A 72,089-nucleotide genomic window follows, 5' to 3' on the forward strand; every position below is an offset into this window, starting at 1 on the left:
GAGGGATGCTTGGCTTTGAGTATTCCATATATACTACTCTGAGAATGTTATTTCAGAGATTTCTCTGGTCGTCGGACGCGTTTAACCTGAGCATCTTCTCTGGTTTCCACATGAGGACTGGAGCTCTGGGCCCGGGATAATGGACTGCTTCCTCTCATTAAAGCTGTTTTGCCTGGCTTGGCCGAGCCTCTTGCTGTACATGAACCAGCAGCAAAGGGGCAGAGCTTCGAAAATACAAAGGCTGTGGGAAGACTGACTTCTGCCCATCATCTGGCTCCTGTTTTCATTGCTCCAATGCGGTGGACCTGGCCGTGGAGGGCAGAGGGCTCCTGCCAGCCCCTCAGAATGAAATGTAAAGGAATAGGTATTTTTAGAAAATCCCTTTTCTGTGGCACACCCAGAGTTCTTTTAGAGACATTTTTGCTCCCAGAACTTCAGAGAGCTGGGATTTGTTTGTGACCCAGGCTAGAGTGACGGGACATTTGGGAAGGAATAACCCTGGGGAGTCAGAGTCACACATATCTCTAACATTGATTTCTTTCTTTTTTTTTTTTTACTAGCGTGTGTGTGTGTGTGTGTGTGTGTGTGTGTGTGTGTGTGTGTGTAGCAATGTGTCCAAGGATAATTTCAGGAAGACAGGTTTGGCAGCCAATGACTCTACCCACCTTGCCTCTGCCCACCTTGAAATCCCACCAGCCCTCACTGCACACATTTTCGTGGTAAAGTCACCAGTGGAGCTTCCCAGCAAATGTGTTGAGTTCTCTCCTTAGAATAGTCCTCTGGTTCTGCCTTCAGTGTCCTTTGAAGGGTCAGAAAAACAAAACAAAACAAAACAAAACAAAACAAAACAAAACACAGTCCCCAGCCCCGAAAAAAAAGAAAAAAAAAAAAAAAAAAAAAAACAGCTCAGTGGCCAGGCATGGTGGCTCATGATTATCAACCAAACCGAACCCAACCAAACCGAACCAAACTGAACCGAACGGAACCGAGCTGAACTGAACCAAGCCAAGCCAAACCTAACCAAACCAACCCCCCACAACAGACAAGCAAAGCAAAGCCAGCATGTGAAGTAGCAAATGAGCTCTCAACGGGAGATATCATGGTTTGACACCCGCAGGCCTCCCCCACACCCATGACCTTCGACCCGCAGTCCACTCACACAACCATGACCTTTGACTCCCCAGCCCTCCCACACACCCATGGCCTTTGACCCCCAGCCCTCCCACACACCCACAAAATTGAGCAAGGAAGTCGTAGGAAGATTGTCAGGAACTGGCCTCAAGATTCTTGAGTTCTGTCTCATTTGCTTCTGAGAGCACAGAGAGAGAGGGAGAGAGAGTATGTTCATGTTTGTGTGTTTAATAGCGTTTTTCTGTTTGAGAGATTGCTGCTTCCATGCCATGGCCTTCTTTCTCTACCTCAGGGGAGGGAGAGGGTAACTGCATTCAATTTATCAAGAGGGTTTGGTGGTTTCCCTGGGACCTCCCAGTCTGATGTGAAACCCACTGCCACTTTGAGGAACGTGGGAGGGGAAACCAGGTCACAAGGTCAAGACTGTGGCACATGTCACAAGGTGGAGGCCTGGTTTGGGTGGAGGTGAGCCCTGCAGAGGAGAGGCCTGTGACAGTGGAACTGAAAGAGCTCAGAGACTTCTCTGGTCATCGGACACGTTTAACCTGAGCATCTTCTCTGGTTTCCTCCCAGAGCTGAGGCAAAAGTTAAACACAGAGAAGAGCTGGCAGGGGCTAGGGAGTCCTGGTGGAGGGCTCACAAAGCATCCTGAGAAGCACAGACAGACACCTGCCGGATCAGGAGGGACAGACGGATGGACGCAATCCTGCTCACAACCGACCTAGCTTTGCCTGGAATTCCTCAGTCCACCACCCAGTAGGCCGGTTGGTGACAATGTGGCTGTGTCTTAGGACAAGAAGACCCCCTTGGCAGGCCACCTCTCATAAGAGGCGAGGGTCCAATGATATCATGGACTTAGCTCTTGGCAGCCGGGCTGATCCTGAGCCCTTAAGAATGTGAGGCTGAGTGGTTTAAATCCTGGCGGGAGTGTCCTAAGAGGGAGCCCCGTCCCTGTGGGCAGCAGATCTTCCTGAGAGACTGAAAAAAAGCAAGAGTTAAAATACAGAACGCTTAGACAAGGAGCAGCCTACACCTTCGAGGGCCCCCACAGAGCCCACTCCCCCATATGCATCCTATACCCTGCACTCTCCCCCTTCCTCTCACTGTCCCCATAGTGGCCCACAGGGGTCCAGATGAGGGAGGGACACCCGTTTCTTGTTTTATCATGTCTGATAAAGTCTTGTGTGTTTTTGATGATCTGATTCTAACATGGCCTTGTGCCCCTACGGTCCCAATTCACTCCTGTTTCCAGAATGAGTCATCTGTCGGTCTGAGATGGCTGTATGTGCAGACGGATAGATGGCGCAGTTTCCTGCTTCACCCAGGGCCTGCAGGCTTCGAGTCAAAAAACTGCTTCTAAAATGGAGTCTCCTGAGGTAAGGCTCAGACTGAAAAGCTTTATATAGTCTGGAGTCATTTAGAGCAGGGCACAGCTTGATCTCAGCTGAGGCTCTCCTCTGCCGCAGCTTAGCCCCAGTGCTACCTGCTGCCCAAGCTGGGGGAGGAGTGTGTGCTCCGCAGGCTGGGGAGGGGCCTGGTGTGATTTCCAGCAGGTGAGCAGAGGGGGTCGGCCGCAGCCTCCATTAGACCACCCACTCTCACCCCCTCCCTCAGCAAGCATGCCTGAGCAAGTGTGCCCCAAGATTTAAATTCTCAAAGAATGAAGAAGCTAGGATTTGGAGGGCTAGCCCAACCCAGCCCTCAGGCCCCAGGCTATGTGGTACTTTCCCAGTGATCGCAGAAGGACTCTTCGTTTTCTTTTTGAACACAGGGGACTCTGTTGAGGACCCTAGACGGAGAACAGGAAACCTTACTCCCACCCCCCCCAACCCCCACCTCGGTTCATTGCCGGGCACTGTGTGGAGGGAGAGAGGACCTTAGAGAGGGACATGCCCTCAGCCAAGGAAGCTAGTGACAGACATCAGCTCCCATAAGCACCATACTGAAAACCTTCCCTTGGGTTGAATGGCACTTGTGTTACTGTGCAGATCCCCTGTGTCTCCTCACTAACCCCCGGCCCCCCGTGTGAGTATCCAGGAAGCATCGGAGAAATTCTTAAGATATCTGTGTCCTTCCTTCCTATTGGCTATCAGACAATTGAGACAAGAAAGTGGAGGTTTTCCCACCAGGAAAAGGCAGAAGCCTGCTTGCAGCCAGAGGAGCACTTGTACCCCAGGAAGATTCCACACAGTGGACAGCAGATGCAGTGTCAGGCCACCTTGCAGGAGAGATCTGAGTCCACACAGTGATCATGGGTCAGACCTGACAGGATTGGCTCACTACCCTGCCTCGTTTGCTCTATGTAACCATAAACCTCAGTTCGAGACCCCACCAATGGGCTTGGAGGGGATCCCTGAACTTCTCTGTTCCTCTCCCCAATGTGGTCGCATTGAACAAATCTTCCTTCCCGCTTTGCACCCCTGGTTTTGGAGATGGTGTAAATTGGCCTGCTGAGGACTGGTAGGTGCTCTGTGGGGGCCGCTGAGTCCCAGGCTCACAGATCCAGGAACACCAGCAGCCTGGAGCTTTTCTCCTCCACAAGCAAGCCTCATTGCTAACACAGAGCCTGCAGTTCTCACCCTCTTCTCAAGGAAGGCAGTGTTGACCCGCTGTCCAAGGAGACCCACAATCCCGTGCTCTCACTACCCAACCGTGCAGCCCGCCCAAGATCTCCTCCTGCTGAGGGCACTCTGCTACAGCCTCTCTGAAACGCAGCTCTCCTGAGAGCACACAGCCCCTGCCACCTTCCTCACAGCTGCCAACTAACAAGCAGAATGGGGATACGACATCAACAGGAGCTATCTGGGAGGGCACGCCGGCACCGAAGCCGGTCACACTGCACATTTGCTGGAAGCTGAGCCTCTGTTCACTGAAACATGAGGCTGAGAATGCCTGAGAGACAGCTGGGATGCCTGACTGGACTCAAGGGAGAATTGGAGCCTGGGATATATATTTCAGAGTCTTTCTCATAGCGCTAAGAACCAAAGCACCAGGCGCGCCCAGGAGGGAGCAAAGTCGGAGCCTCCGGCAACAGCCACACCCACCCCATACCCGCTCCCAGCGGCTTCCAGTGCTTCCTCTTGCCTCAGTGACTGGTCTGCGGAACTGCCACCCAGGGTCCTCCTAGGGCTTCCCGGTCCTCCTGGCAGCTGCTGGCGCGGGAGGCTGGGAGGCTCTCCGCTGCTCTGCATAAGGGAGGGCCATCTGCAGGGCGAGCGCAGAATGTACAACGGGCATGAGTGCACTAGACTGGGGCTTAGATCAAAGAGGGCGCCCGAGTTTGTGAAGTCCTTTCATCTTCCCTGATGAAAGGTGATACGGAAACGTGAAATTAGGATGATTGTTTCACTGGGTTCTAGACAGCGCTGGACCGGAGCTCACCCAGATGGCCATGCTGGATGCCCCATGAGGATGTCTCTGTAACACACAGACAGACCAGTCACACTCCGGTATGTGCTGGTCAGTTACATCGCCTAAGTGACCTTTAGGGTCAAGGAGACCCTACAAAGAATCGTGGAGTTTCAAGAATTCCTATAGAGGTAGCATGAGAATTGTATATATTTTGTTAATAGGTGTAGAAGCCCTATAAGTCGGTAAGTAAGGACTCGTGGGTCTGTCGGCCCCTCTCCAGAGAGAGCCGGGGAGAGATGCCGCCACCCTTGGGAAAAAAGCACTTCCTTCACTTCACAGGGATCAGTAGGAAAATTAACAAGGGCCCCTCGTTCTGTTCCATAATTCATTCTCTTTGTTTTAGACATGGAGCCAGGCTGGTGACTCGGAACCACGAGAAAGCTTTTAAACCCAGGTCTGGGCCTGGTCGTTTTTGCCCTTCCCGGCGACTTCTCTCATCATTAGGGAGATGGACACCACACCAGCCTGTCATTCAAATTCCCTTCCAATTTAACTCCGTGTCCTTCACGGGCGCCCGCTGTTACCTTGCAGGGGATGACGCTGGTTTTCGGGCTCACTGCCCTCTACTCTGGAATTGTACTTGGGGCTGGACTGAGAGGTCCTTGGCTTGGGACTAAGTTAAGATGTGGGAGTCCAATGGGAGACAGAGCTGTCGGTCTCCCCGTGTTTACCTGACCTTGTAAATGGGGACCAGCTGCTGTTTCCTGCTTTCTGCCACTGGGGAAAGTGGAAGGCCACAGGAAGGTGACAGCTGAGGGTCACACCATGGGTCCCCAGGGTGGGTCACTCACCGGGCTGTCAATGCAGCTGTTGCTTGCTTGGGTCAGGGCCCTGTGCTAATTTGGACGCTGGCATCTGGTGACAGCAGCAGCAGAGAGGGCGGGGAGACAAGGAGAGAGGGAACCTTGAATGATAGCTGACTCGCTTGTGACAAGGCATGCCCCCTTCTCCAGCCACAACTCCCCCTACCCTCAGAGGATTGAGACATTGGTAGACAGAGACATTGGCAGGTGACTGCGCTTCCAGTGGGATGAGGCAGCAGGCCCTACGGAGTCACGCTGGGCCCTTCAAGAGCAGAAGGCCTAGCCCATGGCTGCTGTCCATTGCTTGCAGTAGTCTCCTTCTCCCTGCTCCTGTTTTCATTCCAGAAGAGAGAGAAGACTTCTCCTTGCAGCCAGGGAGAAGAAATACAACCAAGAGGTGCCGATTTATAAAGAGAGTATCATGTTTAAGTGGGTCAGAGGCTTGGGCTCCACAGCTTTGCCTTGATACACTACCCCCATAGCTAAAGCGCAAAACCTGGTTACAGCTCCTGGGGTGTCACCACCAGGGTCCCACCCGCACCAGGGAATGGAAGGACAGTTCTGCTTCACCACTTCAAACTCTCCTCAGCTAGGGACACTAAGCACATTTTGTAAGTGTAAGTCATTGTTCAGGAGTCAGTCAGGGTCACACCCTGTGACCCTGAAGCCATGATGCCCGAGACACTGCAAAGTTCCAGGGACCCTAAGAACCCCCATGAAGATGCCCCTCTGAGTCGAACGTTGCTACGGACCTTAGGTGGAAAGTGTGGGGACAGGTCAGCTCCATATCTAGCATCAGTTTAACAGCTAAACATCTTCTTCCCCAAATGCCAGCAGTATCACATCTGCTTCCCCCCCCCCCCCGCCTCTCGCCCCCACTGAGCAGCCCAGGATTGATGTGCAAACCCAGATCTAGTAACCCAGCACCTGGCAGAGCAGGGAGGTCAGGCAAAGAAAGCACTCAGGAGCACTTCTGCAGAGGTCACACTCTCGGAGCGGAGTTTCCAGCAGCTAAGGTCACTTGCTCTGTAAACCGAGAGGACACACTGCTGCAGGTCAGTCAGTCTGCACCAAATGGGGCTCCTTGGAGAAAAGCTGTCTTCAGTCTCTGCTGGAAGTGACGGTGACAGTACAGTCACAGGCCAATCTGTTCTCAAGAGGAGAGAGGGCACTGTCGGAGAGGGGAGGGGTCAAGCATAAGAGAAGTTTCCAGCGGGAAGAACATGGTGCTGACGGTGCTGAGCAAAAGCTTTAGATCTTTGCTCTGGCCCCTTCTCCGGCAACAAACCTTTCAGAGGTTCTAATTTTTAAAATTTAATCTTTTCTTTTGTGTGTGTGTGTGTGTGTGTGTGTGTGTGTGTGTGTGTGTGTGTGTAAATTCAAGAACATGTACACAAGAGCACTCATGCACATTTATGCACATAAGTTTACAGGTGGGTAGAGGCCAGGGAAAACAGATATCTTACTCAATCTTCTTCTCCACCTTTTTTTTTTGGTTCTTTTTTTTCCGGAGCTGGGGACCGAACCCAGAGCCTTGCGCTTCCTAGGCAAGCGCTCTACCACTGAGCTAAATCCCCAACCCCTATCCACCTTATTTTTTGAGACAGTGTCCCTCATTGAAACTTAAACTCTCAATTGGTCACACTGACAGACCAGCAAGCTCCAAGACTCCACTCTGGGGCTGCAGACACAGGCCACATGACCTTGACATAAGTGCTGGGGATTCAGATTCTATTGCTTATGCAATGGGAACCTTACTGATGGAGCCAACTTGTTAGTCCCTAGAATTGCATTTTTTTTTTTTATGTTTCCTTTTCCTGGTGAGAAAGCAGTGCTCACTGATTATGACTAAAATCCACCTCCATCATAAAAAAATTAATGTTTCAATAAAATAAAATACATTTTATAAAGACATAATACCACTTATTTATGTGCATGAACATGTAAGTATACAAGCCTCCACCAAGCAAATACATCTATTTACTAGAGTCTAAATGGGTCAGTGTGACAGCACCAATGAGTTATAAAATATGGGTTAATTTTATGTTGTATGTATCTGTGTGGTTTATGTGCATGTGTATGTGTCTGGGTATGTACACCTATGTGCATGTAGTTTATGTGCATGTGTATGTGTCTGGGTATGTACACCTATGTGCATGTAGTTTATGTGCATGTGTATGTGTCTGGGTATGTACACCTATGTACATGTAGTTTATGTGCATGTGTATGTATCTGGGTATGTACTCCTATGTGCATGCATCCATAGATCAGAAGAGTGTGAGGCTCAAATTCAACCTCTACCTGGACCTTCTGAAATGAGATTTACAGAAGGGATGACCAATGCAAAAGCAAGAGGAATTTAATCATTCCAACATGTTGGAGCCGTCCCACTTCAAGGGGAGACGACCCTGAGCAGACTCTAACAGGGAGTTATTTACCTTGCAAACATTGGGGCAGAGTTTTCCCAATGATAACTACGCAGGGCACTATGATAAGTAGGCAGGACACTATGATAACTAGGCAGGGTACTATGATAAGTAGGCAGGACACTATGATAACTAGGCAGGGTACTATGCATATTTATTTGGTGGAGCAAAACAACGTTCAGATCAACTTAGCATATCATTCAGGATTTTTGGTTGGGACTCAGGTAGCTTTGTGTCTGTTTTGCGCGCGTGCCTTCCTGTGTGTCTGTTCACCATGTTGTGTTGCAGTGAGGGTTCTCAGAGGCCAGAAGAGGGCATCAGACTTCCTAGAACTTGAGAACTTGAGTTACAGGCAGCTGCGAGCTGCCATGTGGGTGCTGGGAATTGAACCCCGGTCCTCTGCAAAATCAGCAGGTTCTCTTAACCACGGAGCCATTTCTGCAGCCCCAGAGTGTCTGATTTTTTTGTAAGAGGACAGAGTGAAGGTTTCTTCGAGCTTTTTAAATTTATCACTGAAGTTTCCATGACACTCCATCTAAGACCCCGTCATTTTATGCAAAGTTCTAGCTCTAGAATGTTCCAGGGGCATTGCTGCTCATTCATTTAAAAAGCAAAAGCAAACAAAATATTCCAAGCAAAAAAAGTTTGGAAAGTGAGCGCATCGGTGGCAGAGCCCTCAGTGTGTCAGAGATGGAGAGGGTTTATGGCCGGGAGAATGGGTTAGTTTTGTCTTGTTTGTGATATGGATAATTTGAAGTAAAACTCAGAACAGTATACCAAGGATAAATTTCATCCTTTATATATTTTTAAAAAATAAACAAAAAAATGTTTCCCAGTAGGATCCAACATTAATGAGGTCAAGCTCTCGACTGAATGAACTTCACTCCTATACCCAGGAAACAAAGGAGAGAGAACAGCATGAGGGTGGCATGTGGGCACACCCATTGTGGAAGTGAAGGTGAGCACACCTGTGGCCTGCACAGTGTGAGGGTGGTGTGTGAGCATACCCATGCCCAAGTGCTCACCCCTTCTTGCTTTCGTGATTGACCTCATGAAAGGTCACGATCTCTTGTGACCTCACTCTCTCTTTGCATCCAGCTGTGGGAGTTGCTGAATCTAATGGGATGCTGGGAGATGTGATATTTCTGCTCCTCTTATCTCTATGAACCTGGCCAGGCTGGCCTGCTGGAGGGTAGGACACTGTACACGGAAACAGAGTTAAGTGAGCTGGATTGATCCAGCCCTAACCAGCCAAGTGTTAGACAATTAGCAGCTGTAGAAATGAGGCCTGAGAGGAAACCGTTACACCACTTAGCCAACACTGCTGAGATTCGGCACACGGCAAGGAGATGCTTCTGTCAAAGCTGTTGTGTTCTGAGGCCATGCATTATGGACATAATCTATACAGAGACAAAGAGAGTTATACATCAAGACTAACGGAAGAAGTCACTTCAAGGTGGTGGGAAACAGTGTGTGTGCTCTGAGTGTGAACTGTCCCCCACGGGCCCTGGTGTTAGTGGTGTTATTTGGAAGGCGGCAGAGTCTTTAGGATGTGGAACCTTGAAGGAGGAAGGGTGTCACTGGGAAGTGAACGTTAAGGGTTCTTAGCCTGGCCTACTTCCTGTTCTGTTTGTGCCTGTTCTGCCTCCTGACAACGTGACCAGCCAGACTCCACACCTGCTGCCGTACCTTGTCCACACAGATGACAAACGGTGGGACAAGGTAAACCCTTCCTGTCTTCTGATGCTTTTCAGGCGTTTGGTCTCAGCCAGGAGAAAAGCGGTTAACGCAGTGTAGCAGCAGGAAAAGGTCTCCCAGGGTAGCCTGGTCTTGTCTTGTTTGTTTTGAAGGGGAAACTATCTGAGAAATACTACATGGGAAGACAAAAGCATCCAGGAAGGAACTGTTTTGTGATTGGTTCAAGAACCTAAGGAGGAGAGTCTTTGAATTTAAATCTGCACATGGATGACCTCAGGTAGCTAAAATAACCGTAATATGAATGGTGTACTGCTGAGCCAGGCTGCGGTGGTGGCAATGGTGGCCCAGGTCTTTAATCCCAGCACTCTGGAGGCAGAAGCAGATCTCTGAGTTCGAAGCCAGGTTGGTCTACAGAGGGAGTTATAGGATAGCCAGTGCTACACAAAGAGACCTTGTCTAGGAAAACAAACAAAACAAAAATGCCTGGGTAGTACTTTTGTGGCTTTTTTTTTTTTTTTGGAGCTTTTGTGGCTTTATGTGGTATTTACACACATGCATGCATATCCACAACTGTATGAGTGTACAAAGTTGTCCTGCACAGGCATGTAGACTCAGGAATATTCCATGTATCCAATCCCCAAAGTTGTGACTTGGATGGGGGTGGCAGGGTGGCAGGCCACAGACCCACTACACAGGAGTTTCGATCTGCCCAGGACCGGACCACATAATCTATTCAGAGAGCGACCTTTCTGCTCGTAGCTCCTATCGTTCACCCGGAGCTGTAAAGGTAAGAGGCAGGAAGATTTCTCAAAGTAGGGAGGAGTTTATAGACAGGAGGCTGATAGATAGTGTTAGCCTGTGGGGAGAGCTGGGAATGATTTCAGAGCCATATGACTGTGGAGAGGAAAGGTTTGTTAGGGACAGCCCAGCTAGGTCAGGCTGCAGATGCTGGGGCAGAGTGGAAGATCTGTCACATCCACAGCGTGTAGCTCTTTTCAAGAAAACCAAGTCCCCTCCTGCCCACAACCTCTGCAGGGCTGGAAACAGGTATTTTGTATGAGGTTTTCAAAGACATTGTTAAAAACAGCAGCAACAACACAAAGCCCAACAATATGGTGGACTGATACTTGATGAGCTGTGAGTTTCCAACATTTCTCACATCTACAAAGTATCATTCGGGTGCTGGGATCCCATAATCAGTAGCTGCTACCATGTCCAGGGGAGAAAGAATCTCCGAACTTTAAATATCAGACACCAATAGCTTTAGTGGTTAGCAACCCTGCTCAGCCATGAGAACACATCAGTGGCTAGGAAAGCCAGGAGCGACCACTACACTAAAGGTCATCACCTTTGCGCTCTGCTGGGATGCTATCCCTCTCTGTTCTTTCATTTGTCTCTGGTCAGGGTCTCGTGTATCCCAGGCTGCCCTTGAGCCTACTAGATAGCCAAGGTAAGCCTAGAATTCCGGATCCTTCTGCTGCTACCTCCCACACTCTAGAACCACAGATGTGAGCCACCACACATAGTTTATGCATTGCTGAGGATCAAACTCGGGGTTTCATGCATGCTAGATTACTTTATATTACAGGTGGACTTGTTTGCTGAAAATGCTCGCCCCATATCTTAGAGAGGGACTGCTATTACAGGGTACGGGCTTGTGTGAGGTTGAAGGTGGTTTCAGCGCCAGCCGTTAGTCAGGCATAAGTCTACAGTCCACAGAGCAGAGTCTGAGCCCTTGCTGGAGAAGGGAACTCCTGGGCCTTGGCCTGAGTTCCTACTTTCCTGTTCAGCTCATGGTCCCTCTCCACATCCCGCAGTCACAAGGCCAGGCTTCTAGAAAAGCCCCCCTCCTCCCTATTTTATCTGGCAGAACACTGGGACAATAACTGGACTGGCTTCAACTGACCAGGAAACCAAAGCCCTACAGAAAGACGCCTCACGAGTCCTGCCAAACTTCATGTTCCCTGCCAGTGCTGGGCTGGCTGGACAAACAGCCCTGCCAACGTCTGCATTTGTGAGGAGGCAGATTTGCTGTGTGGAACCACAGAATGGAAGCTATGTACTTTCAGGGAAACAGTACAAGCAAGCTTGGGCTCCGGTTCCATTGTGTGGCTTGTGAAAGGGCTTCTTCCACTCCTGGGTGGAAGGGAGTGGGTTCTGGGGCAACAGAGGCGCTGCCTCTGCGGCTTTTCTAAAGCAGTATGTGTGTGCTTGTCAAAACATACCTTTCCTGAGAACTTTGAAGACAGGCTCTGTCTGCCTGCCAGAAAGGGGAAGAGAGAAAATTCCACTCTGCAGCCCCTTTGGCCTGTGCACAGGGCAGGATCCTCTCTCACAAAGGCATTCCTGCAAAACCAGCTTCCCCAGAGATTTCCCACCACTGCAGTTTGACTGGGTCTGTAGGTGGAGGGCTGGCACCGGAGGGGGGGGGGGAGTGTTTTCTTCATCATGAAACCAAAAGGTAAATGAAACTTTGCTCTGTGAAGGACCAGTGCCCCCAGGGCTCAGGGAACTGTGAAGAAAGTGTCTGTTAAAACCCTTCCTTTCTGCATCTGCAGCCAGCCCCTTCGCCCGAAGCAGACTCTATGGCCCTCTGATAGGAGCAGGGAAACCCTGCATTGGGAGAAACCCTGAGCCTGTACCTCGGGCAGAGCTTTCAAACCCCACATGGGATCGAAGCAGCAGATTGTGTGTCCATATCTCCCTCTCTTAGAACTTTGGTATGGGTTCAGCCTCTCCCTGAAGTCACTAGAGGACTTCCAATCAAAGCAAAGATAGGGTTCCAGTCAGGTGGGACCCTGTCTACAGTAACAGCACAGACATGCCCTCCCACTACCCAGTGGCCCCATATCCTTGCTCGCTCAAGATTTCTCAGCTCATAATTAGGGCTGTGGGTGAGGGAGACATCAGTCAAGTATTTCCTGTGCAAGCCTGAAGGTCTGAGTTCAACCTCCAAAATCCCGGCATAGAGGTGAACATCTGAAATCCCAGTGCTGGAGGTCAGGGGTGGAGATGAACATCTCTAATCCCAGTGCCTGACAGAGGTCAGGCATGGAGGTAAACATCTGTAATCTCAGTGTTGGAGGTGAGGGGCCGACACAGGAGGATTCCAGAACTCTCCTGGCCGGCCAGTCTTGCTGAAACTGGAGAACTTCCAGTTCAAAGAGAGACCTTTCTCAAAAACTAAAGATGGATGTCAGTTGAGAAGGACATCTGAGGTGCTGACTTCTGGCATTCAAGTATACACATGCTTACAGAAATGCAGTTGAGCACACACAGGTACACACAGAGGAAATAGGAAAAAGAAAAAAACAAACTGCTTTGATTCATGTCTAATTCACTGTACAGTCGCGTGGCCTTCATTAAAGGGCTTGAAAAATGACACCCTGAAATAGCTAAACGTGCCCCTTCTTTTTGTCCAATCTGTTTGTTTAGCACATTTCCCCCATGTAACTATCACGAAGGTGAACTACCTCGGCCCCAGCTGCCTCACACAATTTGTGGTGAATTCAAGGGTGGTCTCTATTTTCTGAGGTCAACTTTATTTTTTTCCCAAGTAGAAGTTACGGGCCACCCGGAATCCAACCTTCCAGTCAGACATCAGTTTGACACACTGTGTCTGCCATATACCAGGTGGACCTCAGGAAGTCACAGAAACAATGTAGCAAGGATAAGGGTGAGACCACTTAGGGAAATAGTATCTGTTCAGAAGCCTGGACTGTTTTCTGCTGGCAGAGGCTGGGCAACATGTAAAATCTGGTTTCCTGTTGCACATGCCTTTTAAAGATGGATTCATTTGTGTGTACACCTGCATGAGATTATCATACCATCTGCATGCGGTGTCCTCAGAGTTAATGATGCTGGGGACCAAACCCAAATCCTCTGGAAGAACTAACTGTAGGTACTCTAACCCTGAGCTATCTCTCCTGCCCGCTACATAGAGTTTACTATTATAAAGTTTATTGAACTGTTTTTCTTCTTCCTTCCTTTCCCTTTCTTCCCCTTCTTTCCTTCTTTTCTTCTCTCTCTCTCTCTCTCTCTCTCTCTCTCTCTCTCTCTCTCTCTCTCTCCCCCACCTCTCTCTTGTTGGTGTTTTGCCTGAATGCATATCTGTGTGCAGGACCCGAATCCAGAAGTTACAGAGTTTCAAGCCACCGTGGATGCTGGGAATTGAACCTGGGCCCTCCCCAGCAACCCTCTATTGAACTGATTGTTAGTGCCCTGTTCTCTTGTTATTCTGGAAAGGTGGCTCAGCAGTTAAGAGCACTGGCTGCTCTTGTGGAAGACTTTGGCCTGGTTTCCAGTGCCCCCATGTGACTCATCATCACCTTTAACTCCAGTTCCTGGGGATCCAATGCCATTTTCTGGTGTCCGCAGGGACATGTGTGATGTCTATACTTGTGCAGGCAGGCAAAACACAACAAAAAAATTAAAAAAACAATTCTTTAAAGGAAAGGGCCAGCTCCCGAGTCCTAAGACATCCAGTGCTTAGTTCAGAGTCTGGGACAAGGAAAAGCACCCAAAGTTATAGAACTGGTGAGCAGTAGTCCTGAGACTCAACTCTGACCTAGAATGGTGGTCTGCTTTCTGTTGCTGTGGTCAAACACTCTGATCAAAAGCAACTTGGGAAGAAGAGGGTTTATTTGGATTACACTTCCAGGTCTCAGACCATTGTTGGAGAGAAGTCAGGGCAGGAACTTGAGGCAGAAACCTTGGAGAGATGCTGCTGGTTGGCTCCTTCTGAAGCCCAGGCTTAGCTCACTTTTGCACAGCCCAGGACCACCTGCCCAGTGCGGCCCATGGTGGGCAGAGCCCTCCATTATCAACACTGTCCCTTACATGCCCAGTGGCCAGTCTCATCGGGAAACCCATCAATGGAGATGCCCCTCTCAGGGGATTCAAGGATACGGTCAGTTGACAGTTAAAGCTACCCAGGGCTTGTAAACTTTAGTGTGCCTGTTTATTACCACGACCTCAGTGAAAGGCAGATTCTGACTCAGGGGTGAGGGCCTCCTTCTTAGCAAGGTCTTTCCCAAGGGGACATCAATACTGTCAGTCAAGGCTCACAGTGAAAAGCAGATGTCCTGCTGATACAAAACAAAATGGTTGCAGGTGTCACAGTGGAGAAAGAAGGCTTCCCTCTGACCCCATGGAGGCTCAGGTCCAAACACAACATGGGAAGGACTGTGCAGAGAGGATTCTTTGATTCTGCTGTTTCAGTTCCTTTGTGTGTGTGTGTGTGTGTGTGTGTGTGTGTGTGTGTGTGTGTTTGCCTGGGTGGGTACATGTACATGTACATGTGCATGTGAGTGTGTGCTTGAATGTTGGGTATGGGTGCATGGGCATGTATGTGTGTGTGTCTCTATGGGTGGGTGCATGTGCATGTATGTGTGTGTGTCTCTATGGGTGGGTGCATGTGCATGTATGTGTGTGTGATGTACATGTGTGTGTGTTTTCGTGGGTGGGTGTGGGTGCATGTGTGTATGTATGGGTAAGTGCATGTGCATGTGTGTGTCTGTATGGGTGAGTGTGGATACAAGTGCATATGTGTGTACTTGCTTGGTTGGGTATGGGTGATGTGTATGTGCGTGTGTGCTTGCTTGGGTGTATATAGGTGTATGCACACATATGTGTGTCTGCATAGGTGAGTGTGGGTGATGTAAGTGTGTGTGCTTGCATGGGTGGGTGTGGGTACATGTGCATGTGTGGGTGCTTGCTTGGGTGTGTGTGGGTATATGCACATGTATGTATGTCTGTATAGGTGGGTGTGGGTGATGTGCATGTGTGTGTGTGCTTGCATGTGGAGGCCAAAGGTCAACCTCAAGGTCATTCCTCAGGCACTCTCCACCTAGTGTTTTGGGACAGGGCATCCCATTTGCCTGGGGCTCACCAAGTAGACTGGGCTGGCCAGCGAGGCCAGGGACCTGCCTCTACTGGGATTATAAGCGCCTGCCACAGCAGCCAGCTTCCCTGTGGGCTCTGAGGACTGGATGGGCTCCACATGCTTGCATGGTGAACACTTCACAGACTGAGCCCCTGTCCCCAGCATCCCCAACCCCCTACCCCTTGCCTCTCTAATTCTGCACCTCTGAGAATCTACTTCTAGAACAGTTTGTACTCTAGTTCATGCCCTAGTTCTTGACTGTTCTCACCCTGTGAAGGATTCCAGTTTGACAGGAGCAGATGAGATAAGCCCTGAGTCTCAAACTGTGTTTACTGGGTCTTTCTAAATAAATTCCCATTATTCAGTCTGCCGAGGAAGTGCTTCTGCTGGCCCCGGGTAATTAATTGCAGTAGGAGCTGATGTCACCCAAAGCCCAGAGATCCCTGGGGGGTGATGTTTCCTGCTTTTGCTGAGGTGCCTCACTCAAGGAACCCAAGCTGTGTAGGTGTTCATGAGGAAGAAGTTCATGAGACAGGGACTATGAGACAAGCAAGCAAAGAGCCACCACCCCATGGTGGGTAAGGAAACCAGAGGGCTGCAATGAGGCATGCATCGAAGCCCCGGATGAACACTCATAGAGAACTGCCCATCTCTTACAAAATCCTACATAACACCATCTTTGATTTACAGCCACCCCCTATCACCTTCCTGTGTGGCATGTCCACTATCTCAGTCTATTTATGTTTCTATAACATAATACCCGAGGGTGGACAATTTATACCATAGTGGAGAAAAGGAACAGGACGCAGCTCATGCAGAAGGAGGCAAATGCTCTAAGGGTGGCTTTGTGATAGAGCAACCCACTCTTGCAGAACTCATTAAGTCTCATGAGAGCCGGACACTCTTTCCTCCCCGAGACAGCATCAATCTAGTCATAAGGACGGTTCTCCTGCGTTCCAATTTCTTTCTCCTACAGTGAAAAGGTCCCTCTTTCTCCATCTTGGGGACCAAGGCTCCAGCAATGAACTCTTGGGGAGCTAACTCTGCCGTTCAACTTTATAGCCACTGCTTTAGGCTGCTCACTACTGAGCAGTTCATAACAAAAGAGAGCCAATGAGCTAACGCTAAGATGACCAAAGCAGACAGATATGGTGACCCCATGCCAGTTCAGCAGAAAGTCAAAGAAATAAAGAAAAACTAAGCCGTTAGTTCCAACCTCTTTCCACGTTCTTTCTGCAAACCGATTTCAAAGACCTGAGAACGGCACAGTCAGAGTTATCCCGGAGAGACTCCCCTTCTCTTTGGGAGAACTGTTACTCTGCCTATCGTGGGAAAACACTCAGACAAAACCAGCCTACCCATCACAATAGCCCAGGCACGGAATCAGCTGGGTGCCCAGCGATGGGTGATGGGCTTTAAAACACAGTGTATCTCCACAGTGGAACTATTATTCAGCCATAAAGAACAACCTGCCACTTGCCGGGAAACGGATGGAACTGTCGATGATGATGCTTGTTGATGAAACAGAGCTGGGCGGTGGTGGCCCACGCCTTTAATCTCTGTGAGTGCCAGGACAGCCTGGTCTACAGAACCATTGCCAGGTGAGTCAGGGCTGTTGTACAGAGAAACCCTGTCTTACAAACAACTCCCCTCAACGCCCACTGAGTACAATAAGTCATTCTCAGAAAAGCATTGAATGGGTGAGAAGACAGGGAGGAGAGACATGGTGAGGCATAAACATCCAACGTTTGCCACAGGCAGGTAATGCAACATGGACTCTGTTGTTTTGCCTAATAAGTATATGCTATTTGTTTTAAAAGAAAGAGTTATGGCCTGATTAGAAGTTATGTGGTGATGCTCTTGGGGAGAGACTTACATGGAGCACATTTGGCTCCTCCTCTTCTTCCTCTTCCTCCTCCTCTCCCCTTCCTCCTCTTTCTCCTCCTCCTCCTTCTCCCCCTCTTCTTCCTCCTCTTCCTCTTTCTCCTTCTCTTCTTCCTCCTCTTCCTCTTCCTCTTTCTCCTCCTCTTCCCCTTCTCCTCCTCCTCCTCCCCCTCCTCCTCCTCTTCCTCCTCTTCTTCTTACTCCTCCTCCTTCACCTACTCCCCCAGCTTTTGTCTTCTCTTCTGATCCCTGTTCCTACCCACGATCCTGCCACAGTGTCATCAGCCAGGAGAACACTAGAGGTGGAACCAGGGGAGCCTTCCCCTACCTGGACTTTCAGCCTCCAGAACTATTAGCTAAATAAACTCTTGTTCTTCAGACATATTGTAACAAGAAAACCAGACAAATACATGCATCTATACCCCTCCCCGGGCAGTCTGCCTATGCCCTTCCCCCAGCCATCTATGATGCCTCCTTGAGCCATCTATGTTTCTCCCCCAGAAGTCTGTGCCCCTCCCCAGGCCATCTCTGCCCCTTCCTGAGCTGTCTATGCCCCTCCCCCAGCCTTACATGCCTTGATCATTCACACTCATGTTTCTGCTGTGTCAACAAGTCTAGAAAAACGCAATTGACACTGAGCCAAAGGATGGGCAGAGTCAGCCCAGTTATCCCAGCAGAGGCCCAGCCAAGATGGGGAAAGCCAACTGCCATCAACCTCCTAGCTGACCACAAGATCGTGAGAGCCAAGACGAGTTGATCCAGGCCAAGACCAAAGAAAGGCCTAATTGAGGCTCCCCAGCATGTTTGGGTAATTCCAGGGTGTACTAGTCTAAAAATAAGCAGCTGTGGAAATGCGCCAACCCAACAGAACTTCCACATTTACACAGAAGACGCCTTATGTTACAAGTTACATGTTAGCCAAGACTAGCATCTTGTGTTACACACATGGGATACGCATACATATGTGCACATTCAATGTACACGTGGCAGATATTCCTTGGTTTTTGATGAGTTAAGTTCTGATAAACTGATTTTAAGTTGTAAAGATCATATGTCAAAATGCACACACACAGACACACACACACAGACACTCATGTACACATATACATGCCTGCACACATACTCACACACAGGTACACACAGACTTATACACTCACACAGAGAGACACACACACACATGCACACACATTTATACACTCAGGCAATGCACACATGCACACATGCTCACACACATATACACATGCACACACACTTATAAACTCAGGCACAAGCACACACATACACACTTATACACTAAGGCACAGGCACACTTGCACACACACACTCACATACACACATACATGCATGCACACACACATTCATACACAGGTACACACAGACTTACACACTCAAACAGACAGGCACATGCACACACACACTTAGGCACATATACATATACATATCACATACACTTATAAACCCAGGCGCACACACATGCACACAGACACTTATACACTCAGGCACATGTGGGCACACTCACTCACACACACACACACCCAGGCACACAGAGCATTTAGTAGCTCCAAAGCATAATGACTTACCAAGACAGAGCACTGTAGACTTCTGGTATCTTTCTCTCATGGTCACATGACTGGTTGGGAGTTGTAGCTCACTGCTGGTCAGTGTGACAGAGAATCACAAGATCACAGGGCTGACTCTGGACACTAAAGTGCATGGCTGCCACTTCATGCCCAAGCTGAGAACTCCTAAGTCGAACCCTTAGAGGCTGTGACCATCTGTAGATCAATCTGGTCATGAATGAGAGGCCAGGGACAGATGGCTCCCTCTCTGCCTCCCACTCGCCATGATTTCTCCTGTGCCCGGCACAGAATCAAGCTTCCCATTGAGGAAGGGTGAATACCTAGGTCTTCCCACCTGTCTGCAGAGAATGGAATGGTCTCAAGCCCCAGACTGAAATCAACTCTAAATAAAATAATTCCTTCCCAGACCTAGGATGGCAAGTGAGGGCCAGAAAGTGCCCAGTTTGCTGCCCAGAAAGCCAGGCCTCTTTGGTCCCTAATCTCTCTCGGGGTGCACACACCCTGCCTTCAGTGATAGCTCACGCAGAGTTGGGCAGGGTCCTGTGAGAATCAACAGTCCTCACTTCAGAATAAGAGCACTAAGGACTTGAGAAGCCGAGTGAGGCCATTTATTTTATGACCTTGAGGAGCTGGTTGCTGGCCCAGAATGACCTCCCCTGATTCCCTCATTAACCCTGCTTCTCGGTGTAGCTTTCCTTCTAGTGTAGATTTTTTTTTCTCCCAAGAAAACCATGCTTGCGTTCATCTGCATTTTGCATTCTATTATTGGGAGCATGACCTTGTGGCAAGGTTGGCTGTTAGCAATTTTCTGCTCTAAGCTTCTAGTCTGGGTTGCGGGATGTGGCTTAGTAAGTCAGCAGTTAGCAGGTCTACAGTTCCTCTTCATCTGTACCTGGACCTACGCTGGCTCAAGACACCTTTGAAAATGAACCATCTGAGGCTGGAGAAACAGCTTGGGGTTAAGGCTGCTCTTCCAGGGGACATGGTTCAATTTCCAGTATCCACGTGGTTGCTCGCAACTGCTTTTAAGTCCAGTTCTAGGGGATCCTATGACTTCTTCTGGCCTTCAGAGGCATCAGGCTTGCATGTGGGATACAGACATACATATAAACTTACGCGCACACACAGGCAAAAGACCCATACATGTAAACAAATTCTCATTAAAAAAAAGAAAAGAAAAACAACTTCCTTCTCTAAGAGTGTGGGGGTCCCCCATTCATAACTCAGCCTCTATACTGTTCCTCTGCAAGGGAAAAGCAATGGCCTTAATATCTATCTGTTTCCAGACCCTCCCCCAGACAGCCAGCTTCTCGGCCCACACTGCCCAATATGGCCTTCTCGCCCAGATAATAGTCATTTAAATGAAAACTAATTATAGTCAAATAACATGAAAAACCCAGACACTGGGGAGCATGCTCTAACTGTTCATCGGGGTCTCCAGAACAGAACAGAGGGTGTCTCCATCTCAGGGAGTTCTGCTGGGCGATGATATGCTAGTCCATCCATAGACCCTTTCCCCGGTCACTTCAGCCCCTCCTATATGAGACTGTCTTGTTTTCTGACCCCCGGTTACTGTTACCCTTTCCTTCCCACTTCCCTTCTCCTCGGTTCTCTTCTCCCTTTCACACAGGCCAGCAGGGCACCTTTTCCTAGGTGTCAGTATTTCTTCCTGCCGAGCATACTCCATGGTGGGGGAAGCAGTTTGGTTGCCAGAGTGCCTGTTGGGCACGTGCGAAGCCCTGCCGCTTCCATTGCTAACTCTGCATAGGCCAGGTGCAGAGTTATGCACGCCCCACACCCAGGAAGTGGAAGCAGGAGGGTCGGAGAGAACTCAGGGCCATTCACAGCTACAGAATGTGTTTGGAGATAGCCTGTGCTACATAAGATCCTGTCTCAAAACAACAAAACTCTACATTTAAATAAAAGCCCCACTTCAACTACGCAGCTGTATGGCTAGACATAATTCCACAGGCTTCATAGGGGGTGGAGAGTGGGGTATCCTTAGTTTTGCAGCGTAACCTATCTGGACTGTTTTGTAAATGGCTGTGAGCCCACAGTTCCTAGCAGCTTCAGGAGCACAGAGAAAGACTCAGCTTGGAACCCAGGTTGTAATAGACCCTCGCTGAGAGCCGGATTCTACTCTGTGCCAAGCTGGGATGCTTTTACAAAAACAGCCTGTGGAAAAGCTGAGCAGCGGGCTTTGCTCCTGTAACTGAACATTACATGAACACCTAGCCCCGGAGTGATCAAGAGAGGCCTACTTGCTGGAGATGGGCCACTGCTGTTTAAGAATCTGTACCATTATTGGCTTCCAAATCTAAGAAAGATCATCTTGGCGTCTCCCTCTGCCTGTTGGAGCCCTCATTCATCTCTGAGCAAATAGCACACATCTGCAGATCCAAAGCAGCTTTAAAATTCTAGGTGCCTGGAGGGGCTGGTGCAGGGGTTCTTGGAATGGAGAGAGGCAACAGTGTCTGTGGGTTCTGTTCTCCAGGTGGAATCAGAAACAAAGATCTCAGGGGGTCATTCAAGGAAATCCCAGTGCAGAAAGAGAAGGGAGGGCATCCAGTAGGCAACATACCAAGGGACAGTTACCAGCCACAGTCACTGTGGCAGGCAGCCGGGAGCCTCTGGAAGACAGCTGTGGGTCGCGAGCTGCTCAAATGGATCTGATGATTTTGCTCCAACTAAAGCTTCTCTTTGGGCAGCCACTAGCTAGCCAGGATGCCCTTATTGGTGGGAGGGAAGGGGAAGAATGTATGGGATAGGATGGGGTGGTGGGGAGGGATGGGGGTGAGATTGCAGGGGTGAGGGAGGATGGAGTTGGATGGGTTGAGGCTAGATTAGATGTGATAAAATGATGTTGAATGGATTGGGATTAAACGGGCTGAGGGTGATGGGGTAGGAAAGGTGGATGGAGGGGATTGGATGGAGCAGGATGGGTTGGGTTGAGGTTAGATAGGGTGGTGGGGTAGGATGGGTTGGGAAAGATGGCCTCCTACCAGCCAAGAGTGGTCTGCTTTTAGCCATTGCAAGGCTCCTCTCCCAGGTTCAGGCAAATGATCCCTGGGAGCTTCAGAGAATTCAGTGAGTATGCTGAGGCCTCCTCACCAAGTGGACCTGCGCAGGGATACTCACCAAATGTTGGCCAACAGGAGTGGGATTGAATAGGACCAAGCCCAGAATGCCAGCCAGGCATGCAGCCAGGACAGTGTTCCACAGGAGTAGAACATGATTAAATACATTGACGGAGTTTGTCTTCAAAGAATCTCTTTACACGTGCGTGCGCACGCACACGCACACACACACACACACACACACACACACACACACACACACACACACACACACAGCTGGAAAAGGAAGACAGATATGAGCAGTAGCTCACCTCCTACAAGGATGCTCTGAGGGAAGGAGAGTCCTGGCCAGCTTGGGGGCCTTGGTGTCTCTATCTGCCATGTGGAAATTCACACAAGTATACCCTGGTCCTGCCCAGAGAGCAGAGCCCAGTTCACATGACCTCTACAATTAGGGATCGGATGTTGAGAATGATAGCCCCACCACACTGTAACTTCTACCCAAATCCAATGGCACTGCTGGGCCTTCTTCCTGAAGCATGGGCTAGGCGGTTGGCCACACTGTTTATAAGCAAAGTTCCCTACTAGTGGCTGTGCTAGAGTCCCAGGCCAGCTCTGCCTGGCTAGCTTGCTTCTGGAGGTTCTTGGTGACCATCTTATTCAACAAGCTCTGGGAAAACCCCGGCCTTGTAGGGCTCTGATGCAAGATTTATAAAGATAAGAGTCGATTTTCTGCAGGGATTACAGACGAGTAGAAACAATCTTCAAGGACCCTTGTGTTCAGTGGCTTACCTGGTGACTCCTTTTCTGGGGATGGAGTGCAGGTGGGAACTGTAGGTTCAGGAGCTGGGAGGCCTGCTTGCTTCCAGGAAGGCTTCCCCCAACCAGCCTTTTAGCACCAGGATAAAGAAGGGGCTGTTTGCTTTTCTTTCTTTTCCTGAGGCTACAATGTAACAATGTGGCAGAAGGTTACTTCCAGAGGAGTTTCTTTTGGTTACTTGGTTACAGATCCGAGTCCCTCATGGTGGGGAATGTGGCAGCAGGAAGCAGGGGGAAGGAACCACCACCTAAATGTTCTATAACCTCTCCAAACGGTCACCAGTTGGGGACTGCGTGTTCAGATGCCTGAGCCTGTGGAGGACCTCTCTCATGAACCCTCCACAGAGGCTGGGGAAGACAGAGACTAGAGGCTGGCTGTGTGACAGGTACCATCGGGATGATTCACTTCAGAATGAGAAAAGGAGAGCAGTAAGTGAATCTGCCCTTTAGGTTGAAGGAGGAGAAACATCCTGATGGGAATACAAAAGGGAAGCCAATGAACTGAGAGCTGCTGTGGAAAGGTGTGTGTGTGGGTAATGGGGGAGAGGGTGAGGGGGGAGGTGAAATGCACATTTGGGAGACTTTTGCAATTAGGGATTAGGGTGAGTTTCCTTGTGGGTGGTTTCTGTGTTTCATTCACTGGGTGTGAAGAAGGAATTCCAGATTGGCCAGGGTACAGTTCTAGGAGGAGAGTGTAAAGTACTGTGCATACAAATAGGAGCCATGCCAACCAGAGACATGCAAATTAGCATCATGCAAATAAGGCTATTCCTGGTCAAAATCTTGTCACAGGGTAGCAGGCTCTGTGGTGTCCCGGTGCTAGCAGTTTGGAATCCTGGGACAAGCTAATGGAGGGCCAGCTCCACTTCCTGGTCTCTCCTTAAAGGCCTTCCCTCTATACACAACACTTTTCCTGGGTGAACACTCCAGGGAGTACTCTGGTACCGAGACAGGAGAATGTTCATGAAGGGCAGGTGTTGGGGAGCGTGTTCTCTCTCTCTCTCTCTCTCTCTCTCTCTCTCTCTCTCTCTCTCTCACACACACACACACACACACACACACACACACACACCACACACCCCTTATAGAGGCTACCTAGCCAGCAGAGGTAACTGCTAACTGCATAGCTCATTCCGGCAGAATCTGGCTGAGGTATCTGGGTGAGGAACTTCTTGTAAGGCTGGGAGATGGCTCGGTCAGCACATTGCTAGCCTTGCAAGCACAAGGTCCCAACTGTGATCCCACAATCCCAGAGTTTTGCAATCTACAAAAGCCAGGCATGGTAGCACACACTTGTGATCTCAGTGCTGGAGAAGCAGAGCTAGATCAGTCCGGGCTCGATAGCCAGCTCAAAGCTGCTGGCAGCTGAGCCTCTTGGTATGTCCCAGGCCAAACTAACAACAACAACAACAACAACAACAACAACGACAACGACAAAATACAGCTGATGCCTGAGGAATGGCACTCAAGAGCAACCTCTGGCACATGCATCTGCTACACACACACACACACACACACATACACATACATACACATACATGCACACACACATACATATACATACATATACATGCATGCATACACATACATGCACATGTACTCACACACATACAAACATATATACGTACATACACATACATGCACACACACACACAGAAAGAAAAGGAAACAGAGACAGATAAAGAGACTGAGACAGAGAGGAAAGGGAGAAGGGAAGAGGGAGAGAGAAGAGAGAAATTTTTCATAAATAATCCCAGCAGGAATGAGGGTCTCGACAACTGACCTACAGATCTACAGATTAAATCACCCTGTCCCTTCCTCCCGCCCAGCATCCGAGCTCCCTACCTGGACTCTGCAGCTTTCTGCCCAACACTTAGACAGCAAAGGGATGGTTTACTCCCCAGGAGGCTGCTGTCTAGTGTGTCTCCCATGTGCCTGCCCCTGTGGAAAACATTAGGGGCCACTACTAGACTGGACTTTCCTGTGTGGGAAGGTGGCTGCAACCCCAAGGAGTTCAGTTGTTTGAGCTTCCTGGGTTGCCGTCCATACACATCATATAGGAGTCCACGCCATTTCCTATTTGAGGCAACAGTCAGCCACAGTCACTCAGAGCTGTCTTGCTTGACTCAGCCCACCCACTTCTATCCATCACTCACCCTTACCCAGTGGAGCAACACCAGGCAGATGAGGGTTGTCATTCTGTCCTGCCTCCCTTTGTTCCCGTGGATACTGCCTAAGCCCAGTCTCATGGCCCCTTGTCAATCTGTGATAGCAGACTACCCCTGGGACAACTTTGCAGACTGGCACTGTAGAACACAGTCTCATTGGCCTTCTCCTCAGGGGCTCTGTTCCCACCCTGTCATCCCAGCAAATTAGACCTGCATGTCCCCTCCCTTGCTACTTACAATATCCTTCTGGCCTTCCCACCCTTTCTGAACCTGCCTGGGGGACTAAGATTCCAGTAATTCAATCCCACAATTCCATGAATTCAAGTCCTCTGTCTTCTTTGGGGCCCTCGATGGTAACCCGTCAACAGGATGAGTCTGACATACTTACCTGTGAAGTTTGTACCTTCGTCACACAGAGCAAGCAAAGCCTACCCAAGTGTGTCATCCCCGCTGACTCTGAGGTTCTTCAAGCTGGAAGCTGTGCTTCAGTTGTCCCCTGCGTCTAGCTCTGAGCAGTGGCCATAGGTAAAGTCTTGGCAATGTATTTGCTGACCAGTGCTACCTAACTTGTCACCCGCAAATCCAGGGCCTGAAACAAGATTTCTTCCTGACCTGGTTAGGATTACCATTGCTGTGGCCAAGCACCATGGCGAAAGCCAGATGGGGAGAAAGGGGGCCAGATTCTAAATTAGTGAAGTTGGGCTGCAAGAGTTTGCTTTTACTTTAAATCCAAGGTCATGTGTTCGTCTCTCTTATTAATAGAAGCAGTCACACTGTGTACACCACAGGTCTACCTAACCAAGATAAATGTTTATCCAGGCTGAAATGGTGAAGGTTCTGGGGACCACACCCCATTGAAGCCCCTGTTCTGATAACTTGGGCGTTTTTTGTTTTTGTTTTTTAAATACAAGTCACTTTCCTAGTCTTCTGTATCAGAAGGACTTAGCCTTAGACACAAACTCCATAGCTGCTGTTTTCAAAACACACTTATGGGTCAGGCACGGTGGCTCAAGCCTTTAATCGCAGCACTTGGGAGTTAGAAGTAGAGACAAGAGGATCTCTGTGAGCTGAGTTAGGAGGCCAACATGGTCTACACAGTGAGTTCCAAAACAGCCATGTTTACATAGGGAAACCCTATCTCAAACAAAAAGAAAGAAAGACAGAAACAGAGAGGGGGGAGAGGGAGGGATGGATGAAGGGAGAGAGGGGGAGGGAGGGAGAGAGGGAGAGAGGGAGATGGGGGAAGGGAGAGATAGACACTGGGGTGGGGGGAAGGGAGGGAGAGAGAGGGGGGAGGAGGCAGGGAGGGAGAGAGAGGGAAAGAGAGACATGGGGTAGGGGGAGAGAGATGTGGTGGGGGAGAGGGAGAGAGAGACACAGGGGTGGGGAAGGGAGGGGGAGGGGAGAGGGACGGAGGGAGAGAACACACCTGTATAGCCACAGGGAAATGTCCTTGACTGTATTTGTTAATATTTGCTAGAATGTGGTAGGGTGGTACGGAGAACGTGTTCTTATTGACTTTCGTCCCAGGTTAATGGTTAATTTTGTCTCCTTGATGACTTTATTGCGGGTAGGCTTTGGTCAGAAAGGTATTCTATAATACATGGAGCAGCAGAGTACTTACCCTCCTCCGTCCTCATGTGTTCCCTTCTATTACGTTAGATGACAATAGTTCCCTGAAGATAGGATATTCTGAAATAAAGCTTAAAGCTTACTAACAATTTGCTATTTCAAACTCTGGTCAGATGCTAAGTGTTCAACATAGGGGTGGGATAACATGAGCTTGGTGTTTCTGTAAGTTGGACACATCGATTGCAACAATTCTTTACAGGTTGTTAGCAGAAATCTTTTGCACAGGTGTGTGTGTGTGTGTGTGTGTGTGGTGTATGTGTGTGTGGTCTGTGTGTGTGTGCATGTGTGGTGTGTGTGCACATGCACGTGCACACACACTCACACTCACACATGTGGAGGCCAGAGGTTGACTTCAGGGTGTTTTCCTTAATCACCTGTTCACCTTATCATTGTGTATTTTTATTCTTTGAAAATTTTGTAGATGTAAACAATGTAGCCTAATTGTATCTGCCTTCTGTTACCTTCCAGCAGCTCCTCATGGCCCAACAGCCTACCGTATCTCCTTTCTAGCTTCAAGCTGTTCTTTTACTGATCCACTGAGTCTACTCAGTGTTGTGCACCTTGCATGGCCCGGGGTATCCACTGAGGTACGTGGAACTTGCCAGTAGCCACCATTTCAAAAGCAGTGACCCTTTCTGTTACTGCAGACTCCGACTGCCTGTAGCCCCTCAGGGGCCTTGCCTTTTGACTCCATGCAGAATTTTAACTGGCTTGATGTGTGCAGGCCTTGGGCAGGTAACAGCATGGGATAGGGGCTCTCTCTGAACCTGAGATTGCCCTTTCAGTTAGACTGGATAGCCAGAGAGCCCCAGGGACCCTTGGTCTCTGCCCTCCCGACCTGTTCCCCATCATGCTGGGATTATAGATGTATGCTCCGTAGGCTGTATGGGAGCTAAGGACTCAAATCCAGGTAATCATGCTGACTCAGCAAGCCCATTCCCTACGGTGCCATCTTCCTGGTCCCCAGGAAAAGTCTTTTCTGTGTGGTAGAAACAGCATGGATTTTAAGATCACATGGCCCTTGGTTCAAATCCTAGTTTTGTGACCCTCCAGCACATGAACCTGGGTGAGCATATTACTTTTGAATCTGTGCCTCGTCCTCAAATGCACCTCTGACTGTCACTTCGTAAAACACCACGAAAATGTGGCCTTACTGGGGGTCACCATATTCTGCCTTGACACAGCCATTTTGTTTAGATCCGCCATTTTTTTTTCTTTTCTTTTTTTTTTTTTTTTCCGGAGCTGGGGACCGAACCCAGGGCCTTGCGCTTCCTAGGCAAGCGCTCTACTACTGAGCCAAATCCCCAACCCCTAGATCCGCCATTTTTTAATATGGTGGTCAATTACATTCTCTCCACGCCCATGTCTGTGGAAAAAGCAATTGAATCTGGTTTTATTCATTTTGATGGGGCCTCAGAGCAATATTCTGGAAGTCCCTCAAGTAGCACGGACCATATCTTTTCCGTTCAGGAAAGAGATGGCATCCAGATCTACACATTCAATCTACCTCTCTGCCTCATTGATGGATGCCACCTATTGTGTGCTTGGAACGAGGGGAAGGTTTTTTTTTTGTTTTTTTGTTTTTTTGCTAGCACAGAGAGACTGGCAGACAGCTTACAGGATAAATCGGCTTGGATGGAACCGGAGGGATTTCTGCTGCAGAGGCAACAGGCGAGCAGTAGGCTTTGGTGCCCAGTCCAGAAAGTGGGGCCGAGACACAGGCCCGTGAGCTCGGTTCCAAAGTGTTTGCCGCTCAGCACTGTGGGCACACTTCCTGCTGGCCAGCCCAGAAGAGACAGCTGCTCAAGGCAGCACACCAGGGCCTGTTCTGTCAGAGGAACTTGTTTAGAAGGGATTTAGATGACAAAGGGGAGGCTGCCTCCAGGATAGGGAGGAGTGGGCACAGCTGCCGCTTTGTGCGGCATCCCAGACAATGACAGGGATGGAGAACCGGCATATCCTTTCACTGGCCTTCCAGGACTTCTCAGCAAACCCCTGACAGGCCTCTGGGTGGGAGGTTCTGCAACCCGCTCCCACCTTAGGCTCCTAGCCAAAGAAGGAGGAGGAGAAGGAGAAGGAGAAAGGGCTCCTACCACACAAGGGTCTCTCTTCCCCAAGGAAGGAGCAGGGGCCACACGCAGTTAAAGTCAGGGTCCTTGCAGCCTGGTCACTCGGTCCTGTCTGGGCTACTTTCTAGGTGTGCGAGAATAGGTAGTTTACTTTTGTCAGCTTGACACAGGCCTAGACACTCCTGGGATGAAGGATCTCGATCGAGGGAGTGCCTCTGACGGCATGGCCTGTGGACGTGTCTGCTTAGCGTTTTCTTGATCACCAGTTAGTGTAGGTGGGTCTAGCCCACTGTGGGTGGAACAGTCCCTAGTCTGGGGGGGCGGGGCTTGGTTGTGTAGGAAAGGTAGCTGAGAGGCCCAGGAGAGCGAACGGGTAAGCCGGGTTCCCTCACGGCTGCTGCTTCAGTTCCTGCTTCCGGCTTCCTTGGATGATGTGCTGTAAATTGGAAAATAAACCCCCTCCTCCCAAGAGGCATTGTTTAAAAAATCAGAGCAGCAGAGAAGAAGCTCAGACGGGTGAGTTCCTACCCTAGTTACTTTTATGAGGGCTATAGGATAAGACATCAGCGGGTGATGGAAGGGTTTATTCAGGGTCCTGGGGAACCAGGTGGTCTTCTATCCCCATAGGCTGTTTGGGGACCAGTATTTTATAACCGGTGGCCACTAAAACTCAAACTACCCACTCGTGTTTTGAAAGCACAGAGCGGGATCCGGTTTCACCGGTGTTCATGCAAGGACAATGGGCAACCTGGTGTCGCCTATATTAAAATGTAAACAACACGATACATGGAATAAACTTTTAGGGTTTTATTTTTCAGTATTATGCACACTTCAATCTAGATTTTGCTTAAAAACAAAATCGTCTGACTCTAGGAGGTGGTTATTACCGTTTCGTGAACAAGAACTGTCTTGATTCCATAGGTTGCTGAGCCGCGTTATTCTTAAATATTTAATTCAAACGCAGGTTATTTATAGATAATTATACACAGCAACAAGACAGATGGAAGTTTGTCATTAAAAAATGATGGCATTTACGATGACATCATTGAATACTCTAAAATTTAATGCCACATGTCACAGTTACTGTCTAATAAAAAGACTACAATAATCTGTTCAAATCAGCCACTGCGTATGTGTCTGTATTAATTGCTTTGTTTTTACGTTACTGAATCAAAGCCCTCGTTTTACTAAGAGCAAAAGTATAAAATATTAATATGAATTGAACTTGATAAAAACAACACTGATTGAAGCGTCTTAAAACTTAAAAAAATAAATAACAACTTTACGGGAAGGAGGAGACCTGGTGGTGGGGGAGCGTCCTCAGAGACAGGGGTTAGAAAGAATGGGATGAGGAACTGGGGGTGGGGGGACAGGATGGGGGACAATGGCTGGACTGTAAATTGAGAGAGAGATGGGGGGGGGGGCTAGATCCAGGCATGGTGAAATTTGCCTGCAATCCCAGCACTCCAGAGGCTAACACAGAAAGGTTTCAAGTTTAAGGTCAGAGCCTGGGTTACATAGGAAAACTGGTTCCCAAAACGAACAAATGACAAGTCAGACTTGCCACATATGAGAATTATGAGTTGACCTATGAGATGGGCTTTATTTAAAATTCCGAACCTTTCCGGCCACGCATGGTAGTGCCTTTAATCTTAGCACCTGGGGAAGGCAGAAGTAGGTGAGTCTCTGAGAGTTCCAGGGCAGCCTGGGCTACATGGGAGAGATAGGGGCCGGAGATGGCTCAGGTTTTTTTTTTTTTTTTTTTTTTTTTGGTTCTTTTTTTCCGGAGCTGGGGACCGAACCCAGGGCCTTGCGCTTCCTAGGTAAGCGCTCTACCACTAAGCTAAATCCCCAGCCCCCGATGGCTCAGTTTTTAAGAGCATTGGTTGCTCTTTCAGACATCCCACACCAGCACCCGTGTGACAGCTCACAACTGACCATTCAAGTTCCGGGGGATCTGACATGCTCAGACAGACAGACACACAAGCAAAATACCAATGCGCGTAAGACACAACGCAAATAAAACAAAAACAAATAACTTAATAAACAATAGTAAAACAAAAGACCATCTCTACTGCTTCATTCAAAATGTCAGAAATCCAAGTATTTTTTAATTTAGAGTTAGGGAGATACATCTGGCCAACCTAGATTTTGCATGTGCTATTTGTAAACAGGGAAATTAAAAATAACCCAGAAAGAAAATGTCATTTGTCACCGTGACATATTCCTGCAGGGAAGTACCTCCACAAGCATGGGAGAAGAGAAAGGACAGCACCCGCCGCTCTCAACCTCATCTCTTAGACGATGTGGTCACCTGGCATCCTGTCCCCAGGAGAGGAGGAAGTGGGAGATAAAGATATAAGGGAGGGGCCTGTGCTTCAGGGTGCTGCCAATCACAGTACATTGATTGCTGGTGTCAGTCACTTGCTTGGCTGAAGAAGAAGCAAAGAGAACCGGGGGGCTGGAGGGACTCAGCAGTTGAGGGCACTAACCACACTTGCAGAGTCCCCGAGTTCAATCCCCGGCACCCACACAAGGCAGATGTGTTCTCTTTGTGACGACTTCGTGATACACTTTGATCACATACACGCCTGCCATATAGGACCATCCTCCTAGGCAAACGGCCACCATCTTGGGATTAGCTATGCCCACTTCATTCCCTCAGAGTAAGAGGGGTTGGGGAGGGTCAGTGGACCCTCACCTGAGGTTGCAGCCATCTCTCCCGGGCAGCTGCATGCAGTTGTGCCCTAACTGCCTGTGGTCTCATGAGGTGCAAGAGTTCATGGCTTGGGAAACTCCACCTACAAGGCAGTGGGGGAGCTGTCAGCTACGCTGGGCCAACTTTTCAGCACGGCTTCTGCATGAGCTACTGTAGGATCACCCATGCTCCTGGGGGTAATCCTGCCCCAGTGCTCTGTAAGGGAGGCCAATAAACTGGTTCCCAGGGTGAACCTTGTGGTATCTTGCTTTAGCTTGTTCTTGGGGTCTTGTGAAGATTGGGTAGACTTATGTCTCCCCTGGGTGGACTCGAGGGACAGGGTCTTCTTCCTCTGGTTACCGGCAAAGACAAGGAATCCGTGTAGGACATGGAGGGGAGATAGGGTTCTTCCTGTGTCACATAGGCATGGCCCTGGCCTGGAGTCTTGGGTTCTGGTCTCTGGTTTTGATATTAACCAAGCTTGCAAACAGTTTCTCTGGCTCCCTGTTACCTGTGACACCCCGCAGACTCCACCCTCTCACTCGAATGGTTAGAGTCTTCATCTTATTGAAGGAAGATATTCTTTTTGAGGAAAAAAAAAAACACTAAATAAGGTCTTCCCTGGAACTTTCTAAGGTCACCCTGCTGACTGACATGTTTTGATATTTTTAACCCACTGGGTATTGAGGTTGATGATTTGGGGTGGATGAGGAAGCAGATTTTTCTGACTAGAGCTCTGTGTCTGTGTGGTACAGGAATCTGTTTAAGCCAGGTAGCCCGTGTTTAAGATGGGTTAGCCCACGGCCTTTGAGGCATTAAAAGTCAGAATTCTGAGTCACAGGGCAAGTTAATAGAACCCCCAAGGCATGGCCAGCACTGGAGTTCCCATAGTCTCTGAGGGTAGGCTTGTTCTCTTGGGGAAAGGATGCAGCTGGGACCAGGCTCAGCTGAGGAGAGACACAAGTTGACTGGGAGCTAAGTCCAGAGGTCCCAGCTCTGCTGTTTCTACAGGGTGTGGGAAATGGGAAATCTGCTCAAAGACCTGTCAGTGCACTCTACTGCGTGTTCAGAAAGAATCTAGAGCCCACGTGACATCTGAGCTCACTCTTTGCTTTGGGTGGGGTATCTGGTTTCATCCCTCAACTGTTCTCTGCTCTGTGTGGGTCACAGGTGGCAGCTGTGCACAGCATTTCCTGGGCCCATTGCTCTGCCAGCTTCTGTTTAGGCTTGGCCAATGGAGGGCAGGGCAGACGGTCCGTGGGAAGAGGTGGGGAGCACCACCTCTGCCACACTCGGTTCTCTGACAGTGATTGTGCCTTGTTGGAAGACTGAGTTCTATCTACCTCACCTTTGCTCATCCATCCAGTCCTAACCAATTTTGAGGTCCCCTTGTATACCAAACACAGCATTCTATTGTACCCCAGTCCCTGTCTGGAGCAGCCGACATGGGGACTGCTCCCTGTCTGAATCGCTTACGTGCTTTGGACCACTTTTGTTGCCCATGTTGTATTACTTACTCTGTGGTCCCCACTCCAAACGGTCCAAAAGACCGCAGACCTGTCGCCAAGCCTGCCCTCCCTTCGGCCTGGCCAGCCCGAGTGGGATTCAACTTCAGATTCCTAGAGAGCTGACTCTTAACAAAGCAAGCTGTGCCCTGGGGTTTGAGCTCAAGGTCACATGAAGCCAACTCACATTTTGCTTCCTTTGAGTTTGGAAAAGAGCAGCGGAGAGCGGGTCTGCACGAAAGGTCACCAGTCATCTTAATAAAATGGCATCATTTCGCATGGCCGGGCCAGGCCTCCGTAAGGGTTTCCCACATGACACATTGTATCTCCTCGTGGAGAACCGTGATATTTGCTACAGGCATCTAATAGAGCTTGAAATTGCCCCGGCGAGCTGTTTACTCTTCTCCAGAGTGGCGCTGGGCTGCGGGCCGTGTTGATCTAACGCTGCGGTCGCTTTCATTAAGTAAGCCCTCACACTTCCAAAGTGTGCCGTGAGCTCTGTAATATTTTATTAGCCTTTATAATTAGTCATGTCATCTCACAGCGCTGCCAGGAAGTGGGTCAGTGTGGCTGTGGCGGCCCTCCTCTCACCACCCAAGTGGGTGAGCAACTTCCAGAGGTGGAACCTGGCCTTGAACCGGAAGCCAGCGGGTACCGTGCTTCCTTCCTGGGACAGGCAGGAATGGGGCTTGCTGGAGCTTTGGGGGAATGTAAAGTTCAGGGACCTGTGTCCTTGCCCAGCAGGATGGAACCACCTCTGCCTGGGGCTGGGTTGAGTGTGGAGAAATGAAAAATTCAAAATGTGTGGGTAGCACAAAGAAGCTTCCCGAACACGGCAGCCATTTTGTAAGAGCAATCTCATCTGTTCTCCCCTCCTTTGCCCTCCTAGTACATCAAGTCTTGATTTATTCATTCTTGGAGAGGGAGTGGGCCAGAACAATGCCAGCTGCAGTCTTCTTCGGGGAACACGGTCCAGCGATGGGAGCTGTAAGAGCTCTTACATTATGGGAACTTCCCTGTGCCCACGTGTAGTGGTTTGAATAAGAATGGCTCTTATGGGCTCACACATTTGCATGCTTAGTCCCCATTTGATGGGCCGCCAGGGAAGTGTTAGGAGGTGTGGCCTTATTGGAGTAGTCATGACCTTGCTAGAGGAAGGATGGACTTCACTAAGGGTGGACTTTGAAGTTTCAAAAGCTCATGTCTGCTCTGGTAGCTCTTTGTCTGCTGCCTGAGGATCAGGGTGCAAATCTCTCAGTTACTTCTCCAAGACCAAGCCTGTCAACCTGCTCCTTACCAGGATAACGTACTAAGCCTCTGAGACTGTAATTGAGCCCTCAATTCATTGCCCTTGGACACGGTGTCTCTTCCCTCCAGTAGAACACTGACTAAGACAATGTATATGTTGGCATTTTGGAATGTGTGCATGTGTGTTCATTTGTGTATGGGCTTGCACACGTGCACATGGGGTGGTCAGCGGTTGTCCTTGGCTGCTGTTCCTTAGGAGTTGTCCACCATATTCTCTGAGACAGGCTTTCTCACTGAGACCCAGGCTCCCGGCTCAGACTAGACTGTCTGGCCAGCTAGCACTTCCTGTGTCACCACGTCCGTGCCCGCACCTCATGGCCAGCTCTGGGGATAGAACTCAAAAGCTGAATGCTATCCAGCAAGCACTCTGCTGACTGAGCCGACACTCCAGCACTGTATGCTAATTTTAAGACGTGTTTTTCAGGGTCGAATAAAATCACAAAGGGCTACTAAATCAGCTATTGTGGAAACCTTTTCACTATGGAATCTTTCTAGCTCCTTAATGATGTCAGATGATGGAAGATCAAGGAACCTGCAGCTGCTGTGACTTGAGGTCTCCCCCTTTGAATGCTCCCCCTTTTGAGTGCTCCCCCTTTGAGTGCTCCCCCTTTGAGTGCTCCTCCTTTATAGTGATCCCCTTTTGAGTGCTCCCCTTTGAGTGCTCTTATTTTGAGCATTCCCCCTTTTGAGCTCTCTCCCTTTTGAGTGCTCCCCTTTTGAGTGCTTCCCTTTGAGTGCTCCCCTTTTGAGCACTCCTCCTTTGAGTGCTCTTATTTTGAGCATTCCCCCTTTTGAGCTCTCCCCCTTTTGAGCTCTCTCCCTTTCGAGTGCTCCTCCTTTTGGGCTTCCCCTTTTGGGTGCTCCCCTTTTGAGTGCTCCCCCTTTGAGTGCTCCTCCTTTATAGTGATCCCCTTTTGAGTGCTCCCCTTTGAGTGCTCTTATTTTGAGCATTCCCCCTTTTGAGCTCTCTCCCTTTTGAGTGCTCCCCCTTTTGAGTGCTCCCCCTTTGAGTGCTCCCCTTTTGAGCACTCCTCCTTTGAGTGCTCTTATTTTGAGTATTCCCCCTTTTGAGCTCTCCCCCTTTTGAGCTCTCTCCCTTTCGAGTGCTCCTCCTTTTGGGCTTCCCCTTTTGGGTGCTCCCCTTTTGAGTGCTCCTTCTTTGAGTGCCCCCATTTTTGCTCTGCTCCGAGCAAAGACTATCGTTGCTCAATCTTCTCTTCATTTCACAGCTCAGCTCTTGAATTCAGTTCTTCAGTGATGCTTTATTTGCCTTGGTTTTTCATGGCTTCTATTTTCCTGGTGCATGTTTGACTGAACATCATCAGAAGCAACACTTAGCCACTATTTCATTTCAAGTGTATCTGTCTCTATGATCTTTACACCTGTGCAACTTTTGTTTACTTAGAGTCTCTTGCCTAGGTTTTAAAGGCATCTCATTTGAGATTCTTGGATTAAGTAGTGTACTGGTTTCCTTTCAGTTGCTGTGATTAACATCCCAACCAAAGCAACCAGGAGAGAGTTATTTGGCTTATACTTCTAGGTCACAATCCATCACCTATGAAAGTGAGGGCAGGAACCCAAGGTAGGAGCTTGAAGCAGAAACCATGAAGGACCTGTGTTCACTGGCTGGCTCCTCCTCAGGCACATGCTGTACAGTTTCTTACCCAGTTCAGCACCAGCTGCTCAGGGAATGGTGCCGCCCACAGTGGGCTGGGCCCTCCTGAATCCATTAATTATCAAGACAGTTCCTCACAGACAGGTGTACCAATCAAACTGATGAAGACACTTTATTTCCAGTGTCTAGGCTGTGCCAATGTGATCGTCAATGCTAACTATGACAAGCAACCTGCTTTCATTTTTCTTACTTTTTTTCTGGTTTCTAGAAGACTCATTGTTCCTGGTTTATCTCTTTTCTAGAATGCAGCCTTGTTGGGGATGGGTTCCAACGCTTTGAATTAATCCGAGCCTCAAAATTGGGAATCTGCATGTCCAAATGCTGATAGTCCTTGTCCCCAATTGGTTTTTGATCAATCAATAAAGAGCCAGTGGCCAATGATTGTGTAGACTGAGGCGGGATCTTTAGATTTGTGCAGGCTAGGAACTGGGAGAAAGGAAGACAGAGAGCCATCATGACTTAGGGGAGAAAGATGGGAAGTAAGAACTGCAGGAGAAATTTGGGGAAGTGGCCAGGGAAAGGTTTAGGAGTGCCTAGTCTTTGAGCAAGTCACAGTATGTCAAAAATTAACTGACATACGTGTGTGTGTGTGTGTGTGTGTGTGTGTGTGTGTGTTTCATTCATGAATCCAAAGATCTCCTGGGCAGGTGCCCACGTGCGACCCGCCTCTAGGAGCCAGAGCAGTTGGTTAGCCAATTACCGCTACACAGTATGATGGTGTTAGTGACTTTCTTCATTGCTGTGACCAAATCCCTGACAAAAGCAGTTTAAGGAATCCATTTGGCTCAGATCCTGAAGCTGCAGTCCACCATGTTGGCAAAGGCATGGCCACGGGTCATGAGGCCGCTGGTCAGTCACGTTACATGTGCCCTCGGGAAGCAGAGAGAGGAAGGCTGGTGCTTAGCTCAGCTTCTCCTTTCTGTGCAGTAGGGGCCCCCCTGGTCCCTGGCTTCTGTAATCCCCATCTTCTCCCTTAAACTTTCGATTTAGAAATGTTATGTCCTGTTGTAGGTCTTGGGATCTTAGAAAGGGTCTATGAATGATGTTTGTTTCCATTCACAAATAGTACTCATTTGACATTCTCAAATATTTGTAATCAGATACGAAACATGTTTAGTTTCCTATTTATTTCATGTATGTGAGTACACTGTCACTGTCTTCAAACACACCAGAAGAGGGCATCGGATCCCATTACAGATGGTGGTGAGCCACAATGTGGTTGCTGGGAATTGAACTCAGGACCTCTGGAAGAGCAGTCAGTGCTCTTAACTGCTGAGCCATCTATCCAGCCCCTAGTTTCCTATTTAAACCAAAGTTTTCTCAGTAAAGAAAAAAAAAAAAACCAAAACTTTCCTGAGACGCAATGTTTTTCATTGTTTAAAATATTAAATTTATAAATAGGTTGAACCTAAAGTTACCTCAGATGAGAGTGATGGTATATACTTGTAATTTCAGGACATGAGAGGCAGGAGGTTTTCCATGAGTATAAGGCCAACCTGGTCTACATAGGAAGCTTCGGATCCTGTCTCAAAGAGACAAAATTAGTTTATTAACAAAAAAGTTATTTTAAATATTATAATTCAACCTAGAGTCATAAATATCAAGATTTCATTTTTAACTCTTCGTGTTTGCATGCATGTGGACATGTGTGTGCATGTGTGTGCACACATATATGTGCATGTGTGTGTGTGTGTGTGTGTGTGTGTGTGTGTGTAGGTGCCAGTAGAAGCCAAGAGGGGGCCATCAGATCCTCTGGAGACGAATGGGAGGAGCCTGGGAGAGGGGGAAGTGGTCATTGTTCATGTGTATCTTTTTAATCCATGGTGTGGAAGAGTTACCTCTGAAAATGTATCAGGAGCTGGGATCCAATCAGAGTCTGAGTTGGAGAATGAACATTGAAATGTTTGGCTCTTCCCAGGTAAAGGGAATATGTAGTTTGGGCTTCTCTTCCCTCACAGCCTGCCCCTGACTTCTAGCGAGGTCTCAGGGATCCACACTGCAGAAAGTCATAACCACGGCATGGAAGGCAAGTTTGTGCAGTGCCTTCTGAACTCAAAATTGGAAGAAGAAATGAACCAGGCACGATGGCCTCGGTCTATAACCCCAGCATGGGAGGCAGAGGCAGGAGGATTGCTACAAGCGCAAATCTAGTCAAATCTACATAGTGAGGTTGTGCCTACCCCTTACATCCTTCCTCCAGATAAAAGTCATGGAATAACAGAGAATAATGTGGAGTGTTGACATCTGGCTTTCTTATGCACATACATGTGCACCCGCACAGATGTGCTCAAGCACGTACATACACCTAACACCCGTGTGCACACACACACATGCAAAAGATCAGTGAAAGGAAGAGAGAGGCACAGCTGATGCCTCCAGCTCTCCCCTTCCGTTTATGTTCCCAAGACTTGCCAATCTTGCCCTGCAACCCAGGACCAGTTGTGAATCATCAGATCTCCTGTGAAACGTGCCACTGCAGCGATGCTGTTGGGCCCTGGACTAGCCTGCTCCAGGAGGAAGTTTAAGGCCACTGCCTGTGCCATATATGGATCTAAGAATGTGCTTTAATCCGTAGTTGTAGAAGTAGAGATCTGATCTCTAGCGGGGAGAATGAATAAGAAAACCCAGACAACACACTCTGTGCAGAATCGCAGAGACCACGCCTCATATTTTAGCAATTAGAGGCGCTTTGTCCACAAAGCCTTCAAAAGATCTGCTCGCGCTGCCCAAGACGGTTCAAGCTCTTTAATCTCAGAGAGTAAACAAGATTGTTTTTAAGGGTGTTTTTTTGTGTATATTTTTCTTCTCTGTTTTATAGTGGAGAGAAAGGGGGCAGAGTGAGGGGGAGGGAGGGAGAAGAGGGAGGAGGAAAGGGGAAGGCATGGGGAGAAAGAGAGTGAGAGGGGAGACGTTCAGGGCTAGACCCCCGGACCCCATTAATGTCTAACATCTGCAGACCCTGGTCAGCTCTCCCAGCAGCAGCTCCCTGTTTCAGAGATTGAAAACAGGGCGTCCCCTTGAAGTCCACTGTGCTTTTCATTTGTGGTTTGAGAATTCCCTAAGGGCAGGGCTCAAATGTTTATTTCGCCACGCCTACACAAAATACAGCTCTGCCTGAAGGTTCTCTGCGAGTGCTTGTGAACAGGCTGCTCACTGGAAGCACCAGGCTGCGCCTACGAGGCAGGGGGCAAATCTCAGCACCCAGCGCCCTTCTGACTCTCACAGCATCAAGCTCCTCCTCCTCGCTCCCGCGCCTCCGCCTCGCCAATGGTGGCTTCAGTGCCGCTCATCGCTCATCGCTGTCCTTCCTTACGTTTGTTCTTTGAACTCCACCTTACAGGAGGCTTCCTGGCCTCCTTCGGCTCCCACATTTGTTTTTCTGCTACTGGTGCCTTGGCAGAGACTTCTAGAAGGCACAGGCATGTCTGTATTTCTTCATTTGTTTTGTAAGGTCTGTTTCCCCCCAACACACTCTTCGAAGGGACAAAGTGTGCAAGCCCTGCACAGGATGGCCAGGGTGGAGACCAAGTAGGGTCCAAAAACTGAGCGTCGAGAGAACCAGACTAAATAAATACTTGCTTCTCACTTTCAGTTCAAGGTCATAAAGGGAACTCTGCCCACCGAGCCACCGTGGCTCTGCCCTCCGATCATTCCGGGATGGCCACAAATCCCTAGGTTTAGAGGCTATAACATTTCAGACCGTGGCTTTCTGGGGCCAGAAGAGAAACACCATCTGAACATTGTGCTAATTCAAGTGGTTCTTGGGAAGGAGCTTGAGGTGTGGCTGGTGAGGAAGGGGCAGTACCTCTTCCCATCTGGGGAATCCACAACCCCCTCACTCCCACCCCTCCCTTAGTTTTGATTTGTGAGAAATTGTTTTTCTCTGTTATGGGGAATTTTCTCAAGTGCTGGTCATGTGTTTCTGACCAGGAGGTTCCTAGATGCTGACATGCATCTTGCTCTGTGTGTGTGTGTGTGTGTGTGTGTGTGTATGTGTGTGTGTGTGTGTGTGTGCATGTCATGGGTCTTGGTGTGTGTGTGTGTGCATGTCATGGGTCTTGGTGTGTGTGTGTGTGTGTGCATGTCATGGGTCTTGGTGTGTGTGTGTGCATGTCATGGGTCTTGGTGTGTGTGTGTGTGTGTGTGCGCTCGAGCATGTGCACAGTGCGTGTGCAATGGTGGTGGCCACAGGTGTGCCATTGCTAAGGAACAGTTTGTTGAACTCTGGACTTCTGTGGAATTCAAACACTCTAAATTCATTTGAGGATCAAGGAGCACAAACAAAGCATTTAATCTTGGGAACCCTGTACTTGCTCAAGATAAGAAAATGTCACCAGGGCATCACATCCTATTCCTGAACCAGGAGAGAAAACAGTTCAGACAGGCACAGCGGGTAGAGACTCCTAAGCCACACCTCTTAGGGTGATTTCTGCAGTTCTCCATTCTCCTAATGAGTTTGGCTTATCCCCAAAGGACAAACAGCCCACCCCCTCCCTTTCTTTTCTTTTGCATGACAGGGTCATAGAAACTTTCTATTGCTGTGATACAGCATTGTGGCTCAAGTCCACTTAAGGGAGAGAGGATTTGTTAGGACTTACGGTTTCGGTTTCAGAGGGGATGCGAGTCGGTAAAAGCCTGCAGGCCTGGTGGCAGATGGCTGGAACAGGAAGCAGAGAGACCACTTTTTCAAAGGCAAGCAAGCTTAAAGCGGACAGTGTGGACGGGAAGTGGATGAGGTTATGAACTCTCAAAGCCCACCCCAGTGATGTACTTCCTCCAGCCATTGAACCAAGTGTTGCAACACCTGAGCCTGTGGAAGACACTTCTCCCTCAAACCATCCCAAACAGGGACAAACTTAGCCACTCCCACTTCCTGGGAAAGTACCAAGTCCTTCTGCATTTTTAAAACTTGACACCTCAGAGCTGAGGGCGGAACCCAGGGTCTTACACTTGCTAGGCAAGTGCTCTACCACTGCGCTAAATCCCCAACCTTAGGTGAGTCTTAAACACAATTTATTTACCCCCAGCCCCTGCAGCTTGACCTTTCAGTCCTGTGTCGCCTCTCAGATAGTACTAAACCATTTTCCAGAGCAAGAGTACAGATTACTGCCAGGCTTAATCAAATGAATCATTTTGAATTGATTATAGCCACAGGAACCTGCAGAGTAAGGAGAGGGACCCATTTCCACCAGGACTTCCAGCCGCATATTATGGCATAAGGAAAGGACCCAGTCCTTTGGTCCAACATGTGTAGTTTCATGTCTTTCCGTCACAAGCATAGACCCCTGTGTCCACCCTGCCGTCTGCCCTCTGGAGTCACAGCCTTCACTTCCTCCGTCCCCAGTAAGCTGCTTCACTCTCTGTATTTTCTCTGTAAAAATCACACCACATACTGTGTTCCGAGTCTGGCTTCCTTCACCCTCCATAATCGCCCCAAGTGAGTTCGTATCTGAGCTGTTGTGCGAATTAATATTTGATTCCTTTTTATTGGTTGAGGCTGCAGCTGACGGATGGCTGCCGTTCGTTTATTTCTGCGTGGAGAGGCACCGTTTCCCATTTGGGGCCTTTGCAAACACACCCGCTATGATTGGCTATCCAAACTCTGTGTTGCTGAGCTTTGGAGATGGGCATCAGGTTTTTGACTTCTCTGGAAACGCAATTTCTGGGCCGCATGGTTAGTTTTTGATGATAAAGCCAAACATTTTCCAGAGAGGCAGTGCCGGTTTACATTCCCACAAACAATGTGCTGCTCTCCCAAATGGCTAAGTCTCTGACGGCGTTTGATGTTTTTACTGCTTCTTATTTGAGCTATTTTAATGTTCGCAGAGCCATGACTCGTGTTTGTGACATGCAGTTTCTTGTGTGCGTGCATGTGTGTGTGTGTGTGTGTGTGTGTGTGTGTGTGTGTGTAGTGCCCACAGAGGCCAGAAGAAGCAGCAGAGGGCTGTGTGTTACAGGTTGTATGCCACATTTGTGTGCCCAAAGAAACCCAACTAGGGTGCTTGGATCCCCTGGGACTGGAGTCACAGACGACTATGAGCTGCCATGTAGGTGCTGGGAACTGAACCCAGGTCCTCTGCAAGAACAGACAGTGCTCTAACTACTCACCCCTCTCTCCAGCCACCTCTCCTTTCATTTCTTAGCTTGGGTGAGCTTAAGTTACTGATTTCCAACCTTGCTAGTACAAGCAATGGATTCTGTCCATTTCCCCTCAGCACAGCCTTGGCTGCAATTTCCTAGGGCTGTGTTTCCACTTCCTTCTTCTCCTTCTTCTCCTCCTCCTCTTCTTTTGAAATAGCGGAAAGTCTAGTTCTTTATTGATCCTCAGTGACACAGTTAGCTTTAAAAAACAGTGAATAATTCTAATTAAATTTAGTTACATGCTCTATGTTTTTCTCCTAGTTACCGGTGCTCATGAACAGTCTGCTTCTGTCGTACATGTCATAGCACAGTCTTCACAACCAACCCCTCAGAAGTACTTAGCGGAGACAAGAAAGGTGATGTTTGTGGTGAGTTACTTGCCTGAAAACCGTATGTGACCGAAAGCACAATTCCAGTTAGTTAACCACCACCCCATTCTGACCAGGCGCAGAACTCGGAGCAATAGCTAAAAAGGAGGATGTGACCAGGTGCCTTTGCGGGTCACACATCAGATATCCTGCATGTGAGATATTTATATTACGATTCATAACGGTAGCAAAATTAAGGTTATGAAGTAGCAATGAAATGATCTCATGGTTGGGGGTCACCAGCACATGAGGAACCGTATTAAAAGGTCGCACGCAGCATTAGGGAGATTGAGGACCACTGGTCTAAAAGGTATAGCAGGACATAAAGAAGCCTGCTTTTCTTTAAGAGAACTTCCCAGAGGGGGGGGTGTGGGGGGTGGGGAGTGGGGATGGATCCACCAACCTACTTGATGGTGGCTTCTGAGGTCAAGGACAAGAGCCTTCTGGCTGTTTTGTAGAACTGACAGAGAGCAGAGGCTATCTAGGGAGAAGGGGAGCAGTGTGCTGTGTCTTCAACCAGCAGGGTTAGGGAGACACATTCTCAGATGGAAAAAACGGTCACACAGTCCCACTGGGGGTAAAGCAAGACCCAGTTGTTCACTGGGACTGCCTCTGTACCCACGCAGGTATCTCCTGTTGTCCTTAGTGCCTCTCCCCTGTTTTCTGCGTTGCTTTCAGTCAGCTGACTCTGTAATTGGGTCAGTCTGGTAATCCTTACTTTGTTCTCCGAATCCGCCGTCAATGTCTTGTTCCTGTCCTCTGTCCTACAACCCAGGCCACGCCCTCAGCGAGCCTCCAGTGCACACTGTATTCGTGTCGTATTCACGCCTGTGAATTCACGCACATAAATTAAAAACCTTTTTAAAATTAATTTTAAACTTTTAATTAAAAAATTACCCTTTTCAAAGATTAAAAAACTTTAAAAAAAAAAGGGTGATGCGTTAAAAATAGAAAGAAGCAGTACTTAAATATCAATTGTTACTTCTCTGGTAAACTTGAGTTAAAAAAAAAAAAAAAAAACTTGCCCAAATTGACGGGCTCTTTGCTGATTCAAAGCACCGTGAGTCCCGGACATTTCTGTGAACATTCCTTGCTTCTCTTCATTCTGTCTAATACCTTACCTCATCATGCTCCTCTCACCCTTGCTAAGTGTTGATGCCTTATAAAATCCAGGAACACAGAACCACAGAAACAAAGTTGGAGTCTCGAGATCCCGGCCAGGACTTCTAAAAGCAGAGGATTATAAGTGTGGCCTCGTCCTCCAAAGTCTCTCATCTCACCTCTGCTTCTGCCGGCCTCGTGGCCCTGCCATGCCCCAGGCGTCAGAGAAGCTTCGTGTTGTTGATTTTTCTGTTTTCATTGCCCAAAGAACCCGAAGAACAGTGATGTGGGAGTAGCAGGACTCGCTGCAGGTTTGGGGTAACCAGTGAGAATTCTCTCTCTCTCTCTCCCCCCCCTCTCCTCCCTCCCTCCCTCCCTCCCTCCCTCCCTCCCTCCCTCTCTCCCTCTCTCTCTCTCTCTCTCTCTCTCTCTCTCTCTCTCTCTCTCTCTCTCTCTCTCTCTCTCTCTCTCTCTCTCTCTGTGTGTGTGTGTGTGTGTGTGTCTGTTGTAGTACCCACAGAAGCCAGAAGAGGGCGCTGGATCCTCGGGAACCGGAGTTACAGGCAGTTGTTAGCCTCTGAGCCTGGATCCTTTGCAAGCACAGCAAGTGCTCTTAGCTGCCGAGCCATCTCTCCAGTCCCAAGATTTAAAAAAGAAGTTAGGAGTGTCCTTAATTATCTGGGTGGGAATTAACCACCTCTTGCCAAATACACAAGTTTCTTTTCATATGTGGAATTTTTCCCCCCACTACAAATTTAAGAATTTTGAAAGTTACCACAGGGATGAAAAGGGTCTCTTCCCAAATTTGTTTTTGTTTGTTTTTCTAAATCATCCCTGCACTTAGCATATTATCTTGAGAATGAAGGGAAAAAATTATCTATTTACGTTTGGTTTTTGAAGTATAAAATTCCATTTTTTTTCTTATTGAAACATGCTTTTATGAATGTAAAAAGTTTTCACAGCAGTTTTAGAGTCACATGCAGTCCATCCATTATTCCAGTCTTTTTCTTGGCTACTGGCCCTCTTAGCACTGGGGGGCTTGAAAACAAAACCATCCCTGTAATTAGGAGAAGAGCAATACATAGCATCTTCCCCTGAGTTGAGCTGGATTCTCACCCCACAAGCTAAGCCAGTCCCCCGCTGGCTGCCCCTTCCCCCGCTGGCTGCCCCTCCCACCCGTGGCTGGCCCCACCCACTCTGGCTGACCCCACCCCGTTGCCACCCAACCTTCCCAGTTTTCTCTGTTACTGAGTCCTTTGCACAGCTTGACTTTGATGACTGCTGTTTCCTGTGGGTCCAAAGGTTTTCAAAGCCCTTAAGAACAAGCAAACAAAATCTCCCCTTTTCTCTGGTTTAGGTATAAATGGCAACTCCAACATCCTAGCCATGGTGCTCTGAGGAGACTGAGAGGGAACCTACACATACCTTTCATTTCACGATTCAAGGTTAAGGGCAGTGTTCTGTGTCAGCAGCAGAAGGGCTTGGTCAGGTGGCCTCTGAGAGTGTCTCAGAACACGGAGAAGGGAGGAGAATCCACTGACTGTGGCATTGAGGTGCCTGCTATGGGCAATAGGGCCCAACCTCTGGCTCTCGCCGTCTAGAATGTTCCATTCAGAGAATGGAGGCGGGGTGTCTGTCTACTAGCTGAAGAGGTTGCTGTGGTGTCTCTTCCTCCTGTACTATAAACTGTGTAGTGACTTGAAGTCTGAGTGAGCTCCTAGCTTCAGATAGGGGAGTGAACTGGGGTCAAGGAAGGTCCTTTGTGACCTTCCTTGTGAGAAGGAGGCTGATGTGCAAACCAGAGATGTAACAAAGTCAGGGGTGAGTGACCGTGTCACAGGTGCTCAAAGCTCCTGGCAGGTAGGGACTCTGAGTCCTCTGCCCCTCACTGTGCCTAGGGTGATGCTTCCCAGTGGATGGTCTGCTTACTGGAGCCGGAGCCAGAGGATGGAGCCTTTCAGAAGCCAACCACTTTCCATCTTCCTTCTGGCCTGTTAACTTGCCCACGCCCTTCCTCTGCAGACACCTGTGTGGAGGGATACTTTGTAGCCTCAAGTGACCCGGGAAGAAAGCTCTTCTCCCAGAGCACAGTGCAGCTGGGGCTGCAGAGATGGCTCAGAGGTTAAGAACCTTCTCTGTTCTCTGCCTGGCGTGAGGACCTGAGTTCCCATCTCTAGCACCCAAAGCCAGGCCTGGTTACACACCGACCCATAATGCCAGCCTGGACTGCAGGTAGCAGAGACAGGAGGATCACTGGGTTTGCTGCCCACCAGCCTAGCTCTAGGCACCAGAGGCTGTGCTTCAAGGGAATAAGACAAGGTGACAGAGAAGGACATTTTCTGAGTTACACACCCACCATACACACACACACACACACACACACACACAGAGAGACAGAGACAGACACAAAGACAGAGAGACAGAGACAGAGGCAGGACACACAGAGACAGAGAGACAGGATAGATAGAGACAGACACACACAGAGAACACTGCAGATGACTACATATGGTCACCTCACCTCACTGGCCCTCTTTTCTGTGGGTCTCACCTGGCTCACAGGCCATCAAGATACTTCCACAGCCAATTTCAGAGCCACCCTGAGTTAACAGTGGCCTGTTAACTTGCCTCCCTTCCCCCTTGTTTGTATCTGTTTGCTATGTCTTTCTGTGCAGGGGAGCTTGCACAGGACAGAACTGTCTGCTTAGTTTATTCACAGGGTCAGAGGTCTTGTCTGGGAGCCAGTAAGTATTTGTAGAAACAAAGGAGGGAGGGAAAGGGGAAGGGGGGGAGAGGAGGCGGTTGCCAGGAGATAAAGCAATTGGCTTGTGTCACAGTTGCCAAAGAGAAGTCACCTGACACACACGGGAATTCCCAGAACAACCATGCACCGAGATACTTAACTCAATCTATTGCAAAACTCCCTACTTACTTAGGCCCTTTGACTTTTATTATTGTTTAAGATGCTCCAAGGGTCAGTGACTCAGAACACCAGGTGACTTGGCTGTGGTTTCCTGTGAGTCAGTCCTGCTAGACATCTCCGGACAGAGGTGAACAGGAAACTAGGTCAGAGAAAAGCTAGAGAGACGGAGAGCAGCAGACACATTCATGCAGGAGGCTTCCAGCCCTGGCACTCGGGCCAGAAGGGTAGACAAATCGTGACCCCTTAACACTTATGCCTGAGTGGGCACAGCTATTTTTTTTTTTTTTTTTGGTTCTTTTTTTTTCCGGAGCTGGGGACCGAACCCAGGGCCTTGCGCTTCCTAGGTAAGCGCTCTACCACTGAGCTAAATCCCCAGCCCCGAGCACAGCTATTCTTTTTTTTTTTTTTTTTTTTTTATTAACTTGAGTATTTCTTATATACATTTCAAGTGTTATTCCCTTTCCCAGTTTCCGGGCAAACATCCCCCTCCCCCCTCCCCTTTCTTATCGGTGTCCCCCTCCCCCCAACAGTCTAGTTCACTGGGGGTTCAGTCTTAGCAGGACCCAGGGCTTCCCCTTCCACTGGGAGCACAGCTATTCTTATATCAGCCTGAAAGCGTGGGTGAGGAGGACTGGCCACATCCTTCCCAGAGTAGATCTGGCCTAAGAGAGGATGCCGGGAGAGTGGGTGAGATGAAGAGAGCCCGTTGTTTTCTTTCAGTATTGGGGTAAATAAAACAAAACAAATGGTGATTGTTCCCATACCATGTCTTTCCCCCTCCTGCTGTCCGCATCCTCCCCCCTTGACCAGCATCTGTCTCACCAACACTCATCCATGTCGGTGACCGATGCATTCCACCTCAGGAGCCAAGGGACAGACGTAGAAACGTCTGCTGCATTTCCTTGAGAGCACAATAACATGAAGTGTCCACAGGAAGAAACCGCTATAACCCTAGACGTCCTCACAGCCCGCAGCAGCTGCCTGGCCTCCACTCCTCTCAACCCAGGTCTCAGGACAGTCACCGTGTAAAACAATTGGGAGAAAGTAGACAGAGGAGTCAGGTCGCTCAGGGGCTTGATGCGTGAACAGGAGATCCAGGTGCATCCTCAGGGCTCGCCTAAGAAGCTGCCTGTGGCCACACACGACTTAACCCCACTGTGGAACCCAGGAACCCAGGAGCCTGACAGTGATCTGTCACGTCCCTCAGGCTGGGCAACCCCGTGCAATCTGGCTAGCTAACTCAGAACCTCTGCCACTGCTGAGATTTCACGCTTAGTAGAGCCTCAGTGGGGTCACAGAAGGGAACCTTGCTATAGGGGTGCACTGCTCTTCCCTACAACCAGTCTGGCATCTCTAACTTCCTGCCTCACTGGATTCTCAGGCCTGGAGAGGAGACTCTATAATTAGGCTATTCTACTGTGGGATTCCTCCCAGCCTCATGCCTCTCCGTTTTCCTCCAATTGTCCGAGCCTTCCTTTCCCACCCACAATTTGAAGCTGGCTGTTGTGTGCGCAGGAAATGTGTTAAATGAGCTGATGTTTGTGTTACTGCCCGGTTGCAGGAGCTTTGCTCCCTGGGGAATGTCTGAAATGTGGTCAGGCAGCCCGGCACACATTCCCACCAGCACCATTACCAGAAGATTGTCATTAGCAGAAGGTCCTGTGAGGGGCATGTCTGCCTGTGGTCCTGTGAGGGGCATGTCTGCCTGTGGGCACAGGTTTCAAGATACAGGTCCGGTCTGCAGCCACCAGCTAATGCCAGAGGCTGAAACCCAACTGTGTAAGTGCTGGCCTCAAACATCAGCATCCACTCCATACCACAACTTATAGGAGTTGAATGAAAATAAGAGGAGACATTTTGAATTGTTCAGAGAAATGGGAGGTTACCTATAGGAGCCTGGGAAGTGAACTTCTTTAGAATCTCCAACACATACGATTCAGCTGAAACAGTGGATAAAAACTGCAGCTGGGGCACTGGCCAAATCCAAGCCAACACTTGTTTAAATAAAGTTTTATTGAGATGCAACCACATATCCCTTGCTTACTTGTCCATCTTCTGTAACTTCTTGCTACAGCTGGACTCTGCAGCTACAACAGACCACAGGGACCACAAGCCAAAATATCTCCTATCTGGCTCTTTGTAGGAAAGGTTTTCTGATTCCTGATCTGACACAAAGCTCCTTAAACTCGTGTTTATGTGAGAACCATGGCAGGTCACAAAACTTAGCAACAGGGAATGGCTTCAGAGTACCCAACAAACAAACATTAATTCAAAATCTAAATATCATAAATACAAGGTACACCTGGCAGTTCCTCTTGTGTTGCTCCATGCGACGTCATTGAACAAAGCCTTGAACACGTGACACAAACACATGACATGAACACATAACGCTAGCAGTTCGAGACACGTCACGCACAACTTCACACCGCAGGACACCAAGAATGTGGCCTGAATCACCTCAGCTCAGATCAGATATGAGACAATTGCATGTTGTGAACTAAGGGGCTCACACTTTACACACAAAGTTCTCTACTCTCACAGAGGCATTTGCACATGGAGAACAAGGACTTTTAGTATTTTCTAATCATTATTCCTAAGCACATAAGCACATCTTTAGATTGTGTTGTATTAGAGAAGCAGGCCTCTCTGTCTCATTAATATGCAAATTTGCTTTCCTCTCCAATATGTTAGATCAAATGTATAGCAACAAGTTGCTTTAAAATAAATCACTCTGTGGTTTATTATCGATAAATGTTTCATTTATATATCTTTTCCATGTACATAACCTGGGGTCTCATAGAAGTTTGTGGGAGAAAAGAAATAATGGTGGGAGAACTTCAAAAAGTCTTAATCTCCCTCACCCCTACCCTCCTACCCCTCATCCCCACCCCATACCCCTACCCACTCCCACACCCTCACCCTCCCCTCACTCCTCCCACCCCCACACCCCCAAAACCACTTCTGATCTCCCATCCCACCCTCTATTCCACATTCCCCAACCTTCATCCCTTACACTCTTCACCCCTACTCATCCCCTGTCCTCTACACCCCCTCACCCACCACTCCACACTCCCCCATACACACATATCCAAGGCTCATGGACCCTCAAGGAAGAGAAGGAAAGGATGGTGAGAGACAGAGGCTAGGAGGACAGGGTGGGGACTGTCTTCTGTATGTGGCAGGGCCACTGTACAGGTGAACTCACAGCAGCCGAGGCCACCCGAACAGGATACAGCCAGTCCACAGTGTAGCCCAGCTGGGGAAGGAGGTCACGAGCCCCCTCCCTGACAAAGGAGCTGTGGATAGTTGATGGCTCCCGGGAGAGAGTCAGTTTTCCTTAAGGGTGTGTCCATTAGCTGTCCACACCCCAGGGATGACCCCACACCCAGGAATATATGGACAGCATAAACTGGAGTTTGTGGGGGGAAATGAGGACAGGATGTTGAGGGGGAAATCTGGAAAGAGTTACAAGGGGTAGAGGGACAAACATGATCGAAGTCGGTATGAAACTATCCAACAGTCAATATATATGTACATACATACATACATATGCACTCTGCATATGTACACACACATATACACATACACTGTATGTACCCACACATACACTATATATGTACATACACATGCACTCTGTACATGTACACACACATATATATACTATGTATTTATACACACATACACATACACTGTATACATACACATATATACACTCTGTATGTGAACATACACATATGCTCTGTACACATACACACACATACACTGTATATATGAATACATATGCACTCTATATATGTAGACACATATACTACATATATATATACACTGTATATGTACAACATACATACACATTGTATATGTATACACACATACACATATAATCTGTACATGTACACACACATATACATACACTCTGTATGTACCTGCATACATTCTATACATCTACACACACATACACATACAGTCTGTACATATACACACACTCTATATAGGTACACACATACATATACACTCTGTATACATACACACATACACTCTATATAGGTACATGCGCACACACATATACTCTGTACATGTATACATACATGTACACTCTGTATACATACACATTCTATATAGGTACACACACATTCTGTATAAATATGAACATGCACTCTATATAGGTACACGTGCACATATACACTCTGTACATGTACACACATGCACAGATGTATATACACAGAGTCCTGATCTGAAGCATATGCTATAAACATCTGGCACGTAGCTGATGGTCAGCACTGGTTGAAGTAAACACACCCATGTCCCATGCAGATGTGAGACAATGTACAGATGTGGAGGGAGACCACACATACTCACCCAAGCAACAAGCTCCCTCCTGTGCATTCCTGAAGCCATGGCTCCTTCTTACTGTCTTTGAGCAGGTGTCCCCTGAGCTTACACCGGCCTTTTTCACGGTTTCCCAAGGTACTCAGGTGTCAGTTAGGGCCCATTTGAATTTCCAGACATATCCGACCCAGGGTTCCTTATTGCACAGAACGGGATGGGAGGGAAGGTCCTGGTGACCTTATTGTCTTGCTTTTGCTCCTTCCTGGGTAGGGCTGAATGACTGAGACAGGGTCTTACTTACTCTAGGCCCAAGCTTAGCCTTGGTGTGCCTCAAATTCAAAGCCTCCTGCCTCAGCCTCCCAAGTACTGGGAATACAGATGTGAATCACTATATCCAACTATGGTGTTTTTAAGACCGCAGGTCTCAGAAACAAGAATGCAGGGCAGAAGTGGGAGCCATTCTTCAGGAAGCCCGTCCTTCTGGAAACTTCTCCTTTACTTTCCCCGGAAGCACTACTCTGTAACCATGTTCCATTTTCCTCTGATCCTTAGAGTTGCAGAAGAAAAAAAGTAAGCTGTCGCGGTGATCAACTTATTTTTACCTGTGTAATGACTTGCAGTTTCCTCCCTTGTTCTAAAAAATAATCTGAATTTGACAGGATGTTTGAGTGTGTCCCTTTTTCTTTTTGCTTTTTTGCTAATTTGTGTTTATTTAAAAAGAATTATTTTGAAACCGGGTCTAAGTGGCTCAAAGTGACCTCAGAATCCTTATTCTCCTGTCTCAGCCTCAAATGTGCCTAGCTTATGGGCATATACCTCAAGTCAGCTCTGTATGACCTTCCCCGTACTAATGGTGTTTTTCTTTCTTTCTTTTTTTTTTTTTTTCTTTTCTATTTTTCGGAGCTGGGGACCGAACCCAGGGCCTTGTGCTTGCTAGGCAAGCGCTCTACCACTGAGCTAAATCCCCAACCCCCAGTGGTGTTTTTCTTTTTCTTTTATTTTTCCCATGTAGAGGGTTTTATTTTCACTCCCTGATTCCATTGTTCATGACTGTTCCTTTGTGGCCCCCGATGATTTCGGCTTCCTTCATAAGCATAATTTACATTTTCAAATTCTCCGATAACTCATCAAATCACCTTCACATTATTCAAATAGCTTCTTCATATCTTAGCTGCAGCCACCATTCACGCTGGTCACCATGGCTTCCTAAATCCAAGATTCTTCAACTATGGGGTACGATCCACAGGTGACTGAATACAGGACTCACAAAAACGTAGCACCGTAAAAGGTTTCAGGATGTGCAATGACCAAAGGTAACTCAGAATCAGACCCACAAGGTGCTTCTGGTCATGCTCACCCGTGTTGTCTCACTACAGCCTTGGTTCTTAATACGCATGCGCTGTGTACTGCGCATGCCCTCCACATCCCGCAGCACCGACGACAGTAGCTGCTGGGAAAACCTCATTCTCCAGACTATGTCAGGTCACGTACAGCAGTGTTTTTACCATAAAGTTTTCTGCTCTTACAAGCACAATGATTTAATTACAGAAAAGCTGAAGCTTTTAATCTTTCCCCCATCAATCCTCGGTGTGTATCATTTTGGATTGGGTCACGTTAGAATGTTTGACTTTCAAACTGTCTGTTCAAATTTGTTTGATGATTTTTGATTTTGTTTTAAAAAAAGTTATATGAAATTTGACCTGAGATGATGACAGAATTTCCAACCGTTTCTGAAATGGCCCTAATTATACTTAAACATTTTGTATTGTGGGGTTTTTGTGAACAAACGTTCTTGGCCTTGACAGTTATAAAATCAAAATATTGATTAACTCCGAGGAACGCTGAAGATATACTACATCTCTCAGGGTCAAGATTCAGCCAAGATTTAAATCCTATGTAAAAATAACCTAGCCCGTCCACCTCATTGGTATGCAAGCTTGATTTCACTCTTTAATAAATGATAAGATTATACGTGTGCTACAGAATTGAGATAAATTTATGACTTATTAAGGGGAGTGTTTGACTGATACTGCTATTTAATGGACCTATGTATCTGGAGCCATGCAAATATTTCTCAGGTAAAAACAAGAGATAGCAAGCACGAAAGCTGAGAAGCTCTTCCCTGAGTAAATGAAAGGAAGTCCTGAAGGGGAAGGCCTCAAGATGGAGACTCACCTGGGACCCTCTGTCTGGGTGCTTGTGTCATCATGGCTGCCACCGTCTCAGCAGGTGAGAACCAGCTGGGGAGAGACCCAGACAGTGGCAAGGCGCACTCAGTGCCAATCTCCCCTCACTCAGCAGCAAGGGTTTCCCAGAGTTGACTGCTCCCTGTGTTCTGCTGGCAAACTCAGGCAACTCCATGTCATTACTCGGACTGGCCCAGCCCTAGGAGGGTGAGGGTGTGACCCCTTCAGCTGCTCACTGTGTGTGGTAGACGTGGGACAGTCTGTTTGATCCTTTATTCACCCACCCAGAAACCATTTCATGAGCAGATCTTTCTCAGTACCAAGCCTGGCCCTGAGTGTTAAGGTACAATGTCAGTCAGTAAATGTCTACCTTCGTGGTGCTTTATTATGGTTGAGAGAGACGTGTATAAGAGAATACAGTGGTACAGACATCAAAGAATACAGTGACAACACCATGGGAAAGGTGAGCCCTCCTGGGGAGGAGCAGCCTGGGTAGAGGAGCCCACCATGCAAAGGCAATAAAGTCCAGTGGGTTAATGGCTGTGTATCCCCGCATGTCAGTGCACAGGTGCACGCGTGCATGTGTGCAAAGAGAGGCTAGAGGACCTGGCTGGGGACCATTCTCAGAAAGGTCACCCATCTCCTGTCAGACATGATCCCTTACTGGCCTAGAATTCACTAAGTCTGCTAAGCTGGCTGGGCAGTGAGCCCCAAGGGTCCTCTTGTCTCCACCTCACTGGGGCTAGGGTTACAAGCAGGTCCTACCACACCTGGCCTTTTAGACTTGAAGGCAGTTCCTACTGCTCACAAAGCAAACATTCTGTCAACTAAGTTAACTCCCCAGCCTCCAAAGGTCATCTGTGAAGGGGACTTAAGAGTACTAGCTGGCATTAGCTGTATGCTACTGAGACAGATGGAGGACACTGCGGGGGTTCTTCTTAAAGGCCCCAGTCTTCCAGAATGCTTTAGTTTACACCACGTGGATACACCATGCAACATTGTAACTCCGATGTTTAATTGGCAATATCCTTTAAAAGGACCTAAAGCTTCTCTCAGACTGAACAGATGGATGTCTTAGTCTGTGAGTCTGATTCTAGAACAGATCACCGCAGACTGGGTAAGTTATAAACACTAGAAGTTTGTCTCACAAGCTGGCTAGTAGAAGACCAAGGAACACAACCTAGACTCACCTGGGAAGAGGCTCAGTGAGGGACTGTCTAGATCAGGTTGCCTGGGTGGTGCGTCTTTGTTACACTAATAGATGTGGAAAGACAGCCCACTGTGGGCGGCAACACAAAACAAGGCTCCCTTGTTTTGAACCCTGGACTGCATAGTTGTAGAGAAAGCTAGCTGGACGCTAAGCTCATGTGCATCCCACCTCTCTGCTATTGACTGTGGATGGGATGTAACTGAAACTTCTGCTATGACGGATTGTACCCTGGAATTGTGAGCTAAAGTCAACCCTCTCTCCCTTGAATTGTATTTGGATATTCCCCCTTCCCCTCTTCCCCTCTTCCTTCCACATGCTCATGGCCGGCCTTTCCTCTCTTCTACTCCTCTTCTCGCATTAAACCTCTCCACGTGGAACCAACCATGTTGACTTGGCATGTTCTGTCTGGATGCAAGCCGAGATTTAAACCCCAACAGCAAGAGACAGTTGAATTGGCTTCTCTAGCAAGTCCACTCACTGTCATAACACCAACATCCATATGTCTGTGTGGGCAGAGCCCAGGAGAGCTAAGCACCTCTCAGAGGCCCCACCTGTCAGAGACACCCCTCCCCCCACCAACACTTGCTTCAGAGATTGTTTCCAACATGTGGATGAGTGAGGGGATGTACTCAAACCACGGCAACTGACACATGTGCAAGGATTTGTCAGTCAGCTTTCCACAGGGACTCATTCTGCAAAAATGTGTGGACCCGTGACCAAGACTCAAGACAGATGTTGCAAAAATCATTCCAGACTCTGAGCTTGTTATCGGGTGGTCCATAGCTAGGTAACATAGGGCCAAATGTGTCACAGGAATTAGCTCCTGTAATCACAGTTTCTCTTTCAAGTTAATTCTTCAAGACAACTCCTTACTGAAGCTCATGAATAAACTGAGTGTCTGAGACAAGCACTCCCCACCCCACCTTGTGACAGCTGCCTTCAGCCCTCACAGCCCCTAGTGTCAAGCTGCACAGTTAACAGCGTTCATTAGTTGTTCCACAGGCTATGTCTCAGAAAAGCCATCTTGGCGAACCATGGGGCAGCACGGCAGGTGGTTTGGTGACATTCCATTCATCTGGGACAAGTCCTCCTCTATTAGACAACCTCTGACAGGCCTCTCCCTTACAAGTGGCTGGTGGTGAGGACACAGTGTCAACAGTGGTTGTCCAGTGTCTTCTGTGACCACACTTGAAGGGACTATAGCAGCCGGAGCTTGGCAAACACGACTCCGGCAGGCTTGACCTTCTCTCCCATTCCCTCCAACTTGCTAAGAAACTTTCAGATTCCCTTCCTAACTTTAGTCACCAAGGTCTGTTCCCTTATTTGGCCGCTTCCTCCTCCAGAGGCTGAACACAAAGGTCCAGCTATCTAAGTATCGAGCCCAGTAATCAAAAGCCCTGTTGACTCAGCTAGTTAACATGCCCAACCAAAATTAATCCTCATCCTCGAATAGGGTTTCCTCTTTCACCTTTATAAACTGCCATTTTCCTCTCTTCTCTATCCAGAGGCAGTCCTTGGACCTCTAGGACAAATACTCCTTCCTCCACTCCCTTTCCATTCCCTTCTCCTCCCTTCTCCATTGTCTTTGTCTCTTATTACCTGCCCTTTGTCCTTCTGGGGCAAATAAGTCCGTGTGTTAAGAACTTGGTTGGGGTATCCTGAGCCAATACCTGTCCCTTTAACACAGACCTTGCCATACCCTCTCTAATACAGGGTCTCCACAGCCCACATTAAACCAATCCTGCATGTCTAGGAAGAAGAAAGACTTGAAATCAAGACCCACATATGCTGAAAACTGGTGTGTCTTTGGAGCCAGGTCTGCTACGGGCGATGAAAAAAAAAATCTTATCTTCCATGTTGCAAACAGATGAATTGACCTACCATGCTCTAAAATTCACAACCCAAACAGCAAAACTTCTCAGGTTTCTTTTCGTGGTCATAGAAAGGGCACAAATTAGTATCCACCTTATGAGGTAGTTGTTCACAAGCTGCAGATTCCAATGTAAAATTTCAATCCTGGAGGAAGGACTGCTGATGCCTGGGGAGCCCACAGACCTTTTGTCCAATTTAGGGCAGAGACAGTTGAAATCACTCAACCATGTAAACAGTAGGTGCTCTAATGATAATCAATGACTGACATCTCAGTGGCAAGACCTGCCTACATTCTGCTCTTCCACATTCTGCTTGTTCCACACACGTGCCTGAACCATCATTTTCCACATCTATGGCTTTGTCATCATGACACAATGTAGGCTCACCTGGAAGACGGCCTCAATGAGGGATTGTCTGCATTCAGTTGACCTATGAGTATGTTTGTAGGGCAACGGTTTAAGTTAACAGATGTGGGGAAATCCAGCCCACTGTGGGAAGCACCATTCCCTAGGCAGAGGGTCTTGAACTGTATAAAAGTAGAGGAAGTGAGCTGAGCACATACAAGCAAGCGCATGTACACATTCATGTCCCTAACTACGTGAGGTTTTAGCTCTTTGAAGCTCCTGCCTTGACTTTCGCAATGATGGAACCTCAAATTATAAGACAATAATTGCCTCTAAGTCACTTTTTTTTCTGGGTATTTTATCACAGCCACAGACATTAAGTTTACCAAGGCCGGTGACTGATGGTAACAGGAAAGGAAAGTCTTACATGGTGGTCCTCCTCAGGTCCTTGAAGAATCAGCACCTTCAAGAGACAATCATTGGTTTTGATGTGTCTTTCACAGAAGCAATCTCAGAAGCAATCCAAGACTTGGATTCAAGCAAGGTTGCCTCAAAGATATAATCCCAGGAGTAAAGAATCAAGCAAGAAAGAAAGTATTGGCTTAGAAAAGGTTCTCTGGAACAGAAGCAATCATGTTTGTTTAAATATATATTCTATATTTAATATATATTTTAGGGGAATTTACTAGACTGGCTCATACAATATGGGATAGTCAGTCCAACAATGGGCATACACCTGACGTAACAAGAATAACTGTGCTACTCAGTTCACAAGTCTAGATACCTCTGTAGTCCCAACCTGGCATTGAAGGCTTGAAAACTTTCTAGGGAAGTCTCCGATCTTCAGCCCACATCAGAAGACTGAAGATATTTGAGTCTTATATCAGGAAAGGACGGTGTCTTCAGCAGCGGTAGCAACAGACACATTTGGTGAAATAAAGACCAGCAGGTGACTGGGCTGATGACAATGTCAAACTGACACAAGCTAGTTAGTTATCTGAGAAGAGGGAACCTCAGTTGAGAAAATACCTCCAAAAGGTCCAGCTGTGGAGCATTTTCCTAACTAGTTACTGATGGGGAGGGCTCAGTTCATTGGAGGATGGGCTATCCTTGGACAGATAGGTATGAGGTGTATAAGAAAACACTAAGCACGCCAAGATGAGCACTCCAGTAAGCAGAACCCCTCCATGGCCTCTACATCAGCTCCTACCTCCAGGTTCCTGCCCTGTTCTAGTTTGTGACCCGACTTCTCCCAATGATGAACAGTGATATGGAAGTGTAAGCCAAACAAACCCTTTCCTCCCCAACGTTTGCTTTTTGGTCATGGTGTTTCACGGAGGCAATAGAAACCCTAAGACAGACAGGGATTGTCTTAGGGTTTCTATTACTTCAACAAAATACCATGACCAAAAACCAGGTTGGGGAGGAAAGTGTTTTTCAACTTACACTTCCTCCTGCATCCTAGGAGGAAGTCATGGCAGGAACTCAAGCAGGGACGGAACCTGGAGCCAGGAGCTGATATAGAGGCCGTGGAGAAGTTTTGTTTACTGGCTTGCTCAACTGACTTTTAGAACCGAGGACTACCAGCTCAGGAGTTGCACCACCCACAATGGGCTGGGCCCTCTCCCCCCAATCAGTCACTATTTGAGAAAATGCCTTACAGCTGGGTCTCATGGAGTCGGTTTCTTCTTTGTTGACTAACTTGTGTCATATTGACACAGAAACAACTAATACAACTGTCCCCTTGTTAGTTTGACACAAGCATGTCACAATTGAGCAACAACCTTTCCTTTCTTATTTATCCCCAAGATCTCTCATTAAAAACACAAATAACTTTAGAAGTCTCAGTCTTTACGGATTCGAGCACATTGAAATTTCAGTCTCTTTAAAATATACAATCTCTCAAAATCCAAAGTCAAGGTCTTTCAGCTGTGGGCACTTGTAAAAATCAAAGTTGAATTAAATACCTTCTTCAGGAGGGAAGAACCAGTGTGCAGTCACAATCTGGACAAAGCAAAACCAAACTCCAACAGTATAAATAATTCAATGTCTGGTTTTGGGATCCACTCACAATCCTCTGGGCTCCTCCAAAGGGCTTGGGTCACTTCTCCAGGTCTGCCTTCTGTAGCACACAGCTTGTCTTCTAGGCTCTGGCTGTCTCCACTCCCCTGGTGCTGCCATTCTTGATGGTCATCCCGTGGTACTGGCATCTTTAACACTGCTTGGATCTTCCCAGATTTCACCTCAGTGATGCTGGTCTCTTCTCAATCACCACTAATTTCTTGGTTCTAGCTGACAAGCATCAAATGTCCCAGTAATGTAAAGATTTCACTTCAGAGGTTCTGGTCTCTTATTAATCGCAGTGGAATGTTCAACCCCTGTAAACCAGAACCACAAAATCTTATATCAAAATAGCAAACATCCCAGACAAAGTCTTTAATCTTCCCTCTGAAATTTCACCAGTCGGGCTTCTGTCTTCTGCACTTACTTGTACAATGTTCTTATTTTCAAAGCCCCTGCAGAACATCACACTGAGGTCTCAACACTCAGTGGTACTACGACCTTCCACAATCTTAACCAAAACGTGGTCAGGTCTGTCACCTGACCCCCCACTATGCTGGTACCAGCTTATCTCAGTCATGATTTCTATTGCTGCAAGAAAACACATGACCGAAAGAAAGCTGTGGGAGGAAAGAGTTTATTCAGCTTACACTTCCAGATCCATCGTTGAAGGAAGTCAGGACAGGAACTCAAGCAGGGATGGAACCCGGAGGCAGGAGCAGATACAGAGACCACGGAGGGGTGTGGCTTAGCGATTTACTTCCCGTGGCTTGCTCAGCCTGCTTTCTTATAGAACCCAGGACCTTCATCTCAGGGATAGCACCACCCACAATGGTCTGGGCCCTCCCCCATTGATCACAAATTGGGAAATTGCCTTACAGCTGGATTTCATGGAGGCATTTTCCCAACTGAGGCTCCTTCCTCTGATGACTCCAGCTTGTGTCAAGTCAATACACAAACCTGACAGTACAGTCGTGTTGATTTCAGACCTCTGTGTCTCGAGGATAACCACTGGAAGGGGCCATCCAGTATGAAGGTAATCTGCCCCAATTCGTTTAACCTCACTGGAAACACCTTCACATCTATACCAAGACCTCTGTCTCCCAGGGAATTCCAAAATTGCCAAGCTGCTAATGAAAGCAATGTCCCACCAGAAAGGACTGAATGATACTGTGTCATAAAGTTTACCACCATTCTTGCCACCTGAACTTTAAGCCCAGCAAGAAACTCAGAGTCGGACCCAATAAAGTACAAGCATAGAGAGGGCACCCTTTGAAACTGTGTCTTGTTTAAGGCTGGAGAAGAAAACCTGGTCTGACAGGTGTACATACAGTAAGAGGACATCTAGTTCACCTGTGGTGTCTATGTCACCAATACCCACAGCAAATGTGACATTCATGGCTGTCTGCAAACTCCCAGCTACCTTCATGTGTGTGCTCTTGTGTGGGTGCCCACAAGATGCCTTCCCAGGCATTGGACTGCCTGTTTTAAGACAATGCATAAAAGCTTGCTTCGTTTGTGTTTTGCGTATCTTGCCAAACGGCGCCGCAGTACCCATAGTCCCTCTGGATTCCTTGTACCCTGCGTCCCAGTTTCCACTGTGATAAACATCATGACTAGAAGAAGCTTGGAAGGAAAAGGTTTACTTTGTCTCCCAGTTGTACTCCATAAAGGACAGCCAAGACAGGAACTCGAGGCAGGAACATGGCGGCAGGAACAGAAGCAGAGGTCGGAGAGGAACACACCTTACTGGCTTGCTCAGTCTGCTTTCTTACACACCGATGCCCACACCCCACGCAAAGCCCTCAGCGGGACGAGGCCCTTTCACACCAACTGACAGTCAAGAAAATGCCTCACAGACATGCCACAGGCCAAACCGATGGAGGCGGCTCCTTGGGTGACATTCCGTCTTCTCAAGAGACTAAGTGTGTGCAGAGTTGACAGAATCCCAGCAGCGTGCCTGTTTGATGAGTGACTCACATTGCTTATTACAGCGTGTGTTTGAGGAATGACGGCTATATCGAGTGTGCTGTGTCCTGTTCCTCACCTGTTTAGTCTCTCACTTTAAGAACAGGACTTTTATTCTTAATCATACGTATATGTATGTTTATGTGTAGGAATGCACGTGTGTACAGGCCCAAGGAGAACACAGGTCCTCCGCAAGAGCACTACAACCTTTCATCTTTGCAGACTTGGACTGGCTTTGGATTTAAGAAGTATTTGTCTAGCCCACATGCTCCTCCCCACCCCCAAATGTCCAGGAATAGTCTCATTCACATGCACTTCATGGTCCTGTATTTTTTTTTTTTTCTTTTCTAGAGCTTTTTACAGTTTTAGGCTTTGCAGTTCAGATCAGTGACCTATTTTGGATTCCCTCATTTATGGTGTTAGGCATGGATCATAGAATCTCGTGTTTGCTTACGGACGTCCAATGGCCCAGCATCCTTTGCTGAGAAGGCTGCCAAGTTAGTGGAAAATCACGTTCGGATATATTTCTGTTCCCCCGATCCTCATGCTTCTAAATTCCCAAACGCATGCTGCGGTCTCCTAATCACGATTTGTCCTAATTAGCTTTACCTGTCGACTGGATGCTTTGTGAAGTTTGCCTAGAAGGGAGTCTCAGCTGAGGGACTGGCTGCCCAGATCAGCCTGCAGGCCTGTCTGCGAGTGCTTGTCTTGATTGTTAATTGAGTTGGGAGAGCCCCGCCCACTCTGGTGGCTCCAGCCCCTAGCGGGTGGTCCTTCCCTATAAGAAAGCCAGTGTTGGGGCTGGGGATTTAGCTCAGTGGTAGAGCGCTTACCTAGGAATCGCAAGGCCCTGGGTTCGGTCCCCAGCTCCGAAAAAAAGAACCAAAAAAAAAAGAAAAAAAAGAAAGCCAGTGTTGAAGAGAGAGACAGTAAGCAGTTCCTTCCCGGTTCCCATTTGAGGTCCCTGCCTTAACTTCCCCCAGTGACGAGCTGACATAAGCCCCAGTGTCCCTTGCTTTCAGTCCGAGTGTTCTATCACAGCGGCAGACCAGAGCTGCATTGGCGTTGGGATCTGGTGGGCGGGTTGACAGGTCTCGCTCCTCTGCAAAATCATTTCGGCTTTTCTAGTCTCTTCCACTTAAAGATACAGTTTGGAAAAAAAAAAAAAAGATACAGTTTGAGATCATTTTGTCAGCCGGAATTGCATCGTGTGCATAGATCAATTTGGAGAGAATTTGTGTGTGTGTGTGTATGTAAATTAAAATCCATCCTTCTCAGTTCGTGGGCATGATGTATATCTATTTAGAACTCTTTATTTCGTTGGTGTTTTGTTGTTTTTAGCATACATATCCTGGGTATGTTTTGCATAATTGGTGCCTAAAATATTTTACATTTCGGTATTTAAAATGTTTTTTTTTTCTTTTTTGTTTTGTTTGTTGTTTTGAGACAGAGTTTCTCTGTGTAGCCCTGACTGTCCTAGAACTCTCCCTCTCTTTTTGGACCAGGCTGGCCTTGAACTCACAGAGATCTGCCTACTTCTCCATTCTGGTCGCTGGGACTAAAAGGTGTGTGCTGCCACCCCCTGGCTTTAAAATGCTGCTTTTAGATCATTTATTACTTTTGAAGACACTCTTTAGCTTACAATGGGCTGCATTCTGAGCAACCATTTTTTATGCTTGAAACACTGCAAGTTGAAGTTTTCTTCTTAAATATTTAATTTTATATGTACACTTGTGTAGCTGTATATGCCAGTGGTTCTCAACCTGTGGGTCTCGACCCCTTTGGAGTGGTCAGGTGACCTTTTCACATTAATTCACTAAAACCATCTGAAAAACAGATATCTACACTGCAATTCATAACAGTAGCCGCAATAGAGCTATAAAGGAGCAACAAAAATAATTTTATGGCTGGGGTCACCACAATACAAGCAACTATATTAAAGGGGTGCATCATTAGGAATTATATAACTATATATGTGTGCAGTTCCTGAAGCAACCAGAAGAGGGCATTAGATCCCCCTGGAGCTGGATTTCCAGGTTGTGAGCGGCCAGATGTGGGTGCTGGAACTGAACTCAGGTCCTCTGCAAGAGCAGCAAGCTCCAACTGCTGAGCTGTTTCTCTGGCCCTCAAGTTAAAAAAAAAAAACATAATTGAATACTTTTATGCCACCAAACAGCACAGCTCGACCTGGACAACACGCTCCAGTGTTTATTTCAGCGGGCAGTTGGGTGAGACACTGAGTATCTCCTGTGGTTTATCCAATATTGTAAGAAAAGTGAAAATCAGATTAAAGAACTGGGCAAGGCTCACACAAGGATAAAGTCACCACTGCCACATCCAGACGTCGTGGGTCATTTTGTTCAGCCAGTACTCCCAAGCAACCATCAAATGTCAGTCAGACCCATTTGTGTGTTGACCACAGAGAACCTGTGTCTGGTGACGTCTCTAAGCCCATCTAAGGAAGTGTCGCTTGTTATTAAAGCAGACCATCCTGTATCTGAGGGTACTGTCTTTGCAATTCTGTGGTTAGGTTCTTATTAGTCTGTCTGTCTGTCTGCCTCTCTCCCTCTTCCTCTCTCCCTCCCCTTCATTTTACAGCTCTGTCAGTGTACATGTCTTGCCCTGATTCTTTCTCTCTCTGTCTTTCTCTTCACCCCTTCTCCCTCCCTCCCCTCTCTTCCCCTCTCTGTGTGTGCGTGTGTCAATGTGTGTATATGCATGCGTGACATGAACATACAAAACCATTTATCTCTAAAATCCTCTTTGGACCTGATCCATCTTTCTCTATTTTTCAGGGGAGCCTGTTAAACAGGACCCACACGTGGCGCCCCTAACCCACCGCCCTGGCCTCACTGCTGAACTTCCAGCGCTCACGTCGGCGTTAACTATACTGATTGGTAACTGACCTCAGGCTCTTGCCTCCTCGTCTATTAAGGTTCGTGCCCAAGGTGTGACAGAAGCGACGGGAGGGACATCCTTGGATGTCCTGCTTCATATGCACAGCAGAGGTCTTTGGTGACAGTTATCCTCAGAGTACAGACTTTAATTGGTGGGCTCTCAGGACGGCAGCTTTCTGCTTGGATTTTTAGTGCATTTAGCACGGATCCGACTTACAGAAAAAAAATCCCAGAGTGTCCTTGGCAATCGTCAGGGGAGGTGGATGCAATTTTCTTTAACAAGGTGGGAGAGATGATTTAGGACAAGTCACCCTAGTGATCCAGAAAGCAGAGAAGACCGTCAGGCAGGGAGAGCCCCTCTTGGCCTGGGGTGAGGAACAGGTGTGGAATGCATTTCAGCCTGGGGCCAGCTGCACCTGCTATATTTGGGGTCAGTTCCCCCCAGGCGATGCCCCTGCAGGATTCACCAAGGGAATCCCTGGAACCGTCTAGCCACTTCCTCTCCCGAATGGCAGCCGGTGGCTTGGGCTCTGACAGCATTTGTGTTTGGACTGAGCTACATCTTGACCTACCTACACTGCTCCGAGAAACCACAGTTGTATCTCAGGAATGAAAACTATTCATGTGTGTTGGGTTTCATTTTTCATTTAATGTTCGGGTTTTCTTTTTTTTTATTTTTTAAACTTAAAAAAATAACATCTTGACTATCTGGGAGCGGTGGTTCCAATACTAATGGGAGATGTATAAGGAAATGAGGAAGGGCTGGTGATATGGCCCAGTGCTTAAAGTGCTGCCAAGTCTGATGACCTGAACTCAGTCCCCAGGACCCACGAGGTGGAGGGATTGAAGTGGCTCCTCTAGAAAGGGGGATTGGGGAGATGCATGGTAGACCAGACTGGCAAGCTCTCCAGTGAGAAGGCTCTGCCGGACTCGGTGTGAGAAGACGCTGTCTTCACACTCTCTTGGGGAGAGTGTGAAGGATCAGGAAGGCATCCAGACAGGGTCCAGCAGTTCTGAGGTGTGTCTGTCAGACACTTCACTGATGACACCGCACGTATGACTTTCCCTCCGAAGGCCTATGAACCCCAGACAAAGAAACCGCCCCATCTAAGCAGAAACATGCAAGGGAGCACAGAGATTCTCATATAACTGGGGCACTGTAAAGCCTCACCCACCTTCCTAAAAGCTCCTGAGAGCCACACTACTGCAGTCTCCTCCCTATAGATGACTTTTACTGCTTATATAATATCTTCCCCCAGGGAGAGGAAAGACTCCCAAGACCCTCTCCCTTCATAAAGCACATTCTCTCTCTCTCTCTCTTTCTCTCTCTCTCTCCATCCCCCTCTTCCTCCCCTGTGTGTCTGTGAATCTGTCTGCCTTTCTCTTTCATCTCCCACCCTCTTTGTTATTTGAGATAGGGTTTTGTGGATCTCAGGCTAGATTCAAACTTTCTAAGTAGCAGAAGATGGTCTTGAACTCTTGATCTTCCTGCCTCCCACTCTGTACTACTAGGATCTCAGGTGTGCGCCTCTACCCTCAGCCTGGGGGGATGCTGGGGATGGAACATGCAACCTTGTGTATGTCAGGCGCTCTACTGTTCTGCCCTTCTAACTGCCGTTTGAGCCCAGGGACACTCTTGGTTGAACATTTGTCACTCTCCCACCCCCAAGCCTTCACTCCTGTGGTCCTTTTCATGTGGGGGTCATCAAAGGAGTACATTTTCCGTCTAGAACACCAATGCCAATGGGGGAAGAACGGGTTGTCAGATTAGAGATGACAGGGGCTCTGGGGCCACCTGAGAACACAGACTTCAAAGAGTAAATGGGTGGGGAGCAGGAGTGGGCTTCGGGTCTCTCCACCCTGAGTGGGTTCTGCCAACAGCAGGAAGGACATGATGCTGGGTGGTGTCACAGCCTGAACCTGTGGCACAGCTTGAAGGGTTTGGGGGATACCAGCACTGTTCATGGTCTCTGCATCCCTAGCCTGGGGCATCACTGAGCACGGGGCCTCCTAGCCAAGACGATGGATAATCGGTGGATAATCTATTTCTCAGTTTGGCTGCTGGTCCGTGAGGTGTGTGTACCTAGTAAAGTCATCAAACGCTGTGTTACTGAGGTGTGTCCACTTTGTGTCACTGTGTCCTCTGTCCATAAAATAGTTTATTCAAAGGTAAAATAGCAACTGTAGCCTGAAGTCCCTGAAAGGCACAGGGAGCGTGCCCTGTGTCCTGAACACCCCACACTTTTGTTTGAATAACTAGTCCAGCTGAGTATGGCTCAGTGGGGGTACTTTTCAGGAGGGAGGGCTGGCTGGAACTTCCCAGAGTGGGGAAGGGTAGGTGAGCAGGATTCCCAGGGGGAAGAGAGGGTCACCCCCAGATGGCTATGCTACACTGTGACCCTAAGCTTTTCATGCATGGACACCATTTTAAAAAATGCTTGCTTGGCTCCTGTAGACTTTCTATATAGGTGAAATGGCTCTGACCTGTGTGTCCCAGAAGAGAGGCATGGTGGGAAAATTAGCATTTGTCACTGGAGGACATCACTGGCTTCCTGGAGTCAAGAAGTGGAGTGTGGAGCCAAGGGTGAGCCCTGGGGGAGGGGCAGGACCTCATAGTTCCCTCCATGGTGTTTTCCCTCCACCAGAACCCTGTGCTTTTTCCAGAGGTTGGAACTAGCAGTTGGGCAGAGAGACAGAGAGAGAAGAAAACAATTTTTCTCATTCCAGCTCTCTCTTAGTTTCAAACATAAAGGAGATGCTCTGGGGCCTGGGGATTTGACTCAGCAGCTAAAGAGCTTGCTGCAAGAGTGTTAGGACTGGAGTTCGAACCCAAGGCTCACACGAAGGTTCAGTGGTGTGGCAGCCTGTCTGTAGTCCTGGAGCTGAGCAGGCAGAGACAGGGTGTCCTTGGGGTCGAGCTGGGTGGCAGAGTCAGGAGCTCTGGAGTTCAGCAAGACACCATTCCTCATCGAGGAATGTGGAAGCTATCAAGGAAGACATTCAGTACCATCCTCAGCCCACCCCACCCCCCAAGCAGAAACATATATGTGCACATACATGGGCTGTCACCGGTGCAAACACATATGCAAACATACATGTGTGCACATGCCAAAGGGGAGCGAGGAACTCCAGAAATAACACGTTGACTGAATTCATGAAAAGAGGGACTGGGAAAGGAGCTTAGAGTTGCCAGGGCAGCTAAGAATTCATGGACAGTAGCAGCTGGCCGGCACCCTCTGCATCCAGGAGGCAGGTGCAGGAGACTTGCCGAGTGATTCGCGTAGACTCCCAGAACTCCATATTGGACAGGTTCGTCAGGCCCGTTCTCCAATTGGCACCACTTCTGGGCAGCTGCTATTTTGCATTCCTGGGGAGGGGACATTTCTGGAAGAGCCCCTTCAGAAAGAGAAGAGACCATCCCTTCAACAAGGGTGAGGAAAGGCCACCAGGGAAGGGACTGTGTCCCCCTCGCTGCTTCATTTCTCATGACTCTGAGGAAAAGGGACTCCTCAGATCTCCCTGGCAGCATTGCCAACGCAGCTGTTGTCATGGGTCCCTACGTGGGCAGGTGTAAGTGAAACACTGAAAGTAATAATCCATCTGTCCCTGTGGCTTCCTAAGAGGCGGCACCTGTAGGAGGTACACTGGGCCCAGCCCTCTCCAACACCTCACAGTGGGACGCAATACCTGCCAGGTGCTCCCTCCCAGCATCCCTGTGGCCAGCCCTACTTAGGGGGTCGGAGCTGTCCGTGGATCAGGCTTTCTGCCTTTCATGTCGCTGCGAGCCCTCAAGCTTTGTAGTTAAGATGATGAGTGCTTCCGCGGAGCTCGGGTGGGCCTCAGGGTCTGCAGGCTTGCCAGGTGAAGATCATTCTGCTGGCCCAGGAAGGGTGCTTCCTGGACAAGGCTGTAGATGCTTGTGAAGATAACGGATGAACGAATAAATAAAGAACAGCCACACCCACTGCGTTTCTACCCTGCGGCTCATCGGCCCTGGCTTTCATCTAGGAACACGTTTACCTGTCTGCCCCGGGAAATCGCAGTCTAGAATTTACAACCAGCTGTGTTTTGGATAAGCTGAGCCGTGTCTCTGATGACACGCCCTACCCCTGCTACGGAGCAGCAGCTGTTGGGGGGAGGGGGCTTTCCGTTCACCCTCCCCCAATCCGCATCCCGGAACTCACCAGTAGCATTTGATGTGAACATGAAAGGGGCCAGCACACCTGGGCAGCTGCCCCATTCTTCAATCGATCCGAATGAAAAGCAATCCTATGTAGCCAGTTCCGGAGGCAATGATTTCTGCTTCCCGACTGACCCCTCTCAGGCTGGCTCCGCCCAGCCTCCCCAAAGAGGTGGTGGGGTCTAAGTGGTTATCTCTCTCTTCAACTCTGCATTCAGCCACCTGCCATTGCCTTCCCAGCATTCCCAGTGTTGAATCACGCTGGAAAAGGGGCCGGAGGGTGCTGGGCACACAGGCTGTGGGTGGGCCCCATCCTACTAGCACGAGAACCACCCCAGATTCGTAGCATTAAGATCCACTGAGTTGAATAGATGTTGATGTAAGTTAAGAGATCACCCTACGGCTTCCCAGGCATCACCCTATGGCTTCCCACGTGTAAGAGAAGTCACAGGAATAAATTACTAAGTGAAAGTGTACGTGTTCACCATCAGCCACACGTTAGACTTTGGTTTCTCCTGTCCCTTCAAGAAGTGCCCTCTTTTTCAAGGACTCTGACCCCTCTGCACATGGTTGATGACCTTGAGGGACGTCAATAAACCCAGCCCAAGCCTTGAACACACCCGTGTATCTAAGGACGCATAGGACAATAAAATACGTGACCTCCTACTCTCAGAATATGCAGTCTGACGGGCAAGGAGACAAGGTTGTAAGACATTCCTACTGGGCGTCTTCCTCTGACCATCACTGGCTAGTGGGAAGCTTAGCTCACTGGAGTTCTGTGGAGGAAGGAAAGGTAGGTTAGACTAGGGACTCCACACTAATGAGTACTCCTTCATGCCTGCTACAAAGTATCATCTTTCAAATAGGATGGGCAGAATCTCAGAACTGTGGAGGATACAGTACATATCTAACAGTTAACGTGAAAAGCAGAACAGACTGTACTGGCAACAGTCAGCCATCTCGTATCGAAGATGCTGGGATGCTCCGCTCATTACTTGTGAATAGCGCTCTAATTAACAGTTTAGATACCAGAGTGGTCCTTCCACAGCCACATGCAAGAGAAGGGCTGAGACAGCCTAAGGAGAGGCAGCAGAGTCCTCAAATCTGCCAGGCGCTGACTCCCTTAAGGACTCCGTCTGCATCCTTTCAGGAAGAAGTTAAACATGGGCTGGAGATATGGCTCAGAGGTACTGGTTGCTCTTGGGGAGGACTGGAGCCAGGATCCAAGCACCCACTTGGTGACTCACAACCATCTGTAACCGGTCCAGGGGATCTGGCGCCCTCTTCTGGCCCCAAGGGCCACCACACATACATGTGGTGTGATAAATTTACATGTATGCAAAGTAAACTCAGACATAAATAAAAATAATCCCCCAATGCTCCCCCCACCACGCCCCGCCGATCACTCTTCCAGCACCATGCCCTCCCACCTGCTGCCATGTTCCCTGCCCTGGTGATAATGGATTAACCCTTAGAAACTGTAAGCAAGCTCCTGGTGCCCCTGTAAGGCTGCGCATACGCCTATGGCCAGTGTGAGGCCTAAGGTGGAAATTTCACGGACACAGACAGCGTGGGAAACCCTTGTTGAAGGAAAAAGGCTGTATGGATCACAAAGCACCTTGTTCAACCAAAAACTCCTCCTTTGCCCCAATATGGGCTCCTCCTGTCACTGAAGCGAGCCCTCCAGCCCAGCCCTGTGGCTTGGAGCAGCTCAGAGATAAGAAGCCTCATCTTCCTTCATATTGGCCTCTGTATGTCAAAAAAAACCAATTATGATATTTTCTGTCATTCTATGGAGATACTGTCTTCCGATTCGACTCAACATGGTGCCTTTTTCTCCTTGAAGATCAAAGCTGAGACCCTTTGAAGTGACTAATGGTTTTAGAGAGATGGCTTTAAAAAAACCTTACATCCTAAATACGAATCCCGAGGGCAACTTTCTGCATCTCTGTCCCACCTGTCACCTCAGTGCTGTGGAGAGCAGGGAACCTCTTTCCGATGACATTGTGCGATAAGGTGTTTTGAGCAGCTGGTTTATGGTTCTTGCTCCTTGAAAGCGGTTTTGAATAATGCAGCTAATCCTAAAATGTTATTAAAACATCGGATTAGCCTCTGTGATAGTCCAAGGTGACCTGGCCAGTTGTTGCAGAGAATCCTGAATGCAAAAAGAGTTAAGTTTTACCACCAGCCATGTGAGGAGCCTGGGTCACTCTCCCTCTTGTCTCTGGGAAGTGCTGCTGATATATTTATTGACCTAAGCCTCACCCAATTATTTCAAAATGCAATAATTTACAGACACGCGAACACGAGTTCATACATTGTCAGAGAGAAGGCATAGGGAGGAGCAAAGGGAAAAGCCCGAGAGTCCAGAACGAGGTCAACCCACACTGAATCTCCAAAGGCCCTGTGCTTCTGCTGATGTCACAGGTGAAGTCTCAGAGCTGGTGAGCAGAGAGCAGCACAGCAGTTCAGGGAAGCCACAGGCAAAACAGAAAAACATCAGGCAAAGGGGTGAGAGAAGGCTGGACAATGGTCTAGCTTTGGGAATCCCAACTCCCGCAAAGTCAGGCCCAACTGGGGCATATGGTATATGCAGAGTTGTAATACACAGAAGACAAAATGCTGTGCATGTGCATGCGTGTGTGTGTGTGTGTGTGTGTGTGTGTGTGTGTTACATACCCCTGTGCATCTGCTTGATCAAATTCCTAGCGGCAATATGTGGAAGGAATAGTTTATCTGGGCTCACAGTTTGTGGGTACAGTCCACTGTGACGGGGAAATCATGGAGCTGAGAATCTGAGGTCACGAGGCAGCTCAGTGGGGAAGCAGGGGGTGAGAATGCTCGTTCTCTCCTTTTCCCCTTTTAAAATTTAGCCTGGGCCCCCCATTCCATGGTATACTGCCACCACACTCTAAGTGGGGTCTTCCTTCCCCAGTTAAACGTCTCTGGAAATGGTCTCCCAGCTGTGCTCAGACATGTGTCTTCTGGTGGGCTCTAAATTCAATCAAGTCGATAGTAAGTATGAGCCAGAGCGATTGTGTGTGCACATGCGTGTGTGTGTATACACACACACACATGCACACACACACACCAACGCACACACGTGCTCTGTTTGTGTATGTTTAAAGTGTAAATGCATGAAGATGCATGGTGAGGGTTTCAACCTCAGATTAAAGGTAGGGACAGGGCTGGGGAGATGGCTCAGTGGTTAAGAGCACTGACTGCTCTTCCAGAGGTCCTGAGTTCAAATCCCAGCAACCACATGGTGGCTCACAACCATCTGTAGTGAGATCTCATGCCCTCTTCTGGTGTGTCTGAAAATAGCTACAGTGTACTTATATATAATAAATAAATCTTTAAAAAAAAAAAAAGGTAGGGACAACCTACAGAGGGGCAAGAGACACCAGGGAAAGCCTCATGGAAACATCATCCCTGTCGATAACGTTGTTCTCTGTTGGGTTTTAGACATGTGGAATTTTCTCCTGCTAGGACCTTTCTGAGACTCACTGACGAGTTGAGGATAGATGAGGTAAGACCCTGAAGGAAACCATTAATGTTGTCTGGGGGAGACGAAGGTAAATTGGACTAAAATAAAGGTGGTGTAGTTATCAGGAAGTTGACATAATTTAGATATTTTAGATGAATCCAACAAGGCCTGCACATAAAGGGAAAGATAAAGAAGCAACCAAGCGGGGCTGGGGATTTAGCTCAGTGGTAGAGCGCTTACCTAGGAATCGCAAGGCCCTGGGTTCGGTCCCCAGCTCCGAAAAAAAGAACCAAAAAAAAAAAAAAAAAAAAAAGAAGCAACCAAGCGCTTGGTAGCAGGAACTTGGAGTAGCAGGCAGCAGTGGTACTGAGAGGAAGTGCCACAGTGTGGGATTAGAGGAGATGATGGGATGGAGTTAGAGGGGGCTGGTGGGGCAGGATTAGAGGGATAGTGGGGTGGGGTTAAAGGGAGATGGTGGGGCAAGCTTAGAGGGAATGGTGGGGCAGGGTTCGAGGGAATGGTGGGGCGGGGTTAAAGGGGGATGGTGGGGTGGGGCTAAAGGGGGATGGTGGGGCGGGGTTAAAGGGGGATAGTGGGGCGGGGTTAGAGAGGGATGGCTAGGGTAGGGTGGGGAACTGGTAACCAGTGGGTCCCTTCGGACTCAGGAAGGCTGAGACTACTGATGGACAAGCAATTGGAGATGCTGAGTCGAGGTTTGCCCATTGTATACCAACACAGAGAGCTCTCTCAGACACACTAGTCACTAGAAAAGACTCACCACAGGGCATGAAGGGAGGTCAGGCTGTGAACATAGGTCACTTTCTTGGGTGAGTTGGTAAACAGAAGGGGGCTAGGCTGTGAGGATGCTCACTGGCTGTTTCTGCAGAGAGGGAGGCCACATGGCTGTCTTCTATTTTGCACCAAGAACACATCTAGGTGTTACTTGTATAGTATAAACACAAAATGAGGTATTCAAGTGGAGAACAGATTTCCCACAAAGACAGCCCATTAAGATCCATGCCAGGCTCACAATTCTGTGACTTTATCCCTGCCGTGGAGCCTTCCCGGCCAGACCGTTACAAAGCAAGCGCTGTTTGCATTTAACATTCTGTCCCCTGGCCTTGCCAGAGCAAATTATTACTTTTCCTGCTCTGCCCTTGAAAGCGGGAGGCACGGAACCTCTGCGTGGGTTTGCTCCAACACCACTTTTCTTTCCTGTCATTGTTTTGTCATTGTTCCCTCTTGGCCCCTTAAACTCCA

This window comes from Rattus norvegicus, chromosome 8, assembly GCF_036323735.1.
Source record: "Rattus norvegicus strain BN/NHsdMcwi chromosome 8, GRCr8, whole genome shotgun sequence".
Taxonomy (NCBI): Eukaryota; Metazoa; Chordata; class Mammalia; order Rodentia; family Muridae; genus Rattus; species Rattus norvegicus.